We start from the raw sequence: 72,089 nt of genomic DNA, 5'->3' as shown, positions 1-72,089 counted from the left end.
CAGGTACCTCCCAAAGATCCCTCCTCCAATACCATCACACTGAAGGTAGGGTTTCAGCAACTAATCTGGGGGTGAGGCACGACAGAGACATTCTACGGTCTATTACACGTAGTGAGTCCAGGTAAAGCAACCACCACAGGAGTCTCAGGGAGGTGACACACTCAGGAAGGTTTCAGAAAACAGGTCAGACTGAGCCAAACTTTCCGAGAAGGAGCTCAATTCTGCGCACAGGAGTGAAAGGGCAAACCATTGGAGTGGGGGAGGAGGAGAGTCTTGAAGAGAAAAAGCAAAAGTGAGAACAGGCATGAAGCCAATCCGGGTGTGCAGAGCATCAATGCAAGGTGATGGAGCAGGAGACTTTGGGGGTTAGATGATCTGACTATGGAAGACCTTGAAAGCCCCTCTAGCAGGCATCCAGAGTTTTCTGAATAGTCAGTCTCATGTCAGATAACAAGATGCTCTGGAAAGTTGAAGGTGGCACCGGCCTGTGTCTAGGGTGGATGGAAGAGAAGATACTCAGAGGCGGGGTGAGAAACTAAGGGATTATTACAGTGGCCCAGGGATGAGCTGCTAGGGTCTGTGACTAAGGTCCTGCCACCGGAGTGGAAAGACAGCTGCTTCCACTGTGAAAAGACCACGGCCAAGTCAAGTTTAAAGATCTGCCAACAGGGACGGGTGACTGAAAGGACGCGGCGTCACCGACACAAAGCCAGAAAACCACTGGAAGGAATCAGCTTAGGGGATGGAGAAGGGGAGCAGCTATTGGAATCTCAGAAAATTCTAGAACCTCGAGATGGAGATGCCCTGCTGCAAGTGAGGGTGTGAGATGGAAGTTCAGGAGACAGAGATCAGAAGAGAGGGTGAACACCTGGTCTGATTCGCTTTCAATAAAGCCCCCCCCCCCCCCAGCACAGCAACCGAAACTCTACGTAACAAATGTGAATCAGAAGAAATCCCACCCTGAGCTGGTGCTTCCCTTGACAGAGGGAAAGCCCTGAAGTTTGGAATGTGGTGGTATTTGGTAGACGCAGAAAGGACAGAAAACCAAAGGCACAATCAGAAAGCAGTCTAGACATTTCACAAAATTAGGCTCAAGCTCATCTTAGAAAAGAACCAAGCAGATAGGAACTCCCTGCGGAAACCTGTGGAAGCTACACCTTCGTCCACAAGGAGCACGTCCCATCCGCCACCTGCTGCTTAGGACCCCCGGGGACACTGTGAGTGGGGGTCACTTTGCAGACAGAAGAGGCCTTGTGGTTCATCGGAACAGGTGAAAGGGGTGAATTTTCCTTAAAAAGAGAGTCTCTAAATAGCATGTGAAGAACTGCAAGCTGTCTGCCCCGCCTCCCCCCTTGAACGCGGGGAGAATTGTACAGAGCTCTTACACAGCTTTATTTAGGACTGGAGGGGAGCCAACTGTCTATTGTTCAAGTTCACATTTTAGCTGATGATGGAAATTCACACATTCTGTACGAGGCCATCCTGAGGAGCAGTCCTCAGTGTGGGACTTTGGCAAAAATACTACATTCTAGGACAAACATGCTTTCCAGAGAGGCAAAGATATTGAAAAACAAACAAACAAATCAGCCAGCCAGAAAATGGATCTTTGTTTTAAGTGTTTACCACAGGGAAGATGTCTGCTGAAAAGTTTGAGAGTGGCGATGAGCAGTGTTGCCCCCGTTAATTATTTTGTTGGATTACAAGAGAAAACCCACCACACTGTCCTGGCACTTCCCTGTGCTTCTAGGAGGGGTCTCGCCTTGCTCTCCCTAAGCTAGGATTCCTTTAAAACCTCAGAATCTAAAAAATAAAATAAAATTAAAATAAAATAATAAATAAAACCTCAGAATCTGGAAAAGCAAAAGAGAAATCTCCACTATCCAAATATACTAAAAAAATCTTGAAGTCCAACATGAATTTGGGCAGGAAAAAGTCATAGCTATGTGCCCTTTGACAGGGGCTTAACCTCACATCGCTTTTAAAATAAGGCTCTCATTACCTCTGGGGGTTATGGCAAAGATAAAATAAAATGTCATATGCCGTCGTCTCACAGGGAAACCATCCCTACCCATCCCACCTCCAGTAGATGGCTAGCCACTCTCTATAAATCATTCCGGTTCAAGTCTTTGCTGAGGATTTATGACTATTTATTACTATTACTATTTATTATGTCCGCTGACCTATCTGTTTAATACCTGCGTCGCCCGAGCAGACCGTAATCTCCAAGAGAATGATGACTTTGTCTTTCCGCTACTCTATCTCCAGTACCTACAACAGCGCCTGGCAGAGTAAGTGCTCAATAGATATCCACTGAATTAATGAAAATGGGCTGCATGTTAAATACTGGCTCTCCTCTTCCTCCCCTCTCCACCCCCCATCCCAAACTCACATGGCAAATATAAAGTTTATATAGATCAAAACAGATCTAGTCTTTGCAATGGGATCATGACCTAACCGAGAGACCCAGAGGAGGACCCAGGAGCTATTGCCCTCGCTGCCAGCATTGAATTGACTGTCTTACATTTACATTGTGTATGGTTTGAGCTGCTGGCACAACTCCTCCTCCGCTTATATTAAATGAGATAATCCATGCACCCAGCACGATGCGGATCCATAAAACAGGTGCCAAATATATGTTAACTTCCTTTTCTTTCTGTTGTGTGTACTTCCACTGCTCATAATATATTTTGGATTAGAAATCAGAAGCTTATAAGAAAAACACTCGGAGGAATCTCAAAAACTCTGATTCCCACAAAAACTAAATAAGAAAGAGAAGCCAGAACATTCCCCTTGACTTTAGGGCTGCTGCCTGATTTCATTAAGCATGACCTGATTTCTCTGAGTTCCTGGAAAAGTGCTATTGTCATAGTACTTCTAATATTCTTTAGTTCCTTCTAAGAAAAGCTCTGTAGAATTCTATCGTAGATTTTTTTTAAGTAAATCTTTGAGATGACAGCTCAAAGGGTATTGAATTCAAGATACTCTATAATCTTTTCCCAAACTCTGCTTTGTGTGTGTGGGGGGGGCAGGGAACCCAAAACCTTAGACTCCCAATTCAATGCATAAAATTTCCCAGCACTTCATTCTGTGAGGATATTTTTACTAAAACTCATTAGCTTTTTAAATATTATACTTGTTCTAATTTTCATGCAACATACTGAACTATGAGCCAGTTCAAATAAGATCTAAAATAGGACTCCATTTTCTTTGCACATAACTACTCTTAATTGCATAGAACAAATCTTACTGCCTTTGCCCAATTAAGACAAAAGGTAGAAGGGATAATTAAAAATAAATCAAAACAATCAAATGTTACATTCGTAATTTCCCCTTACATGTGTTTGGGGTTCAGTTTAGTTTTGTTTTGCTCTTGTTTTTAATTCAGGGATGGAGGAATTGTGGATTTAAAGGAATACGCTCAGTTTGAAAAATGTGGCACAGATTTCCCCAGAGAAGAGAGGCTGGTTTGTCTCAGAGAACGAGCCCTGCACACTGGGAGAAGAAGAAAACTGCTTCTCTTTTCAGCTCAGTGTATAAGTAGCTGGGGTTGTTTCTTCATCTATAAAAGGAGTTATGGAGACAATCACAAAATTCCCTACTCTTCCTAAATGCAGTTAGTTAGCCTCGGTTGGAACTATGATTTTGATCGGCAACAAATTCTTCTAGGGACTATTACTTTGGGTCATTCCATTATTGAGAAATGTGGTTTGAAACATATCAGCCATTAAGACTTTGGAGTTCTACCAGAGTTAACACTATTTCCTTTAAACAAAGTTAATTCTGCTTTTCCACTAAAAAATAATTAGAGACGGAGAGATCTGAGAATTCACTTATTAATTAGCCACTACCAGTAATTTCATGTGCTGGTTTAGGCCTTTACATTTGAACTTACTAAAATAACTCTCCCATTTCAATAAAACTCCTTCATAATATTTTTTAATGATGATTTAAAGTCTTTATGGACTCTCCCTTTTCTGACTCTTGAGTATTTAGAATGATTCACCTTTTTTAAATCTTATAAACAATACAGCAAAGAACATCTTTCCCACAAATTTTTATTTTGCATTTCTATATGCTTCCATACAGAGACATGCATGAGGGGCAGTCACAAAGGCTCATGTAAAAATCTATTTTCACTACTTCTCTTCGGAATGAATATCATTAATAACATATTAGAGATGGAAACATGGCAGTATGAATTACAAATAGATTTCTCTAGTGTAATAATTATTCAGAGGTAGACACATCATACATGTGTCTCAGCCTTGTGCTTCACTCGGAAGCCCGAAGGATATAACCCAGCCCATCCCCTTGTCCCTTTTATTCTCTCTGGATTTTTAGAGATGACAAAAAAAGTCTTGGATCGAAACACAATATTTTTGAATGAATTCTGTTCTGAGAAGAGTCATTGACACACACACCCCCACACACACACATACACACACACTCACAAATGTATTAGATTCTACAGCTATGAGGAAAATTAAAAATATATATATAAATATAAATATAAATATATATATATATATATATATATATATATATATATATATATATATATATATATATCTGCTGAATAAATTCCCTGAGTAAATTAAATTAGGCTGGAAGCAAATACTACAAAGCCTCTAGTGTACTTCTTATAAGTGGTTAAATATGTATATCCCTGCTTCATAGTTAATTTTCAGAAAGACTCTGATAATGTTTATTCACAAAACAATTGCATAAAGTAATAGCTATATGTTAAGAAATGACTTTTACACAATTCTTAATTATTGACAAATGTATGCTAGAAATCGCCTTGAAGGAGGATGTGATAAAGAAGACAGCCGAAAGACCCAGAGATTACCTGCACGTAGCTAATATTTTCCACTCGATGGATAAGTCTTTCAGGGTTTTGCTTGGCCATATACCTGAACACTATTGTGTGACCATCGATGACTTCAATAATCGTTTCAAAATGTAAAATGTCAGAACTCGTATTTTATCATCGTTAACTGAACCCTACCCATTTCTATTGAAATTGCAATTCACTTTTTTAAACCAAGAATTTTTTTCTTTTTTTTTTAAGATTTTATTTATTTATTCATGAGAGACACAGAAAGAGAGGCAGAGACACAGGCAGAGGGAGAAGCAGGCTCCATGCTGAGAGCCTGACGTGGGACTCGATCCTGGGTCTCCAGGATCACACCCTGGGCTGAAGGAGGCGCCGAACCGCTAAGCCACCAGGGCTGCCTACCAAGGTTTTTTTTCTGATAATAAAAGTAGTTAACCCACATTAAAAATTTTTGTAAATTATAGAAATGCATAAAGATGAAAATGTCACCTATCGCTGTGCACTGTCAGCCACAATGACACTGCACAGCGATACCCTTATAAATATTGTTTCATAATTACTTCTTGTCTTTTTTCTACAGGTTTCTTCTTTTGCTATTTCTATGGCAGCATATCCTCTGATTTCTTTCCTATCTATTCTTCTTTAATATTTATAATCACACTGTACATACAATCCTGTGTGCTGCATGTTGCTTAACGTTACTGATTATTAAAAGCATTTTCATGTCATTAAAGCACTCTTCATTTTTAATTACTACATAAATATTCCATTGTGCAACTGTACCATAATTTACTTCCTCCAATTCAGGATCTTTAAGGAGATTTTATTTTTCACTGCATAAGTAATGCTGCAATAAACAATCCTGCTTCCAATTTTTCCTTTTGCATTTCTTATCATTTCCTAATGATAGATTCCTATAAGCAGAGTTAATGGTCATAAGGTATAAATGTTTTAAGGCTTCTCAAACAAACTGTGGAAGCTACTAATTTACATGATTAAATTTTAATGAAAATATTGATTATAAAATCTATACTAAGAATAAAAAAACAGTAAACATCAACAGATGTCATTTAGAAGTTTGTGCATTAAGGAATCCCTAGGTATCAAATTTACAAAAACCTTCAAATATTCATCCAGTTTGCACCACAATAAAACACCTCACGAGTGACAGCTTTCTTTTTAAATAGGAGATCTCAGACCCACAGATGGCCCAGGTTGACATAATATGGCCAGGACACTCGTTGGTCTCTTAGAGTCCCTTGAAAATTAGAAAAAAGTAAAGAATAAAGTCTTGCCACCTCTCACCCTTAAACTACTGTATTTTTATGAAGGCATGCTTATCATTTTGAATGATAAGATCTATCAGACACATTCGATATTAAGTCAGCTATTTCAAGATTTTTTTACAAAAAAATATCCTTCTTGTTTCCTCGTGTTTCTCCTCAAGCAGCAGGATGCTGAATACAGGGGATGGAGCGAGAGTGCTCTTCTACAGAGACATGGGTGCCTGTGTGAAGCAGTGATGCTTAGGTGTCAGAGTCATCTGAATATCGGTTCACGTCCTAATACAATTCTATAAAAATAGGTGCATCTTTGTTCCTTTAAGAAAACAAAATGATGCTCATCCCCCAAATTTTATTCTATGAAGAAATACCTTTTTTGACTTAAATATGACCTATTTTAGAATGGCTTATCTTCTCATGTGGTAAAAAAAAAAAACATATTAGTTCATAATTACAAAATGCCATGCCTTTTTCTGCAATAATTAACAGTATTGCATATTACTTAAGTGGATGGGAGTCCAAATAAATCACCCAGGTTCTAACCTCAACTCCATCGTTTATGATCTGGGTGGTACAAGGTAAGTCCTTTATCTGCTCTGTGCCTCAGTTTTGTCATCTTTTACACAGATGTAATAATGGCACCTACCTGTTAGATTACTGCAAGAATTAAATGAGTTATTAATTATGAGGTGCTTGGACCCCTTCGTTTATCTGGCACGTAGCAGTCTGTGTTAGCGATCATCATCGATGCCGCAAGATGTTACAGAGTACAGGGTTCTAGGGACACGACACTTGCGACATACACAGAACCTGGAAGCACAATGATTGAGGCATATAATAATATACGGTGTAGCATGTATTAGGTGCTAAATGAATATTACAAGTAAAAGAAATCACAGAACTGCCATGGAGGAAACAAATATTAATGCACAGCATTCTATGAGTGGTCTCACAGAAAACATGGGACCTACGCAGTATTTTGAAGAAGAAGGAAGACTTGGCAGAGGAATGGAAGAGCATTTTACACCAAAGATATGTTGAGAAGTTGTGGATATATTCTGGGAACGGTTCTGGGAATAGTCAAGCTATCATAGATATGGTTCTAGAAGGGGACCAGGAAGTAGAGGGTCTTTCAGTAGTGACCCCTTTAGAAATGTGATGGCCTGTAAGCACCGGGCAACTACCAAGGATTCTGAGAAGGACAGATGAGAGTGAAATGAGAAGGAGATGGGTCTGTCACTGATTTTCAAGATGATTTATATTGGCAAATATTAGGGATAAAAAAATAAAATAAAAAATTTAATCTTGAGGCTATTAAGATATTCCCTCCAAAATTCTAGGATATTTCATGCTAAACAGAGATCTGGTTAGTTCGGACTTTTCCTCTCCAGTGATTCTTTTCTCTTTGTGAACAGTAACATAGAAATTGCCTGGCCTTGCCAGTTGAGTTTGGTCTTCAATTTCATTGTCTTTGTTGAGAGTAGAGCTGCTTAATTTTTCATATAATCCTACAGCCCTTATTCTACCAAGAGAGAAAAAGACCTTAAGGGTCTTGAGATCTGTAATTTGGGAATTCAGATATCTAACAATATCCTATTTAGGGTTCAGGGGTTATTGGCACAATTACACTGAGTCTGCAGTTATAGGAGTGCTGTCTAGGCTTATAAAAATTAGGGGATCTAGGGATCCCTGGGTGGCGCAGCGGTTTGGTGCCTGCCTTTGGCCCAGGGCACGATCCTGGAGACCTGGGATCGAATCCCACATCGGGCTCCCGGTGCATGGAGCCTGCTTCTCCCTCTGCCTGTGTCTCTGCCTCTCTCTCTCTCTCTCTGTGACTATCATAAATAAATAAATAAAAATTAAAAAAAAAATTAGGGGGTCTTTAAATAAACAGTCTGCTATTTGGTTAGCAGAAAATCCACAATGCTAAGAACTCAGAGGTCGATTACGAGTTTTCAGATGTCCTTGGGAAATTTGAAAAATGTCTCATGATATTAAAACACAACCAACGGAGAGGTAGTTACAGGAGAGACTATGGAGCATTTGACTTTGCAGATCTGAAGGGAACAATTAGCAAATAATCACCTTTTTCTAAAGATTTATTCATTTATTTTAGAGAAAGGGAGAGCATGAACAGAAGGGGTAGAGGGAGAAGAAAAGAATCAGAAACAGATGCCATGTTCCAACTCCGGGGCTTGATCTCACTACCCTGAGATCAGGACCTGAGCCGAAATCGAGAGTCGTCTGCTTAACCGACTTCACCACCCAGGCGCCCCCACAATCATCTTTTTCTAATACAGAGGATTCAGTAAGTGGATGTGACCCTTCACGACAACTCTGAAAATAAACACTGGTCAATGGACCTAAACAGAAGAAAAGATATTGGGATAATTATGGACATAAGAATATTAATTAAAATACAATACCCTCTACTTGTTTTTATGGGGTTTCGTAATGGAATTGCATTTTTTGTGAGAAATGTAAAATATTTTTTCCTTGAAAGAAAAAATCTATTATCTTAAAAGTATAAAGAGATCAGCATAAAGGAGGTAGGGAAACATGTCTGTTTTTCAAGCCAAAAAGAAGCCTGTAGGTACAATTCATTCCACAAATGAATCGAAAGGCTATTTTTAAATCCTTCTGTTATTGTGATTGCGTGCTCTTGTGAGACTTTGCTGTTGAATTACCGTGTGACCCTGGCAGGTATCTCCAAGCCACTGAACCTCAGTTTCCTAATCTATAAATGAAGGTGAAAACAGCAGGAGAGTGAATGAGGGCACATTCCATCAAATGCTTAGAAGGCTTTTTGCAAAATATAAAATGTTGGTAATCACCTCCCCAGCAAGAACTCGCTTGCTAGAAAACGATGTGGCTTGCTCAGTTCTTTGGCCAAGTGGCTTTCTCTTCCCTGAATGCATTGTGTGCTGAACAGTATCCTCCCTTCAACTAGCAGAGTCTGAAACCAAATGAATGTGCAATTACTGTGACACTTCTCTTTAGGGTGAGCCCGTATTGGCTACGATAATAAGAATCCCAATTAAGCTGCAATCCTCGGAGGATATATTTATGTTTTACTAATATGGAAGAGTCTGCGAGGGGCTGGGGATGCTAACCATTGATTAAGTCTGAGCGACTTGTCCTATTACATCATTCTCTTTATTTTCCGTTTCTTTTTCTCCCCATCAAGTCATCCTGGGAAGTGCCCCTAGACTCTACAAACTAACACCAAGCCCCAGAGTTTCCTCTTGATGGAAGCCCTGATAGTCCACCCTTGCTCTACATTTTCAGCCTGCCAGTTGCTAACATATTACATGACCAGCTGAGCCACTGAGCTAGAATAAACAAAATGCACTTTAGCATACAGGGAGATTTTGCAAGAGATATATTCTCAAGTCTTGGAAACTTAACTGTGTGTTACCATATTGTCTTCCTTATGCTCCTTCTGTTTCTTAATTTCACACATCACTCCATTCTTTGAAGAAATTTTCCCCCAATGTGTTAAGAAACTGAGTCATGTCCTAAATTCTGTGAAAAAAAAAAAAAAAGAAAAAAAGAAAAGAAAAATCAGGAGGGTGGGAGGAGGTTTATATCTGCAAAGAGCAATCTTGTTTTCTCTCAATAAGTGAGTCGACCTGGTCATTCCACATATGAGTCCGGGGACATAAAAGTGCTTTGAAAATTCCTGAGCCGCACAAATAGGTGTTATTCCAGGATTCTTTTTCAGTTGCGGGCTAGAAATGGGTCACATGCCAGTCCTTTTGTACTCACCGGGCTCGTTTTAGGTGAAGTGGTTTCTCTGAAGTTCTCCAGCGGAAGGCATTTCAGCTTTAATAGGTCACTTTTTTGCTTTGAGTAGTACAGAGGTCCTCGTTTGCAGGGAAATGACCCCGTGAACCTCGTTCAAACTGCAGGAGCTGGGGACGATCCACCGATCGGTTGGTCACAAAATCAAAGGGTCTCTGTACGAATGTTAACATACACTTATTTATTCTAAATCAGTGGCTTTGCCAGTCATATGGCATGCTGGCCCTTCAGACTAATATCTCCCCCATTGGAATGGACTTCCCCCCCCACCCCAAAGGATGGAGTCTCTCTGATCTCAGAAATCGAGAACTGAGCTATAACTACAAACTGTTGTGGAAGCCGGTAATTTTTTTCACCTTCATAATTCTGTGTTTCTCAGCTACGTTCAGTGCTGTCCTGACATATGTTAATCAATGCATTTGTTACCACACAGCTTGACTATTGCTTTTCTCTGGTAGTTGGCTTATCATCGTCTATAATTATTTCAACTCCAATTAATTCTGAACTTCTTTGCAAGGTTATTTACTTGCTTTAAGCAATAAGACAACATGACACCTCTTTGATTTCTAAGCATCTGGTCAACTACAAATTGAATTCAATGCCCTCCTCTATGCTTGAGCAGTCTATTTCGGTGACCCTTCTCATTAGATCCCTGGTACGGGTGGTCATCGACTGGCCTGTTTGAAAAAAACAAATGCTAGTGAGAGAAATACTCTCAACCTAAGGGTGTCGAGGCCTGCAGAAGCCACACTAGAAGCAACACTAGAACCAATGAGGGGAACAGATGAAAACCGCCATGGAGATGTGGTCATCCACGAGCACAGAGAAGAGAATCGGGCAGTCTTGGTTCTAGACCCTGCATAGGGAAAGAAGAGAGACCTGTGATGTTCCAGGTATTATTTTAGGTGCTCTAATACCGTTAGATACTTTCCTAGTCACCATTATTCTTAAGAAGGAAGGATGGTTAGCCCTCCATAACAGATGGGAGAAGGAAGCCTCAAAAAAAGATAAGGACAGACTGGCCCAAGGACACCCAACTAGTAGGTGGCAGCCCCCAGAATGGAATTTGGGCTTTCTAACTGCAATACCACTACAGAAAGAGCTGGAAGTGGCAAAACAAATGTTAGAAGTTGATGTGTATGGCGAAATGGGAATAGCGCACCCAGGAGGTAGGAAATGCAAGGAATGGGAATCAAGAAGCAACAAGCCCTAAAAATCCAAGTCCTAAAGCAAGAGTGTTAATTGATAGGCAGAATGATATGTGGAGATGGATCAAGATGGGCCTAGAATCTTTTTCTGTAAAGAACCAGATTGTAAATATTTTCAGCTTTGCACCCCGTACAGGCTCTGTCTTAACTGCTCAACTCTGTTTTTGCAGTGCAAAAGCAGCCATGAACAATATGTAAACAAATGGGCATGGCTATGTTACAAGAAAGCTTTATTTACAAAAACAGGATGTGGCTTTTGGGCTATAATTTGCAGACCTCCTGGTCTATAGATTAATGTCTCCAGAAGCAGGCTGGGACTACTCCCCTAGGGGTTATCTGAACATGATGGGGGAGGTCTTTTGACCATCGCAGTCATGGGAGTTCAGAAGGAGTTACTGGCCAGGGACACTGAAGACCCTGCACAGACCCTGAGCTAGAACTTTCCCCACCCTCAGGACAATAGCATCGCCGTCAAGAAACAGTAGATTCGGCAAAGGTGACAAAGTATGCATTAGAAGTCAAAACCCTTATTTTCACCCCCACTCATAGGGATCAGCCATAGGCCATGGAAGAAGTAAGACCTTCTGGAAAGAAGAGGGCCTTTGGAATGAAACCAATCTGTTCTGTGTACAGTTCTCCTACTTGGTAACTGTATGTTTTAAGCAAGTTCCCTGATGTTTCTGATGCTTGGCTCCCATCAGTAAATAGGGAATAGTCCCTCACTAAGTTGCTATAAAGGTTTAAAGACAAAAAAAACACATGTCATGACTGACATAGGGTATGGATCGTGTAGGCCCACACTACGCAATAGAAATACAATGTGAGCCACAGATATAATCTTAAAGGATCTAGTGGCCACACACACACACACACACACACACACAAAGGTAAAAAGAAGCAAGTAACAGTAATTTTAATAATACAGTGCATTTAACCCAATATCTCAAAAATGTTACCACTTCAACATACCATCAACATCAAAAATTATTAATGAGATATTTTGCCTTCTTTTTTTCTACTTAAGTTTTCAAAATCGGGTGTGTACTTTACAGCGTTTCTGGAGTCGGAAACACCGTGTTTTCAGTGCTTGCTAGCCACGCAGGGCTGGGGGCCACCGTCTTGGTTAGCTCAGGTGGAAACTATGACCTCAGGTTACATCGTCTCCTTTCCTTCTGTTTCCAACAGGTCACTGACTCCTAGTCAATGCAGGGAGTCTTTTCTGTCCCCTACCCCCCTTTCCCAAACCTGCAGGTGGAGACTAGCCCCCCAACCTTTGTAGAACAGGGTCTCCCAATGCTTCCCAGATTTTTAGTGATGAAGCACTTCCCAGACCGCAGTGCCCAAATGTAACGGATGCCAAATGAAAAGAGCTGGACTGGCTTCACGTGAAAATCCCCTGACACCCAAGAAACAAGTCCTGCCAGAAGGCCTGTATTTGGTGCTGCCTCTTTAGCAGCCTCTATGTGGGGCAGTTTTCTAAATGGCAATGCGATAACTTCCGATCACCCAGGAGTATCCTGGAACTTCAATAGTCCAGCTCCAAATAAGGAGAGACCTCCAAGAAGTCTAGCAGAAGGACAGTCATAGAACCACACGATGGGCTAAACGTGATTCAACAAACCCCACTGGGGGCCCGTAGAGGTTTATGATTCATGCGGGTTCCCCATCAGCCTGCCAGAAGGAGTCAGGCCTTCTATTTTTCCTCCTTCCTGAAGTAAATGAATTCCTCCTCTGTTAGCATTTTGAATCTGACCACGTCAAAAAGAAAAAAAAAATGGTACAAAAAGCATATGTGTGCATACAGGTGCGGGTACAAGCTTAGCATCTGCGTGCTGGGAATGTGTCCCCGTCATGCTCATGTGCCCCTGTGCTTCGTCTGGCACAGACAGGGCAAGGCTAAGGGTTGGAAACCCAGAAGTTGTCCCCATCGTCCTTCCCCTAATTATCTGGAGCTGAATTCACCGGGAATGAATATGAATGCATTTCTAGCTTTTAGTATTAGGGAGGCGCAGACCTCGCAGGGCCTTCCATTAAAGCAGAGGCTCCGGGCCCAGTGACTGCAGCCAGCCCCCCTCGGGGAGACGCCAGGCTTTGGGGAGCAACAGTTCAGGATTCACTTTTCCACCCTGGTAAAATCCTCGCCTCCTCCTCTCCCACCCCCTTGCCCGAAGACTGTCCTCTTCCTCTCTGTGCCTGTTTGTTTTGAATAAAAGGCAGGGTGAGAAAGGACACCATGTGCTTAGTTAAGAGGACTTTCACTCAAAAACTTGCTCCCCCGGATAGGATGGGGCTTGGACCACTTGATGCAATTGGGTCAGACTCCATCTGCTTCTCCGGCCCTCACCCTGACACTGTCTTTTGTCACAACTCTACACACGCACATGCACACACACCCCACAAACACCCCAACAACTATTGGTTGGGAGATATAAGAAACGAACATATTTCTGAACAATGTAGTTTGGGCCAGTTCCCGGAAATATTGATCTGGCAAAAGGCAGGAGAGGCTAATGAATTTCAATCCATATGGTCTGCTAATTAGGGCCTTGCGAAGGCTGGAACACCTATCGATTAACCTGTTTAATATCTTCAAACCGGTGCCTCCACGCGGACGGTGCCCGCCCCGCTGCCATCCAGGAGAATAATGTCATTGTTTGTTTTGCACATGCCAGGAGGAGGTGTCTGCTGGTTCCCTAGATGACAAAGGTGCAGCCAGGGCTTTCTCTCTCCCTCTTTGGCAACAAGAAAGCTGCCCCTCCAGATGATAGGGTCCTTCCCCCTTCCTGCAGGTAACTGTCAGTCAGGCGGGGTGTGAGGTATGATAATTCCATCTGTGCCACTGGGATTGTCAGCTGCATTGTTCTGCTCAGTGTGCTGTGGATTGTGAAAAACAACCAGGACGGATGATTTTAAGTAATTGCTCTGACAGAGACTGATTACTACAGTAACAACAGTCAGTTATAGTTAAGGAGTAGCCTTGGCATATGGTCTACATTTGATGTGGGAAGGAGAGTGGGGGAGAGGGAGGAAAAAGCTTTATAATTTTACAGATTGCTTTATGTTTTATAATGACTGAGTTTTCTTTTCCTTTACTTGATTTGGAAAATATCACCAACAGAAGCCTGGAAAAAAAAAAAAAAAGAGAAAATCTAAATATTGTTACAGATAAAGGAATTCAAAGAACATATTTAACTGCTATTAAGAGAAACCATAAAATGATTAGGATTTGTGAGACCAATAATTATTCCTTGCCACAGCATTTATTGTTCTGTGTATTGGTTTGTTTTGTTTTGTTTTTTTTTTTCAACTTTGTGCGTTCAGCAATCACCCTTTGTGAAATCTTGGCCATTCACTGATTGCATAAAACTATCGCATTCATTTTGAAAGATGAATCATTAACATCAGTGGCTAACCTCCAAACTAGTCTGATATTTCATTCATGAAAAGTACTTGAACGAAACAAATTATTTGATTTACTTATCTTTTGCAAAATGCTGTATATCTAATGCTTAATAGAATAAAATGGACTGATCTGTTTTGGCTTAAAAAGAGAATAGTAAATATAATCACAAACCTATTTCACATCCACACCAAAAAAATATGCATTTGCCCTACACAAACTTGAAAAGAGAGATCTATTTACTATACCTTGGTGGCTGCACATAGCGAAACAAAGCAATTAATAGGTTTCAGTCTGGTTGGGTTTTTAATTTTTATGCTGTTCTTATTTTAAATTTTTTATAATACCCAAGAAGTGGCACGTGAGCTTATATGCAGAGCAATGAACTAGAAAGCTCCTTCAAAAATAATAGAAATGATAGTGATTTTTTTAAATAAATGGTAATATGCTCAATAAAATAATTCAATACCAGATAAATAGGAAAGTCTTTGGAATAAAAATTAGGGTAATAATTTAACACTGTGAAAAGTAAGTATGATAAAGTACATCTGAAGGACATTAATTACTTATACGTGTGTGAACTATTGTTGGGCACATAATGGCTGATCCATTTGCCAGCAGAATCACGCTGCTCCCAGTATTTTAACTCATTACTTTGTAAATCTCCTCTGTGATACCTTGAGGGAAAAAAGGTGCTATTTTAAACCCACTCCTATTTAATATTAATTAGCGTTAGCAAAATAATTTTCACACCAATTATTACTTAAATCAAGGAAAGTGCTGGACTAACTAATATTTTCTAATATGTTCGGGACTAGCTTGTGTTTGAGAATTTCCAATAGGCTTGTGAATAGCACCTTCGTTTCCAAAGGAGAAAATGAGAGGCTGTGATTGGACCATTCATACAGTCAGGCTTCCAAGCTATTTCCATGTATTAAGAAGTCTGTGAGTCTCAGGAAGTTTAGAAAAATAGAGGGTGCTTTTTTTTTTCCCCCTTCAGTGATTTGGGTCATGACCTGCCTATGAAAAAATGCAAGTCACATTGCAAGTTGACCTTCCAGCTATTGCAAACCATCCATACTAAATAAAATTCTCTGCTGGGAAACTGGTTATTGCTCAGGAACACTATGGCAATTGGTTCTAAATAGCACAGTTACTTAGGATTTTTTTTTTGCTTTCTAAAAATCACTCTTCTGAAGTATGGTTGCCATCCTTCTAACATCCAGGCTTCAAAGAGCTGGCTGCTTAACCGTTTAGTTGAATAAGCAAATCGGCCATAATAAATTTAAATTAAATTTCTTCCTTTAAGACTTTTTGAAAATCTTTTAGGAATAATAGTATGCAGAGATTTTTTTTTTAATCAAAGTTCTCTTAATGAATTATGAATGGAACATATTCTTACTAAGGATAACTAACACTTTATAAACTGAATCTAAAACCTGATTATTTTGCCCTGGACATTAAATTTCATACAGTTTATTTTTTAAATGCTGCAAAAAAATGGACATTTTGAAAAGTATTTCTAATGTTTTCTCAGAATTCACTCTTCACTTTATGAAAGTCCAAAGTCTTTTCCTATAATTTCTTTTTTTTATCTGAACTTCCCATTTTGGGATAAGAGCAGGGAATTAAAACATTAATTTGAGGAATCAGGTAGCACATTTGCTAGCCTGAATTTTGATTAATTAAGGTTACCTTAGGGGATCCCTGGGTGGCACAGCGGTTTGGCGCCTGCCTTTGGCCCAGGGCGCGATCCTGGAGACCCGGGATCGAATCCCACATCGGGCTCCCGGTGCATGGAGCCTGCTTCTCCCTCTGCCTGTGTCTCTGCCTCTCTCTCTCTCTCTCTCTCTCTCTCTCTCTGTGTGTGTGTGTGTGACTATCATAAATAAATGAATTAAAAAAAATTAAGGTTACCTTAAATACACATATAAATTTGCAAAATGTAGGTAAGAATTTAAATCATTCTATATTCTTTAATTCTTTTAACTCGGCCTTTTTTTTTTCAATTATCTATGACATTATAATTCATACCAAAACCTAGAGCCTTTAAACAACAACAATGTAATATTTCTTGTGATTCTGTGGGTCTAAAATTTGGGCAGAACTCAGTTGGTTCTGCTCTATCTGCTAGTAACTGAGGCCACTCACTCAGCTGGCTTTTAGCTGCTACTGGGCTGAGTTGAAATAGCCAAGAAGGCTTCACTCCCAGGCCTGGCATTTCATTGTTCATTTACTTGTCCCCTTCCATGTAATATTTCCTCGTTCAGTAGTCTTGCTCAACTTTCTTTATATCATGGCAGTTGGATTCTCCCAGAAAGACATTGCAATCCTCTTAAAAGTTAGACCCAAACCTGTCACAGTGTCACTTTTGCTGCATTCTGTTTAGTAAAGCAAGTGTAAAGACCATCCCTGATTCAGGAGGAGGAGAAGTGGAGTCTACTCAAATAGGAAGAGGGGCCTGCAAATATAGGGAGGGGACACATTAATGGAAAACAACTTTAGAAATCATATCCCTACCTCCTAAGAAACCATGTGTTAATTTGATCAAGATGAGAAAAGATATCAGCCACACAAATTAAAATTGATTTCCTTGATTTCATTAGTTACTTATTATAGAGAATGGTAGACTACAAAAAAATTGCTTTGTATAGTATATTTTGGTCCCTTTATACATATCTGTCTATATTTCTCAATGATTTTTTAATTATCAACTTTATAAGATGTTTCATGTTGCAAAACACATTATTCTCTAAGACTGTTCCTTGTATGGGTTGATAAGACCAGAGTACGTTTGTTTTCTAAAAACATATTTGGCTCCATCCTGTTCTTATGATTTCTCAAAAATACAAAGATTTAAAAGCTATTATTCTAGCATTAGGTATATTCAGTGGAATCTCAGAACGTTTTATACAGGTTAGGTTCAAAATAATTTCTAAATATATTTATAAATAAATAATTTGTTTACAGGTCTCCTCTGAAACAATTTCTGGTGCTTCTTCAAATGAAAGAAGCCATAGAAGAGAGTATTTCCTCAACACTAGACTGATTTGGGTTTAAATCTTCCTTTGACCAGTTATAAGATTAATCGTTCTTTATTCATTTTTAGAATGAAGATGTGCCCACCTACTATGCAGAGATGTAGAAAGGACTAAATAGATGGTAATGTGAAATTCTTAGCTCAGTCAGTGGACATAAACTTCACTGGGTAGTAACTTTTAATATTAAACTCTTTCAAGTCAAGTGTCTTGAAAAAATGACCCATTTTTAAAATTAATTTGCTTATCAAATATGTGGATGTAAAAAAGACGATTGGTTCAACTTTCTTAAGCCTCAGTAAAATAGGAACTTTGATAAATTTTCTTTTTTATCAGAATCGATATGTTCATGATCACGTCTCCCAAAAGGGGGTATTATTGGTGCGCCTGGGAGGCTCAGTCAGCTAAGTGTCTGATTGTTGTTTTTCCCTCAGGTCTCATGAGTCAGAGACCAAATCCCTCCCCTGCCACAACCTCTGGTTGTGTCTCACACTCATCAGGGAGTCTGCTTGAAGAGTCTCTCCCTCCGTGCCTCCCTCAACTTGTACTAGTGCATGCTCTCTGTCTTTTTCAAATAAATAAATAAATCTTTAAAATAATAAAAAAATAAAAAAATAAAGGAGTATTATGGTCAAACACATTTGGAAAATATTATATAGTCCTAATTGTCTCTTAGAGAACAATAATGTATATTAAAGGGTATTTCATGTAAAATTGAGAAATATCCTTAAGCTTTGTAATTTACCTATTACCACAAACTTTAATAAACTTTAAATACATAACAGTTAAACCAAATCATGAGATGGAAAATAATCAACCCACTGTACAGGGAGATACTACCTCAGAGATATTGTAGGTTCATCTCTAGACCACCACAATAAAGCAAATATCTCAATAAAGTGAGTAAATGAATTTTCTGGTTTCCCAGTGTATATAAAAGTTAGGTGTACACTATACTGTTATCTATTAAGTGTACAATAGCATTTTGTCTAAAGATATATACATATCTTAATTTAAAAACTCTTTATTGATAAAAAATGCTAACCATCATCAAAGGTTTCAGCAAGTCATAAGCTTTTTGCTGGTGAAGGATCTTGTTTTGAGGTTGATGGCTGCTGGTGGCTGTGGCAATTTCTCAAAATAAGACAACTGAGGGATCCAGGTGGCTCAGTTGGTTAAGGGTCTGCTTTCAGCCCAGGTCATGATCCCGGGGTCCCAGGATCCAGCTGAGCAGGGAGCCTGCTTCTGCCTCTCCCTCTGCTGCTCCCTCTGCTTGTTTTCTTCTCTCTCTCTCTCTGAAATAAATAAATAAAATCTTTAAAAAAAGACAACAATGAAGTTTGCCCTGTGGCTTGACCCTTTCTCCAGAAACCATTTCTCTATAGTATATGATGCTATTTGATAGAATTTTACCCACAGTAGAACTTCTTTCAACATTAGAGTCAATCCTCTCAAACCCTGCCATTGCTTTATCAACTAGGTTTAAATAATATTCTAAATCCTTCCTTATCATTTCAATGAACTTCATAGCATCTTTGCCAGAAGCAGATTCTATCTCAAGAAACCACTTTCTTGGGGATCCCTGGGTGGCTCAGTGGTTTAGCTCCTGCCTTTGGCCCAGGGCACAATCCTGGAGTCCCCGGATCGAGTCCCACATCGGGCTCCCGGCATGGAGCCTGCTTCTCCCTCCTCCTGTGTCTCTGCCTTTCTCTCTCTCTCTGTCTATCATAAATAAATAAATAAATCTTTAAAAAAAAAAAAAAGGAAAGAAACCACTTTCTTTGTTCATCCATAAGAAACAATTCCTCATCCATTAAAATGGGTCATGAGGTGGAAACAATCCTTTCCCCTCTTCAGGCTTCACTTCTGATTCTAGTTCTCTTGCTATTTCTACTATGTCTGCAGTTACTTCCTCCATGGAAGTCCTGAAACCCTCAAAGTCATCCGTGAAGGCTAGAATCAACTTCTTCCAAATTCCTGTTCATGTTGACATGTCAATTTGTGTTTATAAATCATGAGTGTTTTTAATGACATCTAGAATGAGGAATCCCTTATAGACAGTTTCATTTACTTTATCCAGATCAAACAGAAGAATCACCAGATACAGTAAGGCAGTGATAGTCTTACAAAATGTATTTCTAAAATAATCAGACTTGAAAGTCAAAAGTACTCCTTGATCCATTGGCTTCAGAATGGATGCTACGTAACTAGGCATGAAAACAACATTAACCTCACTATGCATCTCCATCAGAGTTCTTGGGTGACCAGGTACATTGTCAGCGAGCAACCATATCTTGAAAGGAATCTTTTTTTCTGTGCAGGAGGTCTGAACCATGGGCTTAAAATACTCAGTAAACCAAGTTGTAAATAGATGTGCTGTCATCCAGGCTTTTTTGCTCCATTTATAGAACATAGGGGAGATTTCGTATAATTCTTGAGGATTTTTAGCCCTAGGATTTTTTTGACATGGTCAATGGCCGTTGGCTTCAAGTTCAAGTCACCAGCTGCCTTAGACCCCAACAAGAGGGTCAGCCCACATTTTAAAGCCAGGCATTGACTTTTGTTTAGCTATGAAAGTCCTATGTGATTTCTTTGTCCAATATATGACTGATTCACCTACATTAAAAATCTGTTTAGTGTAGCCCTCTTCATTAATCTTAGCTAGATCTTCTGGAGAATTTATACCACAGCTTCTATATCAACACTTCTGCTTACCTTGTACTTTTCTGTCGTCAAGATGGCTTTTTTCCTTAAACCCCATGAGCCAACCCCTGTTAGCTTCACATTTTTCTTCTGCAGCTTCCTCACCTCTCTCTCAGCCTTCACAGAATTGAAGAGATTCAGGGCCTTCCTCTGGTTTAGGCTTCAGCTTAAAGGAATGTTGTGGCTGGTTTGATCTTCTATCTAGATCATTCCAATTTTCTTCATATCAGCACATAGGCTGTTTCTCTTTCTTATCATTTGTATGGTCACTGAGTAGCACTTTTGGTTTCCCTCAAGAACTTACCCTTTGCACTCACAACTTGGCTAACTGGTTGGTGCAAGAGGCCTTGCTTTCGGTCTATCTCAGCTTTCTACATGTCTTCCTCACTAAGCTTAACCTTTTCCATCTTTTGATTTAAAGTAAAAGATATGAGAGTCTTTCTTTCAGCTGAACACATAGAGGATATTTATGGTTCCTCACTGGCCTAATGTCAATATTGTTGTACTTTAGGGATTAGGGAAACCCACAGAGAGGGAGGAGAAGACATGAGACAGGAAAGTCTCCAGTCAACGGAGCAGTCAGGACACATATTCATTAAGTTCACCATCTTATATGGGCACAGTTCATGGTGCTCCCAAAACAACTGCAATAGCAACGTCAAAGAACACCGATCACAGATCACCCTAACAAATTAATAATAACGAAAAATGTGAGAATTACCAAAATGTTGCATAGAGACAGGAAGTGAGCAAATGCTGTTGGAAAAAAATGGTGCCCATAAGACTTGTTCTATGCAGGGTTGCCCCCAAACCTTCCATTTATAAAAAATGTATTACATGTGAAGTGCAATAAAATGAGGTATGCTTGTATGGTCTATGCATTAGGAGACCTGTTTTGTTTATGCTTTTTTTTTCTTCAAAACAGACAGTAACATTTCAATTTGATCATACCCAATAAACTTAATTTTACTAAATAACCAGGGAAAACCTTATAAATTTTAAGAGGTTTGTGACAACTCAGGATCATTGTTAAGATCAGTTCTTGTATTCTCCTAATGGACTTTGTCTTTTTTTTTTTTTTTTAGATATCTTATTTATTTATTCATGAGAGACACAGGGAGAGGCAGAGACACAGGCAGAGGGAGAAGCAGGCTCCCTGCAGGGAGACTGATGTGGGACTCCATCCCAGGACCCCGGGATCACGATCTGAGTTGAAGGCAGATGCTCAACCACTGAGCCACCCAGGGGTCCCTAACAAACTTTAATACATTGTGTAAAACTATATGCCCTTAGACTAATAGGTCCCAGACTACTATGTTCTAACAGTTGACCATAAGACATAGGATATAGATAGACATACAGATACATAGATGGATGGACATTTATCTCTTACAGTCACCTCAGGCCTCTCAGTATGTCTACTTTATAATCTCCCTCCTCAATCACTTCGTGAACTTACTGAAATTTAAGAAAAGAGACAAGATTTACAGGAGAATCAAATGATCAATTTTGCTAAATCAGTAACTCCCATTTTAGTCTTCAAAACACTTCTATAAACTCTGCCTGGGGCATAGTTATCTAGCCTATAGGACCAAGGGCTAATGTTTTATGACAGCTGCTGTCTTTAATTTTATATTCTCCTTCCCACCACTTATTCATTAAGTTGCAACTTCAAAGGCACAACTGCCTTTATGTTCTGACATATATCACAATATTTATCACATAGTAGTTACCGTAGGATCAGACAGATAGATGGATAACAGAAGCTAGTGGATGGTAGATAAATGGAAGGAAGAGAAAGATAAAGGCAAGAAAGCAAGGAGAAAGGGAGAAAGAGAAAGGAGGGAGCGAGGGAGCAAGGACAAAGGTACAGGTTCATAACTGTTCTGAAAGTACCCCGTAGAAGTCTACACAAAATTAGCCAAAGGTCCTTTTAAGAACCAAATGACAAATCCTGACATGCATAAGGACAACGCCTAAAGAATGAAAATACACACAGGAATTAGTTATTTGCTCGTTCGCTTCTCTCATTAGAAATAAATTCTTTGATAGTGGGGCCAGCGTCTTACTACAACGCCCAGCACAAAGGAAGTTCCTCTTTATCTGTTGGTTAAATGGATAATTTTATTAATCACCTATTATAAAATGTATGGTTTCATCTGAAAAAGATGTGCCAAGCAATTCCAAAAAAAAAAAAGAAAGAAAGAAAGAAAGAAAGAAAGAAAGAAAGAAAACATGTTACATAGTTCTCATGTAAAGAATAAACTTCACATATGTCTGATGTTTAGGTTGCCCATGACGCTCCGCTGTCTTGATCTCCCCCGTCCTTGCTTTTGTGGAAGCAAGTGCCAGAATGGGGAGTCCTTTAAGAGCGAGTCTCAAACATTGCGACATTTTGCTCCCTAGAGCAAACAAACTTTTCTTTCAGTATGACAGAAGACATCAGTTTTAAGGAAATATTTGGGTGAAACATTTCATCCAAGGAATCAATTTAGCTGTGTGGAAATAACTACCCGCAAATGCATGCATCAATTTATTCTTTTTGGAGACATTTGTCTAACACAGGTTAAGTCAGACTAAGTCAATGAGGGAGCATGGAAATTTGAATGACAAACAGACTACATGTCTCTTTTTGTTGAGATTTTTCCCTAAGAATAACATTTAGAAAAACAACAACCTGTACTCTCCACGCTTACACAAAGACTATAGCTACCTCACAAACTTCATGCATTAATTCTCCAATATTTCTTGTGAGATGAAGCAAGATCAAAACAGCATAGAAAGGAAGCAATGGGAGCAATGTGGTTTTTATCAACTTCAATTTCATTTAAAAAAAATTTTATTTTAATTTTCCAGAGATGGAAGCATTGTCTTTCTAAGAGAACAGGATGCTTAATACTACTTTTGAAATACTATAATTTAGCGAAAATAGGGAAGCAAAGGGGAAATGATTGAAAACTTCTCCATGGTAAAAGAGGGGAGAAGAACAGAAAAAATCCCATGCAGCATCCTAGTTACAAGTTAAGTCCTCTTAACTGATTTATTTTACCATTTTTTGTTCAAGTAACCTATTTAAAAACGCATCCATGCATAGATTGCCCCTATTATTAATAGTAAATGTACATTTCAACCTGTCAAGTTTTTCTAGACCCACTTCTGCAAGGTTTTTTTTTTTTTTTAAAAAAAAAATTTAAAAAGCAAAGGCATTTCCTAGGGCACATGCTGCCAGACACCCAGCATTTATCTTATCTCAGTTGATGACTTTCCTTTTATCCTGAAATGATTTGACAATGACTCTATGATTTCCTGTACAAATTACCCTTTGAAAGTGGCAGTGGCGCTTGGCAGCGATCTTCACTTAATTACTGAGTGGATTATTAGCATACGGCTCCCCCCCCCTTCATTTCTTTATATCTTCTAGATTGCGTTGACAGTTCCCTTTCATTGCCTGCTTTAACTCACTGAATACTAAACATTATGCAGATTGCAGCTGAGAAGTACCCAGGCTACTCCAAACCCCTAGTCTGCACCAAAACCTTTTTGATGGAGAGTAATTTACAGGTCAGAAATCAATAGTGTGTCTGGGAAGTGCATTTGTGGGTTTTCTTAATTTAGATTCGGGTGGGGTGGCGCGGAGCACTAATGTTCAAAAGTGTATATTCCTCCGTGATCTTTCTGGAAAAGAAAAAAAAACACAATTAGTTTTGTTCCTTCCTTTAATATCCTTGCCTTTAAATAGACTGAGATCTTGAGATGCTATTTCTCTTGTACTCGTCACCCCACCTAACTTGGGAGGGGATGAAGGAGCCCCTGTTTGGAGAAATGATAAGTCTGGCTCCTTATCAGCCCCTGAAGTCTGCAGTCCGATAAGCTGACCTCCTCAGCAAGTGTGAAGTGTTATTTATTGTTTGCCAGGCAAGACAAATGCAAATGATAAATTGCAAAGATCTCTTCGGCTCTCTCAGAAGGAACCTTCTCTTCGGTCTTGGCTCCCATCTTTTGGCACAAATTTGCACATATGTCGGGCATTCTCCATCCAGATCTTTATCCTTTTTTTTTTTTTTTTTCATTTCTCCCTGAACTGCATTCTAAAGCATCTTCCACGTTTCCCAGGGTATGGTAGGGACACGGACCCCTTCCCATGTCAGCCTTAGGGGATAGCTTAGTGCGCATTTTTGGTTTTGGTTTTGGGTTGTTTTTTTTTTCTTCTTTTTTTTTTTTTTTTTTTTCTCTCTCTCTGTCTCTCCTTAGGAAGAGAATACAATATGTGAGTGATTTCAGGCCTTGGTCGAAGTGACACCAAAGCAATAGGAGTCAGCACGGGTGGGGGGAACAGCTGGGTGCTGACTATGTCATCTCCATTCCAGGACTATCAACCACCAGCTTTATTCTTCTACTGTTACATCTGCTATGAAATTTGGGTCTTCCAGGTGGCAGCCCAACATGCTGTCCAGTGCTATGAGGCCATTTAAATGCTTTGAGCTAATGCTGCATATCCATTTTCTAAACAAGTTAGCAGATACCATATGCAGCAATTAAAGTTTTATTGAGTGGTGCCTGCTTACCATACTGAATTTGGATTGGCTACCATCTGTCTCAAAGCCTGTGGTACCATCCCTGTTGCTTGAGAGAGCATTTGTAAGGATAGGAGATTTTTCTCAACTTCTGAAGAAGCTGCTTGCATTATTTTTTTTTTACATGCAAGCCCCACAAAAGTGGAATTGGTACAAATGAAAAGTACCAGACAATTAGAAGGTGCGATGGAATACATGGTTTTGAGTGGTATAGGCCACCACACCAAGAACACAGAATTTGCAACTTCCACACCAGCTATTTTTAATGCCTGGGTCTTGTTGAATATTCTATTGTTCAGATATTTTCTATGGGTAAATCAATGAACCAAATTTAAGACTAGGCAAAGGAGCTGGGAATTATTTTGCCTCTGCAAGAGTAAATGCAATTGTTCTCATTTTCTAGGAAAATTTTACCTGGAACCACAGGGAAAAATTAAAATATAAATTTACATTTTACTCACTCTACTGGTAAATCTCTGTGGAGACAAAGCTGTTTAAGATCAATCAGAGCTGAACAAAGGGTTTTGAAGAAAGCATTTATTAAAATTTAAGTAACGCCTAAATACTTGAGCTATGATGGTTTACTAATACGTTGTTAATGTTTGATGTTTTCTCAGACATATTTATCTTTATACCTTTGACCTTCGCAAATGCTCAGAGGGAAAAATATGATAGTGAAATTCAAAACCTCTTCAAAGTTTTAAAAACAACCGCCTGAATATTAGTGTAGACGATGAGAGTAAGGACTAGAGACCAAATCTGTTGACAAACTCTGGGTTGCATAGATCTTGGATATATTGCTTGATATTTTCTGTGGATCGTATTCCATAGGGGGAAAAATGGGCGTATCAAGGCTTTGTTGTTGGTTCTGTCCCTTTTAATCCTAATGAGAATTTCTGAGCTGAGGCTTTGAATCTTGAAAATAGCTGGTGAGAAGAGAAATAGCCTTTTTTTTTCTTTTTCTTTTTTTTTTTTTTCTTTTTTCTTTTTTTAACTAGCTTCATTGTATCCTATGGTGATGTTGTTCATTAGGGCTTCCTCACTATTCAGGTCCTGGTGAGCAATGTCAAATTTCATGAGTGACAAGTTCATAGCATCACGGTCTTAAGCCTCATCTACTTAGAAGAAATGTGATGTGCTTGAATGAAAACACTGAGTATGATTCAGGAGCCCCACATACTAGCCTCAGAACTGCTATTCGCCTGCTAGGAAAATCACAGTGTCTCTCAGTCTTTTTTTCTGATTCTGTAAAATGAAGCTCAAAATCCATGTCCACTTCTCTTCAGATTACTGTGAGATTTCAAAGAGTCTATAAGATTACTGTAAATAATCACCAAAATATAAAGTGAAAAATAGTTTTCAAATCGTAATGTTGCAAATCCAACACACACTTCAACTGAAGGCCAAATGTCAAGTCTTTCACAAAGCCTTTAAAATAACACAAATCCTCCATTTCTCCTCTGAATCCAAATCGTAATCTATTTGTACCTGTCTCAAGACATTCTTTCTTCTTTCTTATAATCTAAGGGAGGACATACACCACAACCATCTAAACCTTTGTTCTTTGACTCGAGGGGTCCATGAAAATGAAGCATCAGCATCATGTAGGAGCTTTTTAGGAATTCAGAATTTCAAGTCTCTGCCAGACTTAGCAAATGAGACTCCGTGTTTCACAAGATCACCAAGTGTGAGTCATAGAAATATTAAAGTTTGAGACACCCTGCTCTACACAATGACTCTAGCTCTCAGGAAATTCCTCATTTTTTTTCTAGTTAAGATGCGTACCGTATGAAGATCTTGTGGGACTTTAAAGATTACTAGCGCCACCACATTATTTCAAGAATAAGAGAAAGAAAATCCAAACTGGGATTCATATAAATTGGGATTTGCATAAGATTAAATGTCTGATTTGCTTATTTACTTATTTATCAATTATTGAGTGCCTATTGTGAACTGGACACTCTAGTAGGCATGGAGGATTCTTTCTAGGGTAAGACACGATGCTCAATATCAGAGGGCTTCTAGTCTAGAGGGGGCAAATGAGAGTTTTCTCATTCCTGTGAGGTGTTCCTGAGTCATCCCACAGAAGTCTCCTTTAAGGGGTGTCTGATGGTCTTACATTTGTCTTATATCTCTTCCAGACTCATATACTTAATATCTTCACTGCTATAACAATGGGAAATCTCTGCTTAAGGAATTAGGTAAAATCAAATGTCATTCTTTGGTTACTCATATACAAGAGAAAAATGGCACTTTGGCCAGCATTGTGCCATAGCATTGACAGATACATCTTTTCTGTGCTTCTCATCCATCCTCTACCCAATGCCCACCCCTAACTTAGAATTACTATTATCATACAACAGTTATGGTAGTGAACATATATGGGGATGTCCCTATATGCCAGGCACTGCTGTAAGCATGTCACATGTATTATCTTATTTAATCCTCACAGCCATCCTAAGATGCAGCATCTTGTCCTTTTTATAGATGAGCTAATGGAGACACTGAAAAATCAGGTAAGAGAGTAACAGAGATGCATTCGAACCTTAGGCAGGCTGACTTTATCATTGAATATAGTCTTCAGGTAATCGTTGTACTTTTGGAATGATTTCCAACAGGGTACTTTGTCTCTAATCATGTATTTTATTTTTTCTTTCCTGAAAGTGGCAGATCTCCCACCAGTGACAATGGGAGTTCTAGACACATTAGTCCCAAATAGCTCTTCCAGAAGAATTAAACCAACTGATGAAGGTCTTAAGCTTAACTAAAGGACTTTCATTTTCCTGACTGCAAGATCTGTAGAGGCCAAGAGGAACTGTAGCTTCCATTATTTATTGACTTCCTAGTGTTCTTCATCCATGAACAGTAATTCTTTAATTTTTATAACCATGAATATCCCGTAGTCATTTTGTCTATTACACAGCATTGGATGAATGTCCACGTTGCTCCCTTACATTTTCACCATAATGCTTTCTTAGAGAATATGCTTTTTACCTTCTCTGTTACAGACTCACATCATCGAGTCATTTGCCTCTAAGTAGTCTGAAAATGTATTTAGATCTCAATAGCCAATTAGACTTTTATAGAGAGGCTTGGTCATTCAAGACAAATGGGTGACCTTAACATCAATCTAAGAGTTTCTGGCACCCATCTCCTTGCTCACTACTATCGTACTTTTACACTTGGATGTGACTGTTGGATGGACAGAAGCCAAGTCTACAGAAGAGTAAATGATCTGACTATAGTGAGTTATGGATCGAAGTACCTCCTTCCATGTGTTGTCACTATGGAGCAATGTACTGGTTACTCGATTTATCCTCTAGTTTCTAACCTGCTTGTGTTCTTGGTTTTGGCTCCTTCTTCTTCCATTTCTCTAATTGTTAGTCTCTCCCAAAAAAGGTAAGTTCAGAAACTGTGTTAAATAACTGCATATTGGTGTTCCGGCAAAGTTTTATAATGCTGAAAATATGGACGGAAAAGACAATCTAGGGATTATTTACTCCTTCAGTCGTCCTATTCTTCGTGATCTGAGGCAATCCAATCAGTGTTGGATGCTCTACTGTCAATTCTTCTCCACATTAGAACATGCAAAATACACACATTGTTTGCTTGAAAGAGACACATTCTAGAACCTCACTATAATACTGCTGACTCTTGAAAAATTCTCTGAAAGCCTGAACTAGTTTCAAGAAGATTATGTAATTAATTAAACACCCGAAGATCTCCTTACAAGGCAGTTTTACCAAAAATGGTCTCATGGCACACGACCCAAGGTCATGTTGCATATAGAGGCTCCAGGCAATTTCTTTCAATGAGCTCAAGATATCAGTCTATAACCAGTAGTCATTTCCACCCCTTGGCCTCTGCTTACAGGACTTGTCATTGATTGCAGTTTTGCCCGTGGCTCTACAAACAGCTTTGCTCAGACCTTTTGTTGCTAGTTTGATTTGCAGAACTACATAGATCTCTCAACGGTCTACAGGTGTGTTGCATGGCTTCAAAATCCTCTTTGGAGCATTTGTGTTAGCACTATCTGCAATCTCATATTCCTTCAGCAATGATTTGCTAAGCATATGCTCTAAGAGATGCCAAAAGGTTCATGACCAAAATCTTCAACAATGTCCATTGACTAAAATATATCATCAGAGCTCCTTAGGCTAGAATAAGAGATTCTTCAGAACCTAGAAACCACCTGTTTTCTGTTGAGATTCCAACTTCTTCCTTCCTCTCTCTCCTTCAACCAATCTGAGTTACTTCCTCTCTATAAGTAATAACAACAACAACAAAAGTCAGACCTGAGCCTGGCAGGATATACTGATGGTTCACCCACACTAACTAGCAAGCAAGGTTGGGAAAATAGTCTATGCCTGTGTCTCTGAGATTGTGGGTACAGTGAGCTCTGTGAACTGCTGAGTAGGTGCTCTGGTGAGTATAGTGCCCCTATTTGACTCTGGGTGAGATCAGACAGAAATTCTCCTGTCTTCCAATCATTGAACATAGTGTTTCCATCAGCATGTCTAAGGAATGGAATACTAGGAGGAACTTCAGAAAATAGACTTTGGCCTACTTGGCTCATAGTCTCAGTCTCTCTAGCTTGACTGTGATTTTTTTTTTTAAGATTTTTATTTATGTATTCATGAGAGACACAGAGAAAGAGAGAGAGGCAGAGACATAGGCAGAGGGAGAAGCAGGCTCCATGCAGGAAGCCCAATGCGGGACTCGATCCTGGGACTCCAGGATCACACCCTGGACCAAAGGCAGGCGCTAAACTGCTGAGTCACCCAGGGATCCCCCAATTTTCTACTAAGAATCTCTTAAATTTCCTCATATAGATCCTTTCTATGAATTTGCATTGGTAAACATGCCTTCCCCAGAATACTTATGACTGCAGCCATGATTAGGCACCAGTTTGATTTATGTCATCATGATTTGTGCTCTTGGGCATGGCACTGTATCCATTTCAAACCCCACCCTTCTGTGCCACTCCCTGTAACTTTTTGGTTTGTTTCCTCTAACCCCCACCTGAACTGTACAGGTCAGTCTCCAACCTAACTCTTCCCCACTCTGTTTTTCAATGCCCAACCTACCAGTGAATGAGGTCATGACACTTAGGGCAATAAGAAATATAAGTTATGTCAAAATCAACATGTCTACTACCAGAGCATCTACTTTCCCACTCCTGCTTCATCTTGATAAATAGAAAAATGTTCACTTGTTCCAAATTAGAAGTTTTTCCACCTTTACAAATTATATTCAAGTCTTACAAGTTCTTGTCAGAGAAACTGCAGCAGAATCCCAAGCTCAAAAGAGGAAAGTGGAAACAAATCTATCTGTAAAATACATATTACTTTTGGGCAATATAATTTTTAGACAATATAATTATATGAATCATACCCAAGTCCTAGTCCTAGCAATACTCCAAGTAGCTCTTGAATTTGAATTGATCACTTCCTCACCACAGCTACAATTAGCACACCAGGTATATAGAAAAATCTCTCTTCTGAAATTTTATTTATTTGCCTCCCTGATTTTGTTCTCTTAGAATTCATATGCATCGTTCACCCAGATGGCCATTGGGAATCTCTCTAAATCACTACTATAATCATGATTCTCATCCTTCTAGATCTTCTCCTTTGTGAAATGACCCCTGATCACATCTGCTAATATTGTATTCGCCTTCTTTATATATAAAGTATGTTTTACATGTCCCTATGTAACTATATAGAAGGCAAAGGAAGTAACACAAATACCGAGTTGTCAGATTTTCTTACCAGTAGCATCTTTAATCAAAGAATACATGGTTAGAGATTTGGCAATAGGATAGGTCTTTCACGGCCAATATTTAAGACCTGCTGCACTGCAAGCTGTCTATTTTCATCAAAATTATGTCTTCCTCAGACAGTCATCTGCTCAGGTTCCAAGATGTCCTACCTGGGAAGTATGAGATGCTTGGAAGAGAAGAAATTTGGAGTTTCTCCAGGTGGGCACAAAAAACAGAACTCCATTTGTTACTGATAACCCAAAACTTGCATATCTTCCACAGAGAATATTAGGTTTTCCTCTGCTTTCCTTTGTTGATCTTGGGATTCTGCTTCAGCGTCTCAAACAATAAACATCATTGACAGATGATATTAATTATTGCAGCAACCGAGCACCTTCATATATATCAGGTGCTGTATAAGCTCTATAATTGTCAGAATACCCGATGAGGTAAGCAATATTAGGCCTAATTTGGGGATGAGGAACCTGATAGTGAACTCACCTATATAGTGAATAGAACTAGTATCGATGAATGGGGGATAGTCTAACTCCAAAGCCTTTGCTCTTAAAGACACCGTCATGGTACTTCCCTGAATCAACGAGTAATTAACTAATAGCATTATTATGATTATTATTAATTCTCTGGGCCAATGCCTCTTGTCACCTTTGTCTTGCTCAACCAAGACATACTGGGAATTCTTGTAAACTGGATCACGTTGACTATGTCATGTTAAACAGGGCTCATATAAGACATTCAAGATACTTCTACAAAATCCAAGCAGTGTTATTTGAAGCTTCATAGACATTCGAACCATCTTACTATTTTGTAGCATTTAAGTCAGTTTGAGCTTCAGGCCATCTTGTCACTTTGTTGTCTGCTGAGTATATTTGGAATAATCCTAAAATATGGGCATTATCAGACTTAAATCATCAGACTTAAGGAATAATCCTTAAATACAATAATGTGGCAGCATGAGGAAGAACATTTTAATGGCATTGTCTCCCTTTTTTCTAACAATTAATTATGGATGATTTCAACATATCCAAGGGTAGAGAGAACAGTGCAATCAATCCCCTTGTTTCTATCCTCCAGCTCTAGCCATCAACTCTCATTTCACCTGAAACTTTCATTTCTCCCCTCACTGGATTATTTTAAGCAAATCTCAGATACACCATTTCACTTATATATATAGTTCAGATTTCATTAACTTTCCTAAACAATTGCATGATCATGATCTACACCTAAAAAATTCCCAATAATTCCTTATTGACATGAAATATGCAGTCAGGGGTCACACTTCCTCTAAGTTTGTTTCTTATGTATCATTTTCACAGTTGCTTTTTTTAATTGGAATTCAAACAAGGTCTATAATTTTCACTTAATTGATAGGTACTCCTTTTTAGTGTATATGCCATTCTTTTTTTTTTTCAATTTATTTTTTTTTTAAGAATATTAGTCTTTTGTTTTGTAGGGTGGGTTATCTTTATTTAGAATGATTGATTCCACCCCTATCATGTCATTTAGTGTGTTCCTCTGTCCTTTGAATTCTCTGTAAACTGGTAGATAAATCTAGGGACTTGATCTGATTCGGTTTTTTGGGGTTTGTTTGTTTTTTTTTTTTTAGGAGGTGATAATATTTTACTTTCAAATTTTATAGGAAGGAGGATATTTTATATTTTATTGTAGTTATTATTCTCATTGATACCTTAAATTGTCCCTTTTTTGTCTAGTGCAACCTCTTCTAGGGTTCTGAGTCCTTGTGACACCAGGTATTTTGGGTAGTGTCCTTGTTTTCTGGTACTGCAAGATGTTTCAGATTCATCTTAAAACTTTCAGTGTTCAGTTTGGAATCAGCGATTTGTCCAAGAAGCCCATTTTGTAGTGGGAAGCCATATGTATACCACAATCTAGAGGCTCTGAATATGCCGTTTCTAGTTTGGAAATTGTTTCCAGTTCTTTTTAGTAGATAAATTTTTTTAACTTTATGATTCAAATTTTTTAGGCTATTTACTTGACTTATATGGTACATACATAATAGTTTTAGAATAACACTAAACATAAGATTACTAGAAACAACGTAAGATTTTCTTTTCTTTTTTTTTAATTTTTTTAATTTGCTTGGGATATTCTTAGGTTATATCCCACCAGGGATAAAGATACATAGGCAAGTCACTGAATTTTAAAGTTACCTGAAGCAATTTCTTAAGTCTTCAGTAAGCCATTAGTTCAACATACAGTTCAATTGATTTGTTTAATCTTGCTTTTAAATTTTAGAGACTCCTTTTAATTTTCATTTTAATTTAACGTGTTCATATGTTCATACAAAATATAGTTCCAAAATTAGATCAATCAAGCAAGGTAAATTCGGAGAAGTACCTGTCCTTTCTCTCATGTTCCCTTTCTCCCCTCAGAGGTAACTCTTGGGTCGATTTTATAGTTTTTTTCTATGACCTTAAATTTAAGAAAATGCACATATATTTATAAATATTCAGAGATAAATAGCAGAATGCTATAGGTACTTTATCTTCTTTCACTCACCATATCCTGAATATCACTTCATAACAGTTTATAGATACATCCTTCATCTTTTAATAGATGCACAAGATTCCACTGGGTAGAAGTCCATGGTTTCTTCAACTGGCTCCAATTATAATCAATATTTAGGATATTTCCATTGCTATTGCAAATAGCATAATGATCAATAGTTTTATGTATATGTCTTTTATATTTTTCTACTGTATCTTTGGAATATATTTCTAGAAGTGGGCTATCTGGTCAAATAATAAATGCATTATCAGAGTTTGCTAGATATTGTCAAATTCCCATGAGTAATATATGAAAGTGCCTTTTCCTTTCAGACTCATCAACAGGTTATGCTGTCAATTTTGTATTTTTTTCTTAATTGGCATTTCCCTTATGAGTCAAGTTGAACATATTTTCATATACTGAAAATTTAGTTGTACATTTCTGTCCCATTTCTCTATGAAGTTTTGGGGGGTTTCTCTTTATTTTATAGAAGCTCTTATTTTATTAGAAACATTAACCTCTTGGTTGCAAAGTGAGTCCAATTTTTTTCCAGTCTGTCATTTGTCTTTATACATTACTTAAATTTTATCTCGTTATGCCATGTAAAAGTTTTTATTTCTTTCTTTGATTGATCAATTGATTGAATTTTACATAATAATATGTATCAATCTTTACTTTCATTGGCTTTGGATTTTGAGTCATAACTAGGAAAGTTTAGCCCATTCCCAGTTTATAGATGAAATCCTCAAGTTTCCCTTTAGTATTTATGAGTTAATTACTTACAATTACACCTTTTACTCCATATGAATTCAGCATAATAGGTAGTATGAGAATTAGATCCAATCTTTTTTTTTTTAAAGATTTTATTTATTTATTCATGAGAGAGAGAGAGAGGCAGAGACACAGGAGAGAGAGAGGGAGGCAGAGACACAGGCAGAGGGAGAAGCAGGCTCCATACAGGGAGCCTGGCGTGGGACTTGATCCTGAGTCTCCAGGATCAGGCTCTGGGCTGAAGGCTGTGCTAAACCCCTGAGCCACCAGGGCTGCCCTAGATCCAATCTTACTGTTTTGTATGGCTATCTAGCTATCCTCACTCACTTAATAAAAATTCCGTTTTTTCATGACTAATTTGAGATAGTGCTTTATTGTATACTAATTTTCTATATGCAGTGTTGAGCCTATTTCTGGATTTTATATCATGTTAATTTATCTGTCTCGATTTATGAGACAACATATATTGCTTTAATTATAGAGGCTTTAAAATATATATTTAATCTGATAGGGTTGGTTCCCCCTCATTGCTCCTATTTTTCAGGGTTTTTCTGGGTGTTCTTACTTTTTATGCTCTTCCAAATAAATTTTATAATCAAATTGTCTAGGTCCATAACAAAACATGATGGTGTTTTTATAGAGATAGCATTGAATTTATAAATTAACTTGGAACTGACATTTTTACTGATGATGAGCCTTTCCATCCAAAACCATGATTAAGCCTGTCCATTATTTCAAATCTACTTTGTGCTTTATAGTTTTCCTCACATAGGTCTTGAACATTTTTTAAGTATTCTATTTTATGATTATCAGATTAGATAGATATAGATGAAGGTATATAAAATGTTAAGGAACTTAATCACATTTTCACCTGCAATACATTTTTGCATGCCCCATGCCCTTTTGCCCATGGAATTACACTACTTTTTATATTGGTGACTCTTTAAGAGAGCATATTCACCAAGCACAAAAGCAATCCTGGTAGAAGGTGAGTTGCTCAACCACAAAATATCAAATGTAAAGTTCTTAAATTTCAGTAATATCTCTCATTCTTCAGTGAAGCATCAGGATGTATATTTATAATTTGATGAGACACAACAAAAACTATATATCCTTCATTTGTATTGTCCTTTTTTAATTTATTCAAATTATCACCCATTGTGTTATTAGAAACCCTAAATATACTAAGGAACTGTGTCTCTCTATACTAAATGTTTGTTTTTTTTTTAAATAAAGAAATTGGGATTTTCATAATCTTAAAATAGCACAAATTTGCAACTTTGATCAAACTAACCATGACTTTACTGTTACTTCACCAAATAAATAAGTTTCAACTGGGGAACTTGAGAATTCTCTCTTAATGGTTTTCTCACTGCAGACTAAATCCCACAACCCCTCTCCTGATATTTAGTGACTGCAAATAATTTGCAGGGCATGGAGGGAGGGGGTGCTTCCTGGAAGCAATCCAGTGCAAACAACCTAGAGAGTTATACTTCTTCATTAAAAACGGGCTAATTTAAGCTTAATTACCCTTTGGCTGATCTTCCTGGCTCCAAGCTTATTCTTTAGTACCCACAAATATAATACAGCAAAATATAGGATTTTTTCATTGTAAACCTTTATTCCAAAACTTTTCTTCATTTAAACGTATGATGACACCACAATGTGGTAGATTGCATTGTTGTTTCCAATTCTTTGCCATCTTAACATTGACGCTTTTGTCATGGCTTCATTGTGAGTGGAGTGACCTTTCTTAACCTTTGACTTTGGGCTTCTCCATATCACTTCCTTTAGTCAGTGGTCTGTGGCAAGAAATGATGAAACATCATTTCCAAACCTATAACTTAAAAAGACTCATGTTATTCCTCCTCCCCTCTTGTAGCTCTGCCATTGCCATAAGAAAAATACACCCTAACTCAAATTGCAACACCTAATTAGTATTGTGATCAATTCCAATGTGTGTGAGATTTCCCCACACCATCAAACAATTCAGCAACACTGGCTGCATATCCTATAATTCTAATCAATTCTGACACTGTCTACCCAAAGATAGCATCACATCCCACAGGTTAAGGGTCCAGTCTGATCTCACTTCAGGTGCTAACCACAAGTTCAGGTTTCTACCTATACTCCTGACTAACTGGCTATAGATTGGAGGTTCCAATGACCCCTCCTTTGATTAATTTGCTAGAGCAGCTCATAAAATCCAGAGAAACATTTTACTTACTGGCTTATTATTTTTTTTTAAATGTAACTCAGAAATAGCCACATGGAAAAAACACATAGGGCAAGGCATGTTGGAAAGGTATGTGCAGAACTTCCACACCCTCTCTAGGCATGCCACTCTGCCACTCTCCATGCATCTCCACATAGTCATCAGTCTGCAAGCTCTCCAAATCCCATCCTCTTGGGGTTTCTTGGAGGATTCATTACATGGGCATGATTGACTAAACCATTGGCCATTGATGACTGATTCAACCTCCAGCCCCTCTCTTCTTCTGCAAGGTTCAGAGGGCCTGGGACTGTAAGTTTCAATCTTCTAACCACATGGTCAGTTCTCCTGACAACCAGACCCGGTCCTTAGATGTGGTCCAAAAGTTACCTCATTAACATAATAAAAATAGCCTAATGGCTTTCATCATTTAGGAAATTTCAAGGGAAGCTCTGTGCCAGAAAAAAGATGAAGACCAAATGTATATTTCTTGGTGTAGATCACGGTAGCACACTAACACATTGGGATAAGGAGGAGGGTAAGAGACATGTCAAGGAGAATTGCCCCAGCTGCCCCTGCAAAGATAAGTAGACATGTCCTAGCTGCCTCAGTCTAAACAGAACCCCCAAAATAAGCCCAAATTACATCAAGAGGCTTCACCAGATTCTCCTACACTAGATTCACCAGGTTATGAAATAATTGTCATTTTAGTCACTGAATGTTAGGGTTGTTCATTGCACAGCAGTAAATGACTGATTCAATGATCACTCAAATCCACAAACAAAATACTGACTTAGAGTCTTAGATGTTTCTTTTTCTTTCACCTTCCAAATCCAATCAGTCTTTAGAAGCTTCTTCTGCCACAGTTTGTGCCATGCCACTCCTCTCCCATTTCTCCACCACTGCTCTAATTCATGCTGATTGTCGCATGTCTGAATTATCGCAATGACCTTCAAACTAAACTTTGACTTCCTTCCTCTCTGAACCACCTTACTCACTGATACCAGAGTGGTGTTTACTTTGTTTTGTTCTTCAAAATTACAGATTTGGTTACGTCCATCCTTTGCTTGGAAACCTTAGATTAATATCTGCAAAATTACAGTCACTCTTTCTTCACCTCTCTCATAATGGTTTGTAGCCCTAAGTTTTCCACCTGAATCCAAAAAGGGCCCACAGGAGGGTTCCCAACAGCCACTCCCCATCAGTATAAACTGTCTCTCCTACCCTATACTAGATAATTTGTCATTCTCCAAACATATCCCTACCATCAAATTCAGATCATGACCTGGAACTATATCCCCAGCCTTACCTTCTAGTATTCTTTCTCTGTTTCCACCGAATCCTTTATGTTAACCTCACTGAAAAAACTTCCCTGTCCCCCAAACAGGCTGTTGATCTCCATAGTAATGCCAATTGAAATCTCCCTGACCAGATATGCCTTTCAACTCACTGGACCTCAAGGTCAAGCTGAAATGTTTGCTTCTCTGTGAAGGTCTCTTTGACATCTTCTTTCACTTCTATCTCAAGGTTCCACTCTTCTGGATGTCAGTAGGACCTTAATCTTGCACTATTGACATTACATTCATGTGTGTCATAGTCACCTCTCTGACATGTCTCCTACTATAAGTAGAGACCTTGTCCAACTAACCAGACTGAGCACTTAATAGGCACACTACAGATTGGATAGATAAAACCACTCTTATGAAATGATCCAAGTGACACTTGAAAGTCTGTGATGCAATGTTTTCCTGCTAAATAGGATTGCAAAAAGAACTTTAGGTTTTATTTTTTTTAATTAAAAATCCTTTTTACTTCAAAATTATTTAGAACTAGAGACTTGATGAAGCTCCAGGGATACTGTCATGAAGTAGTATAATTTATAAAATTAAATGAGTTTTCAAGGTAGATTTTATACATGTTAATTAATACCATTTAAGGAACACCTGATTTAATGAAAGACTATTGCACATACAAAAGCATTTTAACAAATTAGAGTAATAGAAAATTGATACCAAAAATGTGAATGCAATTATCATTTGACCATGCTTATCCAAAAGCCATGGGCATTCAATAATTTATTTATGCAACAGAATAAAGAAAATAATTTTCAGCTTTCGAATTAATATAATCACTTCTAGCAAATGTAGACATTACTATAACAAAATAAATTTATAAAAGAAAGGAAAAAATATAGATGTATCATTTAGTGGGCTACATATAAAATAAGAATAAAATAAGCTCACTCTTGAATAGACATATGAATCTACAGATACTATTTATACCAGAAGTATTAGAAAAGTTTGGAAACACTGGAAAATACTACCTGTTCAGTTACCACCACAGTTTATGCTTCAGAAAACAGAGCACATGATCTCTCAACCTGACATGCTCTCCATGTCACCACTCAACCCTGACAGAATGATCCTATTCCTTAGCTCACAGATGTAGGGGTCTGCTTTTCATCTCAAGTGACAGATTTGAAGATAAATTGGTGTCTCTTAAATAGAACATTTGTCCATTAAACTTGAGGTTCTGGGTTATGATAAAAGCCCACCAGGGGCTTAAAACTTCAGATAAGGACAGAACCAAGAGAATGGAGGATTCCAGCTCACATCTCTAAGTGTGATTGCTTCTGGAAAGTAAAGAAATGGGGAAAGTCTTAAACATGGTCAGTTTTGCAGTCACTTCTTTTTCCTGAATCATTCATATTTCTTCTCTCTTGCCTGAAAACAAAATGTAAATTTTCACCAACAGGTCTTCAGTCCCTAGAAAAGTGTTTTCTAAAAAGGTGTGCACAGAACAAGCCACAGTGTTGGGAAAATAACAACTACAGCTTCTTTTTAAGTATATTTTACCTTACTTAATTCAAACATTATATTTTCATATGTTTTAATAAACATAAAGATTATGTAACAATATGATGCCTATTTTTTTCTAAACAAACATACGTTGGAGTATGCTACCATAGAATTTTTTTACATACAATATGTGATACCAAATTTTGGGAAGAAGTGCATGACAGAAATCACTTGGGTCCAGAAAAAAATTATAGGCACCTTATTTATATTTGTTTTTAATCTATAAATAAGAAATCCACTCAGTTTTTCTAGATTCTGTATGTGACTATCACTGGAGACCTCCCTTGATGCCTCTCCTTGGTCATTTGATTCAGAAGGTCAAGTTTTTCATCTGCTACAAGGTATTCTGAGGAAGATGTGGAAGACTGCACTTGCTTTTCAAACATACTGCAACATACTATAGTCTTAGGATGTACAGGTAAGTTGGTTTATAAATCATAGTATTTACTATTAGTTAAACAAATCCTCACCAAAATGGACAAGTGGCTTCTTCCCAAATATACAAGGAAAAAAAAAAACTGATAGACTTGATAGTTTGCCAAGTACAAGCAAAATTAAGAAACTGGCCGATAATAGTCTTTTACCTCAGGCATGATTGATCTTACCATCTGCTCCATAGCAAGGTATAGATGGTGACCATCTAAGCAGATTTGACAAGGAAAGATCCAGGTATTCCAACGTATTGACAGGACTATTTTATATAAATCCATATCACTAATGAGAAACTTCATCCTAAATTTACATTTCACCCTGAGGTACTATTTTTTTTCATCCTCACTGTATTTTTTTTCTAATTTATAAATTATATGTTTCAAAATGTACATAATTATATACATGTATAAATAAATTCATATAAATGAGTGGTTATAATTACATAAGTAGTATGCATCAAAATTTATTTGTTATAGGAAATGTGTGCTTAAAAATTCTTAATAAAGATGCATAAATGAAAATTTGGATACTACAACTCTAGAGAACATAAAACTGTAATTTTCTTGAAAGAGCTATTATATCAGTTAGTTACCTTCATAAACCATGTAAGTATATAAGTTATAGAATTTTCTGTAGCAAGTATGCTTTTGACTTTGACTGGAACGATGATGCTTACTTACATTTGACACCCAGTTGTTCTGTAGGATTGAATAAATCCTCTAGCAAGTCCAACTGGCACGCACTGAAACCTAAAAAGACCTCGTAATCATAACAATGGGAGTATCGTGCTTGACTGATAGTCATGTGTTTACTAACAGGAAAAACATAGTTAAGATTATCTTTAAACATTAAAATTTTTAAACGTTATTTTATATGTTAAGGAAATTTTTCGGGTAAGTTAAAAAAGAATAAAATTGAGTTGCCAGACTGCAATTGATGACTTTTAATTTTTCATACTATAAAAATAGAAATTATAAAGACATCTAACTGCCTCTTATTTCGCATGAAGTTAATAAATATTAACAAGATATTACATTGATTCTGTTCTTTCTTAACGAAACAAAACAAAACACGGGACTCCAAGACTATATGCTTTTACTACCAAATACTCAACTTGTCAAAGATAAGGATACGATGAGTGGTACTTCGGAAAAAGTGAAAAAAAAAATTGACCCAGAAATTGAAGTGAATTTAAAAATTGTACTATTAAAAAAATTGTACTTTTAACAGAATTTTGCCCCTAAAGTGAATTATTTTTAATTCAAAAGATTATTTGTGAAGAACTCACTCTGTTTAAACAAATTCTAATTTTTATTTTCTTCAGTGGAAGTGTTTGTTCAACAAACTAGCAAAGAGCATGATAAAAATCTCAATAATGTTTCCCAAATGTGTAGACTTTCTAGACAGTATTTGGGTTACCAAATCCTTTGTGACCAGCCCAAAACCCAGTCCCGCATGGTCATAAATCATTTCCATTTTGAGTGTAGGTATTTTTCACTTCTACATAGCCACTCTACTCTAGTGGGAAACTTTTCATAATGTTTCCAGTGTGTGTTTTTATTCTGTGTTATGTGCATATGTAATATGGGGCATGAAGTACTGTTAGGAAAAATGAAACGATGACATTCTCTTATATCAACAACCTTTTCTTGAAGTACTGGCAATTAGTACCAAAGATTACATCAGCTTCATAAAATTCAGACAGTTCAAGAAAAGCACAATATACAATGAGCCACATTACTGAAGGAGCCAGTCATAAGTTAGGGAGAGCAGTTAACTCTTTATGATTTAAAGTTGGAGTGTTCCTGAGTGGAACATTCCCACTTTCTTAGCCTCCTTCTTTATTTAAAAGCTCAGAGTTGGTTACTTCACTGCTTATTAGGACTTATTTGGGGAAAGGAGGGGTAAAAAAGTAAAGGAAGTAAAATTCAGATCAACATAAATATCTGTTGGCACTTATCACTAAAAAGCGAGGTAAGAAAAGATACTGAAATGTGCTAAATGGAGATTTGAATTTTACATCATTACCCAAAATACATCAGCTCCTATTGTGTCAAATAACAGAAATCAAGCCTTCTTGGTTAGTTATGTGACATGATTATAGAGGGAAAGCTTCGTATTAATCACAATAGACATGTGTGCTAGCCTCCAAAACCATTGAAGATGGCAGCAAAGCCTAGGGGAGATCAAGTGAAGATGAGGGACCAAGTTCAGAGCCTATGACAGAACCTAGAGGAAAACTGTCTCTAACAGTAAGAAATAACTATGTTTCAAGGGCAAAAATCCCAGGTGGGAGGCTTGGTCTGTCTCTAGTGTTGAGTGTAGATTTCCTACCCTGCCTGGAAGATCCAGCTGCTGACACCAACAGTACCAACTGCTGCCTCTGGATTCTCTCATCACCATTCTACCAACAAGCAGACATAAAACAAGCATGCTGAACACTTTTGTCTTCGAGTTCTATGAGGAGTGACCCCTCCATTCTCCATCATCTTCCTTGCTTCATTTTCTTTCATACCACTTAATACCAGGTGCTGTACTCAGTGTTTTCTTTGTTCATAGTCTCTTTTTCCCCTCTAAAAATGTAGACTTCAGAAAGGTAGAGCCGTTTGTCTCCTACCCTTGGTGCATCACTTGCTCCTGGTAAAAGAACCAACACATGGTAGGTACTAAATAAAAATATTTGTCAAAGGAATGAATGGGTGCACCTGTTAGCCATTTCTGTGCCTATAAGACCAGAGAGTTATTCTGGAGTTATCACAGGAGTTATCAAAGTGCCTTCACTACAGTTATAATCGACAGAGAACTAGCGAACAGGAAATAGTGGATAGGGAACTCTTGCCCTTTCTACTGCCCTAAATTTCAATGCAAAGGTGTGGGAAAATGAAGGAGGAAAAATTAAAAATTCCTCCAGAAACCATACGTGTCTGCTTACTCTTGATCCAGTGTTCGTGGCTCTTAGCATAAAATATTTTCCTACAGGAAAAGTGAATGGACCTTGATAAAGTGTTGGTCATCCAAACCTGACATTGATGATGTCTTGGCTCCCCACTGCCATCTCTTCCAGGGCAACATGTGAAGGGCTGATGTCCATGCAGGGGTGCTTTCATATTGCTCACCAAGATAGAGGCACAGTATTCCCTACCACTACTAAGGCCACAGTTGTCCTTGAAAGACACTAAAGTTATCACCATATCACTTTGTGTACCCAGAGGCATGGGTACTGTCTCATTTAATTCTCACAATACTCAGCCAAGGAAACCTATGTTTAGAGAGGCTGATGGGAGCTGAAATTTAAACCTTGCCTCATCTCTCACTGTCCTTTCCCTCGCAAGCTACATTTTGGTCTCAACAACTCACCGTTCCTGGGTGCTAAGTTCTATTATTCTTTCCATTTTACAGAGGGAAGTCAAGCTCCATGAAGCTCAAATGACTTGCCCAGTAAAACACAGTGGGGAGGTGGGAGAGTGGAGACCGCAAACCCGTACTCTTAATCACTTTACTACAGGGCTTCCTAATGTGTCCTCACACAGAAGCTAGCAAAAAGAATCCAACACGTGCCTGTCCAGCATTTTCACATTCTAAAATCCTTGTGCACACATTATCCCATTCCATTTGAACAACTTCTCCCACAGTCATTACGTTGGGCCAGGGATGAAAGTGCATATAAAATAACTATGCAGGAAGCGCCAGACCTACCCTTTCATAAAATGAACAGAAAAAGTAGGTGAAGTGATTATTTCTGTCTCCCTCTTTCAATATAGACTAATAGAGGAGACCATAGGGGAGCAAATGGAAAACTTCACCTATCCCTCTTTATTTGCTCTCTGCCTTCTAGCAGTTTCACATTCATAGTTGACCAGTTTGTCTCTTGAGTTCCAGATAAAGTGTAATTTAATTAGGAAACTCCCATATATATATACTGTATCCCTCCTCACATTATACGATGCTAACCCTAGACTATACCAACTGCTGATGAAAAAGTTAACCTTGCCTTAAGACTTTTCAGCTGGTGTTTTTCCAAAGTGCCATCACACCTGCTGTTTTGATTTGGAAATACTCTCAGTGTAAAAACTACCCGACTTTTCATAAACGAGGTGCTGAAACAGGGTCTATTCTTATCATCATGACCCTAAGATTCCATTCACCTTTTGGAGAGGCACCACCAGAAAATGTTCATAGTACCCTAAATATTCAATCAAAGTTGGAGAATGTCTTAAAATACCAATATTTTCCATAATTATAATTCCTCTCCTACTATGAAGAGGGGCTTGAAATGTGCTATAAATCTTTTCTGGGCAGCTGAAGCCCATCTGCCAAAGCACAGAGCACTGAGCCAGTGCACTGCTTGGTTCTCTCCTCCTCCCCCCACCCCCAGGGTGTACATCTCTGCAGAAATGCAATTGTGTTATGATAAACAGATACTATGCTATCTATTTCCCATGGTCCAGGCAAGAAGACAGTCACTTTAGGGCAGACAGTGTCAAACCTACCGCAGAGGTCCTTGTGACAGCAACAAAAATGTGTGGCTGGTGCTAGACCCCATGGGTACAGACTAGGCTATAATGAGGCTTCTGGAATTGGTTTCATGGATACTGAATGTCTAATAGAAGAGGGTGTAAGGAGAGCACCCATGTAACTAAGCTGTCTGGCTAGGGTATCAAAGAACAAGAAAACAGATAATTCACATCTAGCGAATCAGAACTTGGCTTAAAATCACTAGTGAGGTGTCTGTTATGATATTTATTTATTTATTTATTTATTTATTTATTTATTTATTTATTTTTGCATAGGGGATGACCATACAGTGCCTGCTTACATTCCTACCCTTGAACATTGCATTCCAGCTTTTTCTACTTATAATGCCCAGAGCAAACCCGCCTCCCTTTGCTCCCTGACCTTTGCATGTGTGAGTTTCTCTATATAGACTGGGCTTTTCCATCCTTCTCCATATCCTGAGTCAGGCTAATTCATCCTACAGGTCTTGGCTTTGAGATCATTTTCCTCCAGAAAGCCTTTCAGGACCCTGCTACCCCCACATCAAGATTAGATGGAAATGACTTATATTCTGTACTCTGTCTGTTTGCTTGTGTCTTGCCACCTGTGAGCTCTAACTGAGAGATTGGGTCAAGTGTACCATTACCTCTCCAGAGCCTGACACAGTACCTAGCACATAGTAATAATGGAAAAATGGATAAAATAAAAGAGAGAACTTAATTGATCATAGCATGCATCATTCTTTCTTGGGACACTAAGACTTTTGCTAAACAAAAAGGAAAAAAAGTCAGTTGATGAGCTCCCTTGTGGTTGAAGCAGAGATCTATCTACCTTCTGAAGTCTAAACTTAGGACAGTAAGGCTGAGACCTCCATGTGGTGAGATCACTACTGACCCAGGAAGCCATCAGTCTAGAGTAAACAAATGACAGTGAGAAACACACTTAGGAAATGTAAGTTGGGAAAACAGACCTCGGTTTATGGGCAAAGGATGGATTCATACTGAAAAAAAACTTTGAGCTCATTGTTAAGAACTTAACTGACAAGAGAAATACACTGTAATAAATATTTTATAATAGTATACACATCATCCAAATACATTTATTCTTAAAGTAAAGAGAGTAACTGAAATACATGTACATGTTAGTCCCTTATCAAAAAATTGCTTTGTTGTCTTCATAAAGTACCCAGTGGAAATGACCACATTAATGTTTTAATAATTATCCAAACCAAGGATATTCAGCAGATTAGAACTTTTTTGTGTGCCAATTTCTAAGCCAAGCCCTATGTAGACATCTCATCCAATCCTACCTAACTATGACTTAGAAGTTAAATAATCTCCCTTTAGTCATCCAGTTGGTAAGTAGTAGAACCACAATTCAGGCTTAAATGTGTCTGATCCAGGGGTGTCTGGGCGGCTCAGTCGATTAAGGCATCCAACTCAGTTTCAGCTCAGGTCTCAGGGGTCCTAGGATGGAGCCCCTCTTCAGACTCTGTGCTCAGCAGGGAGTCTGCTTGGGGATTTCTCCCTTTGCCTCTCCCCCCATTCACTGTTTCTCTCTCTAAAATAAATAAGTACATCTTTTTTTAAAAAATGCGTCTGATCCAAATTATTAGATTTCATTGTTTTATGTCTCAGTAATATTCCACTGTATATATTGTACACCAGAAACTAATATAACATGGTATGTTAATTGTACTAATATTTTAAAAATAAATAAATAAACATATCTGATCCAAAGCCTGTGCTCTTAATCACCACAATATACTATCTCTACCAAAACTGGGATATGAAAAAAAAAAAAAAACTGGGATAAGAGTACCTATTTATGTTAAATATTTGGGTAAACCAGGTAAGCATGTCCTATTTATGTGAAACAAGCTTCATTTGTATCGACTATAGCCATTGAATTTATAGTGATCAAGGGCAATGTCATCTGAGTCAGAGTTCTAGGCCAAAAAAAATAAGTGGCAAAAGTTGCCTTTTAGCCAAAAAGAGAGACGATTCATTTTGTTCTGAAGTCTGCTTTGACCTTGAGAATCCAGATCATGCAAGTGAATTGAATGAGTATGCAAATCATACTCCTAAACATTAAAAACTCGAGAGGTTACTTTAAGGGAAATCAAATTCCAGTAATAACAGATTTTTTTTTTTAGGGTCTCTCAAAAAAAGGTATACTAAATTCCCAATTTGATTTAATACTCCTTTTAAGGCATCCCTATATTGACCATTCTCTGGCTGGTTTCTAGAAAAGTTTAAAATCTCAATATAAACATGTTATGCTTCTACTCAAAATAATTTGCTTGTTTTTTCTCAGCATTTTTAAGTATCCGAAGTGTCACTTGCTTCCTAAAAGTACCATTGACCACAGAAAAACTAGATACATATATTTAAAGACTCCTTAGCTCCTCAGATAAATTTAGTAACTCTCCTGAGAAATGGCTAATATTAGATTTCCAGTTACCAGATGTTCTTTGTTTCTTATGATGTGATCTTTTTTGAGTTCTAACTGGTTACCAAAGGAGATCTGTGCATACTGGTGACCTCACTAGTTTTCTACTTCTTTCCGCTCTCTCCAGAGCTCTAAGATGAGTTAATTTCATGGAACATTATTGAACGCAATCATATGGAAGGATCCTTATGGGGAAAAGATTAATAATAATACCTCCTCCTATTTATATGTCAAGCCATCAAAGTCAAAAATCATCCTCATCAAAGAATACAAATTGACTGCTTAAGTAGCATGCCCTGGCTCATATAACTCATAAGCTTATAAACCAAAGTTCCCCAGAGATTATATTCTAAAACCAATAATATACAGTATTTAAAAAAACTTTCTAAATCTATCATCTACTTTTATAGAAGCTGCCGGAAAGGGTGGGTAAAGTAATAGGCTGACAGTGAATAGAATGAATCAATTAACTTCTACATAGAACAAATTTAAATATCCTTTAAAAATTGGTGTATAAAGTGCCAGAGTCACAGTGGTGTTTATGTAGCTTTGTACAGGACCATAGTGCCATCGAGAATATTGCCTTGGTGTTGGAAGATTGATGGGGGCGCTTGTATTCCGACTATTTCCTTTCAACCCAAGGGCAGTGTCCAATAGAGCCTTAGGAAGGATTCTTGCCTGTTAAGGAGTTCATAGAATTCTACAAAGCCACATCATTGATTAAAAATCTCTCCCCTAGTTAAAGTTAACCCTTTGAACTTACCTTCAGTGCAAACATTGTTTCTTGGCAGTTATTGGAACACCAATGGGGGTTCATCTTCTCCCAGAATATATCTAGAAATCTACTCCCAGGGGTCCCTGCTGCTAAGAGGATCCATGGTCTGTAGTTCACAGTCCTGTAGTCTGTGACTTCCCACCCAAGATTGGCAATACACGATATACTTCTATTAAGCATCTACAAGTTTCAAACTTCAGCACGTGCATATAGATCCCTCTCTTCACAGTTAGAAAATACCAATATGAGTCATGCATCTCACACATACCAGAAAGCTACTATATCGCCTCAAAAATGCAATGTCTCTCCTCCTCCAAAATGCAGTTCCCCTGACATTATCAAACACTGTTTATCCTACGTAGTCAAAAATTCTTGCCCATATAAAACCTAAGAAGATCTCTACAAGCGAATGTGTATACAGCCATGCATTGGCTTGTGGTCTTGCTTCACCTAATTCTCTCAAACAGTAACACATCATGTCCACTTGAGTGCAGGAACCTTATCTGACTTGTTCCTCATTTCATCATTCTATGAACATTGTTTAACACAGGGCAGGTACTGTGGGTACAATCAATGAGCAAGCTCGATGGCTTTTCAGAATTTCTGACGCCACCACTACCGCCACAACAAGGTACCTTAAAGGATGACAGTGAAGTTGCTGAGGTCACCAAAGTCCAAGAAAGGGCAACAGAAACCTGTCGCAAAAGTCTCCCCCTAAAAAAAAAAAAAGTCTCCCCCTAACTGTAGGTGAGTGCAACACTTATTTTATTTGCACACCAGTGTAGCTGTTCACAAGTAGGAGATTGCCAGAACACCTGAATCTGTAGGTCTTCCACCCTGGGACTGCCCACCACCACAGCACAGACGGAGTCTTGCAAACTACTCTGCTTGAGCTCTCGTGTTTCATGTTGCTTGACTGAGTGCCCACTGTAAGTCAGATAGATCCTGCAAGAGGAGATCCTTGCCAGGGCACCAGCACCACCAGTTTTCACAAAACAAGTACCTTTCCAATGGCTTACAAGTAGAGGGATAGGAGAAGCTTATAGGAAGGAGGTGAGATGCTAAGACATCTGGGTTTTGTTAAGTTAAGCTGGTCAGATTTTGCAATTTATGCACTTTCAGCACGTGCTCCTCTAAGTGAGTGCCAGTATGAACATCTAATATTTCCAGGCCAGTCCAGCATATATTAAATGAATGAATGAACGAATGAATGATGGAATGAGAGGGCCAGTGTGGCCAAAAAACAGGAAAAAATCCTTCCCTTTGCTCTCTTTGCCTTCTGTCCATTTTTACTTCATATTTCTGCTTTATAACCTCTTTATAACATCCCCAAACCTGGCCTGCCAAAAATCCCATATTATCTCCCCAAAACTTGTAAATGCCAAGCTTTGGTTCTACCATATACCATTTATCTTCCCAGGAAATGAAAGAAGCCCCCAGGGCCATATATCCGCATACTCATGACAGAGGGGCAAACCTTCCAGGAGATCAATCCATATATCTGACTGCTTTGTAAGGGATTTACTAAGTGCAAAACAAATCATTCTTGGCGCCTGACTTTTGAAACATTTCCCTTTGTGTTTAGAGAGTGCAGTCACCCGGTCACTTGCATTCTGAGACGTGAAGTTTTGCAGATGGTTTAGTGTGTGCTCACTAAGATGGTCTTCCCCATTAACTCCTCAACTCTCAACACATGCTGTTTCCGAGTCTGTTCTGGGCGATAATCTCATGGCCTAGCAATAGCCTAGTAGAATTAGTATTAGGTGCTTGGCTTAGCACTAAAAGATTTAGAAATATATTAACAGAAGTTCTACTAAAATGGCCCATCTGCAGAGCCTGGATGTACAGGCTTTAAGGCAACACGCACACACACACGGAAAAAGAGCAGCGTTTGCAAAAGACAAAGTTTCAGGAAGTGGTTTCTGCCCAGTATCCTCTCTTGGATGTTGTATTCCTATCCTGTTTTGTGTGGCCTGAGAATAATAGCCTCTGAGTTAAAAATTGGAGGCCAGTGTTTAATGGGGAGTCTTCTCAGAACCGATTAAAAAAAATGAGGAAAGCAGGACTTGGTAGAGAGAGAAGTCGAATTAAAAAAGCAGTTGGAACCAAGATCTCAGCCAATCCTCTGAAGAACTCTGCAGCTGGATAGGCCTTCAGATTTGTCTGCAATGAGGCAAAAGGGTAAGGCCATTGTACCCTTGCCTCAGCCCCTCACTGGATGTGTGCCGCTCCTAGAGAGAGCCGGTAGCATTAGGGAAGGCAGTCAACTTTGGCCAAGGCCAATTGCTGGGAAGGGACTCAGCTATGAGCGAACTCGGCTAATTAGGCCACATCTTGATCTCATATGTTGGCAGATGAGCTACACCAGCGTTCCTGGCAGCTGAGGGGATGATCCAGCCTTGTCCCTGAAGGGGGGGGATCTGGGCAGGGTGGGACACCACAGTGTCCACTACATCTGCTATATCTACAGTCAGAAATATGGGATTATTATATCGATTGAGAAGCATCTCTTTCATCTTTTAAATATCATAATCTCTTCCAAAATATGATGGGAGGAGAACGTTACTGGAAGAAAACTGGCATCCCTGAAGATGTCACAGCTACCGACTTGAACTTTTTACAAAGTCTTTGCCTATGCAAAGAATCTCAAATATGAGCTACCAATCAATCACTGGAGAAAGAAATGCTTCTTCAGTATCTAATCAGGGTTTAGATACTAACAAAGATCATCTCTAGTTTCTCAGCATTTCTTCAAACTGAGCAAAGTGTGTATAAATGAACCACAAACCACCATAAATGGTTTCGACCACTCCTGGTGTTCCTTTAGGAAGATCAGCCCATGGGCTTGCACTTCATAAACAGAGAAACAAAATTCGTTTAGGTGCTTTTATCAATATGGATGAAAAATTTATCAACAAAAACTATGTGTCTAACCACAGGAAGCAAGAATTAAAATCCAGGACTCATAAAAGTTTGTGGGACTAAGGCACTTAGCTGGAACTTTTAGATCAAGCTGGCCAGATTTTGAAATGCATGCATCGAATGCACGATGTTAAAACTGCTAGCACGCTGAATCCCTTGGAGATGTCCGTTAATGTTATATAGTTTTATGTTATATATATATTTATTATGGTGTTTCATGGAGATATGTGACACTTACCATGAAGTGACACTAATTTATTTCTGAAAAGAAAAGGATTTTATCAAATTTATAGTATCAGCTGTGTCCATGCCATTATCCTAATTCAATATTATATTTTAATTTATTTAAAGATTTTATTTATTCATTCCTGAGAGACACAGGGAAAGAGAGGCAGAGGGAGAAGCAGGGTCCATGCAGTCCCCCAATGTGAGACCTGATCCTGGGACCCCAGGATCATGCCCTGAGCCAAAGGCAGACGCTCAACTGCTGAGCCTCACAGGGGCCCCTCAATATTATATTTTAAAAGGTAATTCCTTCTTCAAGAAGACTGGAACATAGTCACAACTACTTAAATGGTTTTTGAGGATTTCGAGACTGTCAAAATTTCTTGTGTTACTCCTCTGGACTATTACGAAAATCCTGTTGAAGCCACCAGTGGCCACAGTTCCAAGGCCAGTTTCCTCTCTGGTTGCCAGGAGTTGTAAAGCCGATGTGTGTCCACTTAGTAACGTCTTTAAAGACGTGATTACCAGCAAAGTTGTGAAAATCCTGATTGTTGACCTCTAACCTCAAGGCCTGTATCGAATTTCCTTATTCATTAGTTTGCAATCCACTGAAGCAGCTGAGGGACTCCCACTAGGTCTTAACCTGTCCTGCCCTATCCATGCTCTGCTCTGGCCTCTTGGCTAGTGAGTGAAATGCAGGTCACTCAGAAGGTTAGAAGTCAAACAATTGGGAAATATCCACGACTTCATCCTTTAAAGTCCATTGATACAAGCTTCGGTGGCCATGAAATTACCGCCAAGGACAGAGAAGGCAACACCAGCTAATCGTGAGGCCCTGCCTCGGTCTCTCATTCTATGTAGCCATGGTCCCCTGCAGTCCAGCATTCAAGGGAGCACACTCTCTGTCCCTGGACTCCACCCTATAGTTTTCAAAACAGTGCCACGTGGTGTCACTGACCTGCCAGGTTCATCAGAAAGGCCACCACCTCAATATCCACTCCGGCCCAGGCATTCAGGGCTCCTAGGAAGAACACATGACAGAGAACTGCCAATTAGCCCTTTCCCAAGTCGAGGAAATTGGGTGGGGAAAGGGGAGTAGGGGGAGAGATGAAAACGAAAAAAAAGTAAAAGATGCTTGGTTAAAATGCTATAGGTGACCCACAAGCCACAGCTTCCACATCCTCTGCTTCATTCAGGAAAGTGTTTGGCAAGTATGGGCACCGTGCTAGCTTCCAAAGGTACTGACTGTAAGTTAGAAAATACAGCTGGGCTATTAAAAATGAGTATATGGGGAAAAAAAAATCCCACAGTTGTTAACCAGATGCTTATGTGATTCCCTAAGTCTTGTTTTCACTTGCTAAATTTTATATAAATATATAGTGATGGTGAGAAGGTGCCTCTGATCATGGCTCTTTGCCCATAAAACAAGACTTTTTCTTTATTCCTTTATCTGCTCTGTGCAGAAATGAGGCTTTCCATCCAGGAGAGATAACAGGGGGCATCTGTTCTTTTCAGGAACTATTTAACAAAGATTTCCTTTCAGCTAAAAAAAAAAAAAAATATATATATATATATATATGTATATATATATATATATATATATATATATAAATGCCCAGCGTTGGTCAATTCTAGTGTGTGGAAATTGTCCGCTGTAACACAAAATGCAAAGAATGATAGACCAAGGTAGGTTCTCCCAGCAGCAAAGGATATTTGTCAGATAGTATCTTTAAAATAAAAACAGGGGACGCCTGGGTGGCTCAGTGGTTGAGCGCCTGCCTTCCGCTGAGGGAGTGATCCTGGGGTCTGGGGATCCCGTATCTGGCTCCCTGAGAGGAGCCTGCTTCTCCCTCTGCCTGTGTCTCTGCCTCTCTCTCTCTCTCTCTCTCTCTCTCTCATGAATAAATAAAATATTAAAAATAAATAATAAAATAAAATAAAATAATAAATAAAATAAAATAATAAATAAAATAAAATAAATAAAATAATAAAATAAATAAAATAAAATAAAATAAAATAATAAAATAAAATAAAATAAAATAAAATAAAATAAAATAAAATAAAATAAAATAAAATAAAATAAAATCAGGCAACCTCAGGTGTTTGGGGACCTCTGAGGCAAGGGCCCTTAATTTGCTTAGGCAACTTGTTTGGGGTGGTTTAAGCCCTCTGTTAGCTGCACCTGTAGCTAATTGCAGCCCCAATTAGACCATTGTGGGAACAATTAGACACTTCATGAGGATGTGCCTAGCCCACAATTAGTCCTGGCTCTAGTGTTGGTTTGCACCCACAGGAAAAGAGACCGTGCCCAAATCATTCAAACACTTTTTTTTTCTTTTTTCCACCATGCACCTCTACAATCTCTGTTTTCCCTCTGTAGACAGACGGGACTTACTGGGAAATAAGCTCTCGTGCAGTGGGTGATAAGAAAAACCACCCCAAGTGAGAAGGAAGCTGTGTTGAGGAAGACACCAGTAGGAACAGCAGACAGATAAACACAAACCAGTAAAGCAACTCTGTCAAAACAGTTGCTTCCAACCATGAATTCCTTGGTTTATGTCTCCCTCGCCAAGATAGCAATTTATGATAATAGTGCAGATTGCTGTGAGCTTGGAACCATTAGGCGGGCCTTCCTCACCTATGATATGTTCATCCCCTCGAATGGAGAGGTTCTTCGGGATTTATGCCTCTATTGAAATGACATCCAAATGGACTCTCTTTCCAGACTCCGACCTTATTTCTCCTCCCCCCCCCCCCCATGACTCTTGCCCTTGGAACATCCCCCAGCCAGCCATAGTTTTAAAATATAGATATTTTCTACTGAGGCATAAGCAAAGCTAGCGTTTGTGGTCGCCAGTGCAAAAATGCCTGTAGTTAATCCAATAACTTTTCTTAAACCGCAGGTTAGGCTTGAGAAAAGACACGCTTTTGCAGTTCCATTTATATTCGATTTTTACAAAAGGAAAGACCTGTCTTTGAAAAACTAGAAGTCTTTCAAGCACATTCTGTTGTAGAACATACTGAGCGCTGTAAAAAATCAGCATTCTGTTCATTGCTCGACTAGGAAAATACGGCAGAGCCCAAGTTCACATCGTCAGATAAATATCCCTTTTGATATAAGATAAAACAAATATTCTTAATTTGCCCTCCTGTTGTTTGATCTTTTTTAAAGACTTATATTTCATCTATTTGTAAGAATATTAATACATCTTAAAATGGGAGAGGGGGACACCTGGGTGGCTCAGTCAGTTAAGTGTCCGACTCTCGATTTCAGCTCAGGTCATGATCTCCGGATTGTTGGATGGAGCCCCGTGTAGGACTCCACACTCAGCGGAGAGCATGCTGGGCATTCTCTCCCTCCTTCTCTCCCTCTACACCCCATCCCCTGTGTTCTCTCTCTCTCTCTCTCTCTCTCTCAAATAAATAAATAAATAAATCTTTTTAAATTATATGTCTTAAAGTGGAAATTTCCATATAGAAGTGCCTTGCTCATCCTCAGAGACCAGTCAGTCTAATCCATTCTGCTGCAGACTTTCTAACTAAATCATTCATTGGTTTTTCCAGAGCTCCTGAATTTACTGGAGCTCTGGAAGGAGCTTAAATGTACCCTGAAAATCGAGGGAGAGGAAGTCTAGTAAACGTAGAAACTCGATCATGCCTTCAACGACAGGACCACTTCTAAGTTAATTTTGTGCATCACAACTGCCAGTTACATAAGCTCTATTTATAAATTATTAAGCCCTTTAGGTAGTAACACTAAAGCTTGTCCAAATGGAAAGATGCAGTGAGGTTCAGGCATTCCAATGACTACAAACTAGCAATCCTTCCTTTGTTATGGCCACTGCACAAATGTCAGGAGGAGGCTGTCAGGATTTCCTATCACCCTGAACTGCAACCTTTGCATGGTACCATCCATAAGCAAGTGACCTGCTGCAGCTCATTAAAGGTAATGTAATGGATCATTCCCTCCTAATTGTAATCATCAGCAAATTAGACTCCTTTCTAGGCTAGCCAGGCAGCAGGGAAGGATGCGACTAAGTAGAATGTGTGAATAACTTTTCCTTTAGCCATGTGCCTTTATTTGACACAAAGGAGGAAAAGGCAGGGAGGGGGGGGTGTGCAGATACAGAAATTCTAATATGTGCTAGGATGTGCCTTATATACATCACTGCGATGTAGCCACAGGCCACTTAAATGCACTTCCAGAGCCAGATATTCATCCCGGGGTAGAGACAAGAACAGAGAAAAACGGCGTAGGTAATTCAGGTGAGGCTCTTATTCGGCTAATTTCGCAATTATTCCCTTTTCCCTTCAGCTGACCTCTACTAGTAATTCTCAACACCAAAGGTCCTATCGTCTAACTAGTGGCTATAATTGTGAACGGTTTGGAAAATCCGATACTGTTATATTGATTTTTTTTTCATTAAAAAAATGATATATCGAAAAAGAAATGCGGAAACACATGTGAAGGATAAACCGCAAATTCTTAGAATTAATCAAAATAATGTATCTAGAATCCTGATTCTGTCTAATGGCTCCTACTTCAACTACATTTGTCATGGGAAGATCATTAGTATACATTTTATGATGGCACTGTGGTTTTAATAGTTCCCTAGCACTAGGGATGTTACTGGAAATTGAAGGTTAAAGAGTAATCTCATTAGATCATGACATTGTGTGAAGGGTTTTCTAATCTATTGGGCTAAGCAATCTCCAGAGGAGAGCAATTTTACCCTAAACATGAAAGGTGCTGGACAGCAGTGGCAGGATTTATTAGCTGAGTTAGCATGAGGAGCCCTCTACCACTCCACTCCGCCAGGTGAAAGCCGGCCAGCCATCGTATGACTGGGCTCACAAGTCCAATGAGCATCCAGCAACAGGACATGGAAGTACCAGGAAGTGTCCGTAATGCCGAACGTAAATAACACAAAATATGCCTGGAACACGGTGACACAAAAAATATTTTATAAGAGCCATGGTCCTCAAGCTATAGTCCCTGAGCTAGCAGTATCAGCATTACCTGAAAACTTGTTAAAAATGTGAATTCTCAGCCCCACCGCCCTCCTACTCCCTTAAGCCTTACTGAATCAGAAACCCTGACAGCGAGGCCTGGCCATCTACGTGTCACCAAGGCCTCAGGATGACTGAAATGCACGCTAAACTTTCAGAACCACCATATATGAACCCAAGAGCTAGGGTGACTAGTTGACTCACATGAGACTTACATGATGCCAAGAAAATATTTTGGCATCATCTTTTGGGGAGGAAGTCACAAATGGAAGTGGTGGGAGGGGCTAGAGATTCCAGGGCACGGCCTCAGCCAACCAACCAACCTGCATGAATCACAGGAACTCGGCCTTCCCAGAAGTGATAGGGCAGAGAGAGGTCAAGGGCATGAGAGAAGATAAGGCCAAGGACCGGAGGTGGCAGATGAGATGTCTGATGCAACAGCCAAAGCCCTGACTCACTAACTAGCCTTGAGTCCTTGAGTAAACCCTTCAGTACTGCTGGACGTCCTAAATTATAGCTGGACTCTATCTCCAGGTCCCTAGAAATGGAACTATTCCGTAAAATTCCTTCTATCCATGCCCTGCAAACCTTTTTCCTTATGGTTATTAGAAAACAATAGCTACCCCCTAGGAAGAGGGGTGCCTGGGTGGCTCAGCCAGTTATTCAGCTCAGGTCATGATCCCAGGGTCCTGAGGTCGAGCCCCATGTCAGGAGCAGGGAACCTGCTTCTCCCTCTCCCTCTGCCCCCGACTTGTGCTTGCTCTGTCTCTCTCTAGTACTCTCTCTCTCTTTCAAATAAATAAATAAAGTCTTAAAAAAAAAAAAAGAAAAAAAAGGAAAGGCCTTCAAATAGTTTTTCTGACTGACGAATTATCATGATTAAAAGAAAGTTTTTGTGGACTTGGTTTAACCCTTTGCTAGGTATTAAGGAAGTAACATATAAACAGCCCTTCTTTTTCATTCTGGGTGAAGTGGGGGCAATCATTGTGCTGCTCTGTTGTGTAAAGATATGAAACAGAACCTCACGTCTTGGGATCCCTGGGTGGCGCAGCAGCTTAGCGCCTGCCTTTGGCCCAGGGCGCGATCCTGGAGACCCGGGATCGAATCCCACGTCGGGCTCCCGGTGCATGGAGCCTGCTTCTCCCTCTGCCTATGTCCTGCCTCTGTGTGTGTGTGTGTGTGACTATCATTAAAAAAAAAAAAAAAAAAAAAGAACCTCACGTCTTTAAAAAAGATGGAGCGCCTGGGTGGCTCAGTCAGTTGGGCGTCCACTCTTGATTTCCACTCAAGCCACATCCTCAGAGTGGTTGGATCCACTGGTCAGGCTCCATGCTCAGGGTAGATCTGCGTGTCTCTCTTCCTCCCCCATTCCTCTCCCTCTGCTTCTCACTGACATGCACGCATGTTCACACTCTCTCTCCCTCTCTCTCTTAGATAGGTAATAGATAGATAGATAGATAGATAGATAGATAGATAGATAGATAGATGATAGATAGATAATAGATGATAGATAACAGATAGATGATTGATGATAGATAATAAATAGATAGATAATAGATGATAGATAATAGGTAGATGATTGATAGATGATAGATAATAGATGATAGATAATAGGTAGATGATTGATAGATGATAAAGATAATCTTTAAAAAGATCACAGTGTTGGTTTATAACTATAATAGTGCAGTTAATAAAACCATAATTTAAAAAACTAAATAAGGGATCCCTGGGTGGCGCAGCGGTTTGGCGCCTACCTTTGGCCCAGGGCGCGATCCTGGAGACCCAGGATCGAATCCCACGTCGGGCTCCCGGTGCATGGAGCCTGCTTCTCCCTCTGCCTGTGTCTCTGCCTCTCTCTCTCTCTCTCTCTCTCTCTGTGTGTGTGTGACTATCATGAATAAATAAAAATTTAAAAAAAAAAAAATAAATAAAAAAAAATAAAAAACTAAATAAAAAATAAATAAAACCATAATTGTTAAATGATGAGAGTGATTTTATAAAACTGGTACCTCGCCATTTTGTGTGCTTACCGTCTAGCCTCCTTTTCTCCTTACATTTTAAAATAATCTTTAAAAACTGAAATCACTTGATCTTAAAAAATGAAAACATAGTCTTTTAATTTTAAATTGCAAGCTTTGCTGTCTTATATTTAGCAACAATGGGTTACCACTTCCTTACATAATAATGTAAAATATGCAACAGTAAGCACATGTACCAAGGAACAATTATCCGTAGATCCCTGTTAGACTTTCATGCCTGATCTGCCTCCCAGTTATAACTATTTGCATTTCTCACAAAATGTTAGTTCTAGCATGCTTGCCTTTTTCTATGATATATTTTCAATTAGCTTTATCATGTAAACAGTTTTCCCTAATCTTTAATTTTTTTAATCTTGTGGCTATATAATATTCCAGTAAATTGCTGGAATATTATACTCCATCATTTATTTGACCATCACTCTAATCATGACTCCATTTGTTTCGATATTTTTTATCTTTAACATTTTGTTTCCACAGACATCTATGAAAAAGTCAGGCCTTTTTAAAATTTCACCTTCAATAAATTCCACAGTGGTGTTACAAGTTTCTAACAGTTAACATTCTCACGGATTTCCTGGTAAATGGTAACAATTTTTTCTTCTTAAAACATGCCTTCAAGTTTTCCTCCTTTGTCTGTTTTCATCATTTTTTTGTGTGTATTTCCCTTTACTAATTCTTCATATTCCTTCCCATCTCTTTAGGCTATAGATGTCCCTCAAGACTTATCACCATTTCCTTCTATCTGCAACTAATTTGTGTCACCAATTTCTTTTTGACTTTGCTGTCATATGAAATTCCATTTTTTCTCATAGGCACAAAAATAAAGCTATAAAAATGATAACAACTCACATAAACTTTTCAAAACATTGCATGCAAATACCTACCAATCTTCAAAGGAGTTACCATAGAAGATTTTTATTTTGGTTCAAAGATCCCACCATTATGTACAGCATTTCTCTTATTTTGGAATCTCCCTGGAAATCAGCTTCTCTTCTTATGATCACAACCAAGACGTATTATTCAGAATGACCGCCCTCCTTCTTTCCAACAGTAAGCAGTGCAGTACGTTTAGATGGTTACTGTTGTATAATCACATGTGACAGTTTAAAGATTACCACAAATTCTTTGACACTCCTTCCATCAGAAGTTAGGGTCTGTATCCTCTCCCCATAATATGGGTAGAGATGCTTTAACCGCTTTGACTCTCAGAATCTGGTTGAAGTGACACTATTCCTGGTTCCAAGCAAGCAGTACGAAACCACAGTTTTCCTGTCTTTTCTCTCATAAAATTCATTATTGAGCTCTTGCGTTGCCATGTGAAATATTCAACTAAGCTGAGCCCACTATGCCGTGGAGAAGCCCACGTTGGCTTCATGTAGAAACCATATAAGAGAAAGAGAAATGCCCAGTGAACCCCGGCTATTCCCTCCAGTCCCTAGCTTTTGACTTAACCTACCTGAGGCCTCACACATTGTGGGACTGCAACAGTACATCCTTCCTGTGCTCCTGGCACACAAAGAAAATCATGGGATATAAGAATACAGTTTTATTTTAAGCCACTGTCTGGAGGTAGTTTCTTACATAGCAGCAGAAACTGCAACTAGAAGTGATCATTTACTTATCCTATTTTTGAAAAAAAATAATTATTTCCAGTTTCATACTATTGCTAATGATCCTGTATTAAATATATTATATTTAAATCTAGCTTAATACTGGCCTATTTCCTCAATATACATTCCTATAAAAGATTACTAGGTCAAAGGGCATAAATAAATACTTTCAAGGCTCCTGACACACTGCCAAATGTCATTCTGGAAAGATTATGATAAACCACACTCCTACAAACAACGAAAAAGTGTCTGTTTATTCTCATCCCTTCCAACTAGCATTATTAATATTTTAGAAATTAGTTGTTAATATGGTGGCCAGAAATGGAAACATGTATTTCTTGTGAGATGAGTCGGATAATCCTTTCTTTTTTCTTTGTCAGGAAATGCCCAGTGACATCAGAAGAAACTACTTGTAAATCAATTTAGAGTTTTTACTCAATGCCTTATTCTTTGAATCAACTTAAAATTTTTACTTAATGCCTTATTCTTTGAATCTAGAACTCTACACATCAAAATTAAAAACAATCTCAAACATAACATCAGACTTAGTGTTATTTCTAATAGGAATAGAAAACTCAGCTTCAATATATTTCAAAATTAGACTCTGTTGAGAATTCAATATGTAATATGTATATATGTATATATAAATATAAATATATAAACAACATATTTTACTTCAAAATGTTAGGAAAATATTTCTTCACTGAGAAAAGTCTATTTTATATTGTCAAATTGGGAAGACAACGTAATCATGCAATTGGCATTAAAACATTTTTTCTCTGCATTCCTTTTTTCACTTTTTTATTTTAAGCACACTTACTTTTACTGAAAAATATATCAAACACTCAAAAGAACAAATATGTCTATTACAGTCACAGAAAAATAATACAATGTACACTAACTGCAGTGGGTTGAATAATGGACCCCCAAAGAGATATATCTACCTGGCACATATGCATGTGACCTTATTTGGGAAAGGATCATTGCAAATGTAATTAACTAAGCTAGGGATCTTTTTTCTAAGATTTTATTTATTCATGAGAGACACAGAGAGAGAGGCAGAGACACAGGCAGAGGGATAAGCAGGCTCCCAACAGGGAGCCCGATGTGGGACTTGACCCCAGGATCATGACCTGAGCCAAAGTCAGACGCTCAACCATTGAGACACCCAGGCATCCCAAGCTAAGGATCTTGAAATGAGACTCTCCTAGAGTAGAGTGGGTCCTAAATTCAATGACATATGTTTTTATAAGAGATAGAAGAGGAGAAGATTGATATCCAAAGAAGACCACATGAAGACAGAGACAGAAATTGGGTTGAGGCATAAACCAGCTAAGCAATGCCAAAAATTACCCCTAGAGCTAAAAGAGGAGCATGGAACAGATTCTCCCTTAGAGCCTCCAGAAGGAAATAACTGTCCTGACACCCAGATTTTGCATTTCTGACTGCCAGAGTGGTGGAGGAATACATTTCTATTGTCTTAAACTATCCACTTTGTGCTAATTTGTTAACAGAAATACTAAAATAGATTAAATTGACAAAACCAAATGCTGGTGATGTTGTAGAGCAATTTTCATTCATTGCTGGTGGAAACTCAAAACAGAACAACCACTTTGGAAGATACTTCGCTAGCTTCTGACAAAAGCAATCATACACTCACCATACAATCTGGCTATCATAGTCCTTGGCATTTACTCAAAGGAATTGAGAACTTAAGTCCATACAGAGACACGGACATTTATAACAGCTTTACTCATAACCACCAAAACTTGGAAGCAATCAGGGTATTTTTCAGTCGGTATATGAATAAATAAAAGGTGGTAAAACCAGGCAACAGGATATCATTCAATACTAAAGAGAAACGATCTATGAAATCATGTAAAAGACACAGAATATAAGGGAAGGGAGAAGAAATGTGTGGGAGATATCAGAAAGGGACACAGAACATAAAGACTTCTAACTCTGGGAAATGAACTAGGGGTGGTGGAAGGGGAGGAGGGCGGGGGGTGGGGGTGAATGGGTGACGGGCACGGAGGGGGACACTTGACGGGATGAGCACTGGGTGTTATTCTGTATGTTGGTAAATTGAACACCAATAAAAATTAATTTATAATAAAAAAAAAGACACAGAATAAACTTAAATGCATATTACATAGGTAAAGAAGCGAATCTAGAGAGGCTTCAAACTGTATGGTTCCAACTGTACGACATTCTGGAAAAGGCAAATCTATGGAGACAGTCAAGTGATCGGTGTTTGCCAGGACTTGGTGGGGTGGGGGACAGAAAGGGAGTACACAGAAGATTTTTTAGGGCATTGATAATACTCTGTATGATACTAAAAAGGTGAATACAGGTCATTAAACATTTCTCCAAACCCATAGAATGTACAACACCCAGGATGTAAACTGTGGACTTTGAATGATCATGATATGTTGACATAGATTTACTAATTGGGAAGAATGTAACACTTTGGTGAGAGATGTTGATAATGGGGAGGCTATCCATGTGTGGGAGCAAAAAATATATAGGAAATCTCTGAGCCTTTCTTTCAGTGTTGCTGTGAATTTAAAACTGCTCTAAAAAAATTTAAGGTAAAATAGAGCCATTTTCAGATTTAAAAAAAGAAAAATGACTAAAACCAGTTGCCTAAGAAGTAATCTTTATGTCCCTTCCCAATAGCACTAGCTTCCTTCTCAACCAAAAGTAACCACTATCCTCAACCTTATATTTATCATCCCTTTGTTTTCTTTTATGATTTTGTCATAGATACCTAGATAAATAATAGATTATTAGATAGAGAGGTAGGTAGGTAGATGGATAGATAATCTAAGTTATGCTTTTTGGTTTTAGTTTTGCACTTTATATAAAATGGAATGCCATGTATATTGTATATTTTTCCAACTTGCCTTTTAGATCCATGTGATTTTTGTGGGATCGTTTTATGCTGATTTAAACAGATGAAGTTCATTTTTATAAAGCTTATTCATTCTATTGTTTGTCAATCTGCTGATAGATAGATTGATTATTTATAGTTTTCTCTCTGTTACAAACAACGCTGCCAAAATCATGTTTAAATTATGACTCCAAGAACATATAACAAGAATTTCTCTGCTTGAGGAATTATACCTAAGATCAGAACTGCTGGACTATAGGGCATCTGGGTGGCTCAGTGTGTTAAGTGTCTGCCTTCGGCTCAGGTCATGATCTCAGGGTCCTGGGATCAAGCCCTGTGTCAGGCTCCTGCTCAGTGGAGAGTCTGCTCTCTCTCTCTTCTCCCAAATAAATGAAATCTTTAAAAAAAAAAAAGAGGAAGAGGAAGAGAAGAAGAGAAGAGAAAGAAGAGAAGAGAAGAAGAGAAGAGAAGAGAAGAGAAGAGAGAGAAGAAGAGAAGAGAAGAGAAGAGAAGAGAAGAGAAGAGAAGAGAAGAGAAGAGAAAGAAGAGAAGAGAACTACTAGACTATAGGATAGTCACATTCTTTAGGTAATATCAGAATATTTCCAAAGCAATTGAACAAATTTTCACTCTCATCAGCATTCAATGAGTGTTTCTGTTGCTCCATAGCTTCCAATATTGTTGCTTGCATCTAATTTATCTAGATAATTTTCAACTATGAAAATTTCAACTGAACATCAGAGAGTCATTTTTTTTATTTTAAAGGCATTACTATCTAGAATCATTTCTGATTTGATTCCCAGCATACATTTTCTGAGGACCTACTATGTTTTATAATGATATGATTCTACTTAATCCTCACAACACCGTGAGAAAAGATATTTTAATTACAAATTTACAGTTGAGAAAACTAAGCGTTAGAGGAATTACTAATTAACCAATCTCCATGGTTGTTAACAGCAAGAACGCTAACCCAAAGATTTTGGCTACTCTTCTTTTCTGTGATACCCATCTAATTTTCAAAATTGAAAAATTGCGGAGCTATAGCCATGTCACAAACCAAGTTCATGTACCAACTTACTCAAAAAAAAAAAATTCTAAGAACCGAATTAGAGTGGAAATCTGCCACTCATTTTAGATATACATGATGTACTGTTGACAAAGAAGAAATCCATTTTTAATGCTTCAGCATATCATTAGGGAGGCAAGCTGGCTGTGTGAACTGAGCCTGGCATTTATCACTGAACCCAGATAAAGAGCCACTGAGTTGTGGTATTCTCCGACCTTCTTCCTGACAGCCCCTGACAACGCATCCAATTATTGGAGCAGTCTTTCCAGCATCATTTAAGCAGGTCTAGCTTTCTCTGTCCCACTTTAACATGGGGGTGGGTGGGGGGAGAGGGGCAAAAGAGTTGGAGGCTCCAACAGGAGCATCTTAGATGAAGGATTCTTTTTTTTTTTTTAATTCCATGATCTCTGAGTGTACCTGCACCTCAACAACCAGTTTTTTAGCATGTGATTGTGAAAATGAGATGAGCATTAATAATCCATTTTAATATATTATCATAAAGGAAATAAATTATGCCTTCTGCATGCTTCTTGCTTCCTAAGGTTTCAAGGCAGGTAATAAAAATAAGGCAGCTTGGAGAAGGTAACGCCTGTCCTCGGAAACGCTGCTCCGACCCCACCAGAAAGCAGTGGAAGGCAGATGCAATCTTGAAGATACCAGAAAGCACTGACAGTGAGGGAGAGAGTTTTTTCTCTGTGCTGCCTCGTAGATTGCCCTACGGTTCCCCCCACAGCTGATGGCTCCCTGTGAAGAGATTCCGTCCAGGCTCTGCCCATGAGTAGGCAGGTACAAAGGCTGGGTTCTGAGCCTTCCTCCACTCATCACCGGTTGTCCTCACAAGACCATCACTAGGTAATGCGACTAGAGAATTGTCTTTGCTGAGACAAAGATTGCCAAGAAACAATCATAAGAAATGGTGCTTCCAAGAAACATTTTATTGGGCAGATGTGACTCTGCTGTGGAGACAATCCTACTCAGTGTATGTTGGCATATACTCAGAGTGTACGCCAACATAATTCTCCCTGAATATGCTGGTATTATAGAGATGACTCTTGTTTTCCAGAAAAATAAAAAGAGCTGACCACGATATTCTCTATACAAAAAAACAAAAAAGGTCTTTGCTGGCCCTTATTCCATCTTATGAAAATCTGTTGAGTAGCTTCTATAAAATGACCGTTGATATTCTTACTGATGGCCCTAAGCTTCAGTGTTTTTGAAACATTTAAGGTTTAGTAGTGTTGGTTGCTATATGCATTATTTTGGTTATTTTTTTATACTGTTAAGCCTTAATGTAACTAAGAAAAGAAATAGCTAAATAATTAAAAGTAGACGTTGGGGACTGGTATCTGGGGCAGGAGGTCGTCAGGTAAGGGTGATCAAGGTGGTGGGGAAGGATAGAAAAAGGAACAGTTGGTTTTTGTGATAAGCCTTTCAATCTCACTTGGTCATTAACCACTTTGCCTGCATTGCTTTTACTTAGCCATCACTGGAATTAAAAGATGCCTCAAAACTTGATAGTTTATGAAACATCCCATCTTATCTTCTCAGTTGCCTTGTGGGGCCAACTCGCATGGCCTTTCTTCCTTATTCAATAGCTGGTTATTTGAGTTGGGCAAATCATTTAAACTTTCCAAGTATTAACTCATCTATCACATGAGGACTAAATTTACTGTCCTATTGATACACAACTTTTTATATGTAAACCTAAGTAATATGGAAGCATTTAAGCATCCACATGCAATGGATCTTTTTATAGCTATAGTAATAATCATTTATTTTAATGCCTATTCATAATTTGTTATAAAAGCAGGCTGGTAGCACAGCTGTTTTGTCATCTTATGTAGAAACCCATTGAAAATAATGTAAGGTTATTGGTGCTTTTACTGACCTCATCTCAAACTTTGATCCTGTACAAGAAACTGCTATTGTCATTGATGGTCATGACATTTATTATGCCCTGACATTCAAAGGAAATCACTACATTTTACCTACATGTAAAAGTAATTAGTATAATATTACATATTTTAATCATTATTTCTATATATGATTTTGTGGCTTCTGTACTTAACACTGTGATAATGATATCATAATAATTTTATTAGCAATTTGAAGTTTAGAAACAAGATATAAATTGATGGTTGAATCATATACTTAAAATTTATTAATCATACTTTCCTTCTCTTTAATTTTAACCAGACTTTTTATATTGTTGAACTTGAACATCTTTGATATGCTTTGCTATATCTAATTGCATGATTTCTGCTTTGTCTTTTTTTTTTTTAAGATTTATTTTAAGAGAGAGAGGGAACAGGGAACAGGGGAAGAGGGAGAAAGAGTCTTTTTTTTGCGGGGGGGAGGAGAAAGAGTCTTAAGCAGACTCTGGGCTGAGCATAGAGCCAGACATGGGATCCCATCTCATGGCCCTGAGATCCGACCTGAGCTGAAACCAAGGGTAAGAGTGTTAACCCACTGCTCCACCCAGCCACCCCTACTTTCTCTTTAATTTTGAAGTGCTTAACAAAGATCTTTTATTTCCTACTCTGTGAGAAATTCTCATCTTGTATATAAATATAGCTGTTTTTCAGAGCATCTGTTCCCCTTAGGTCTCCACATAGGTTATTGCATTCAAATTAAAAAAAACAACCTGAATATTTTTTTATACATGTTCATTGGATTTTTTTGGCATCTAGGCCAAAATTGGAATGTCTTCTTCATCCCCAAAATGATCCATCTCACTCTTTTAAGTGCCTCTCTCTGTGTCTATCATGAATAAATAAATAAAATCTTCAAAAAAATTAAAAAGAAAAGAAAATGAAAATTAAGACAATAAAAAAATCATAAAGATAAAGCATGTGAGATAGATAATTTTATACTCAATTCTTACATGCCAATTTTAGAATCTAATTTATTTGATTACAAAACTAAGACAAAAATAAACAAAATAATAAAATAACTGCAAATTCTTAAAATTTCATGTCTTTTTAAAATGCTAAAATATTACAACATTGGATAAAACTATTAAGAAAGTAATACAATCCCATTATCATGTTTTCAGTTTTCATTAGCATTACTTTATCCAAACATAGCCTGTTCAGCAACTGTCTGAACACTGTCAAAACTTTACTTCAACAATTTCCTTTAGTTCTGAAATGTTTTCATCTGAGGAATTTTTTTCAATTTCCTTTAAGCCGTTTAATTTTCTAATAATCACAACCAAAATATTATTACAGAAATTAATCATTTCTTCTGTTCATGTTAATATGCTATAAATAACTTATTAACTATATTTTTACATATTTTGTCAAGTAAACTGTGGCTGCAATGAAAAGCAAGTTGTTTATTTTTTTTAACATCAGCGCAGGTACCTTAGAAATAAAAAATTGAAGTGAGTGCCAATTCAAAACATAGTCATTTTTGATCTATTGTAGTGTATTAGTTTTGAATTTCTCCAAATTTTCTCATTTTTATTTTTATTTTATTTTATTTTGAGAGGAGGGGAGAGAGAGAGAGAAAGAGAGAGGAAAGGCAGAGGGAAAGGGAGAGATAATCCCAAGCAGACTCCATGCTGAGCATGGAGCCAGACATGGGGCTTGATCTCACAACCCTGAGATTATGACCTGAGCCAAAACCAAGAGTCAGTAGCTTAATCAACGGAGCCACCAGGTACACCTTTCATTTTTACTTTAATGAAAAAGTGTGGATTTTTCATTCTTTTATTTCCTTGTTTCCATTAGTTTATTCAATTTTAATAATGCAAGTACTACATGGTCATTTTTTGAAGTTTTTTTTTAAAAATCCAAACTACACAGAAGTAAGTAGAACAAAAATTTGAAATATCTTTTCATGTGCTTATCTCATCCTCTTGCCAGAAGTTATTGATGCAGCAAATTTATTCCAGACATTTTCTACCCATGTCAAATGTAAAAAGTAGACTGATGTTTTGCCATTTCTGAAAGGCACATGTCTCTGGTAAGGAAGATAATAAAAGAAAATTAATTAATAATATGAACAATTACTTGGTGCTACTACCAATTTAATATATCATTCCAGAATGTTATTTTTACTTGAAATTTTTTGGACAAATTGTAAATTAAAACAAAAATTATTCATTCTGGCACAGAACATGAAATATTCATCTCTTAAAAAGATGACATAATGATACTTTAGAAAAATTCTTGAGTCTAGAACATTTTAGTACATGACCTTAAATGCACCATCATTATCCTTGGACCCTTATCACCATTGCTCTCAATCCATAGGGGCTATTCATTAACAAAAAAGCTATCCTTGTGCTAGCTACAATGCATGATTTTGTATCTAATCCACATAACAATGGTGTGTGGTCAGTAGATATTTCCATTCCTATAAAAAGATAGAGTTTTCATGGGAAGGGATGTGCATCTACTGGGACAAAAAGTAACATTAATATAAGTATTAATCTAACAGCCTAATTTATTGAGTACCTGCTACGAGCCAGGAACTGTTTGGGGGTAAAGGAGACAGAACAACAAACAGGACAAGAAAAGCTACTATTGTAACTGAGCTTGGATTCAATGAGGGGAGATAAGTAGTACAAATAAATCAGCAACAGAAAGCCCTGAAGGTGCACCTGCACGTGCAACGAAGAGTTTCAGTAAGTTGATGTGTGTGAGAAGGTGTGAATTTTGAATAACTTGGCCATGACAGGCCTCTTAGATGAGGGGACAGGAAGTGGCATGAGGGTGAGCCTTCTAGGTAGACAGGAAAGCTATTACAAGTGTCCTCCTCTTGGAACACTCAGGTGAGGAGTGTGACATGAGGTCCCAACCACTGGAGAGGCCGGACACGTAAGGATCTGTAAATAAGGCTAAGAAGTAGAGCTTGAACATGTTGGGAAGTCACTGAAGGATTTTAAGCAGAGGTATAGTGTGGTGTGATTAGGGTTTTAGATTACTCTCCTTCATGGAAAATGAATCACAGGAGGTCAAGATAGGTGAGGAGGTGGGTTAGGAGTCAATTGTGCTAAATCAGGCAAAGATAATGCTAATTGGACTTGGGTACCCAGAAGAGTCCTGTGGTTTTCTGATCTCAAGCTGAAGGTCAAGTACAGGAGAAGAAGGACCAAAAATGGAGATCTGGGAGTGGGAGAAGAAAAATAGGAAAGAGTGCAAGGAGAGCTGTGATTATTATTATTACAAATGTGTGTTTATAAGCATTCACTGAGCGGAGCCAGGAATGTTCTGAGTATTGTATGTTCTTTATAGCAACCCATGAGATAGGTTCTATTGTTACCACCTCATACAGCCGAGGACCCTGAAGCAGAGTAAAGTAAATGGCCCAACCTCTGAGTAGTACAAGACAGAGACGATTCACATCTGCACAGTGTGTCACCAGACCCATGTTCTTTTTATTAGTATTATTATTTATTTATTTATTCATGAGAGACACAGGCAGAGGCAGAGACACAGGCAGAGGGAGAAGCAGGCTCCCTGCGGGGAGCTCGATGCAGGACCTGATCCCAGGACCCCAGGATCATGACCTGAGCCAAAGGCAGACACTCAACCACTGAACCACCCAGGTGCCCCCCAGACCCATATTCTAAATCGCTTCCCGAACCATCTCCAAAAGGCAATGGAGGTGGACCACGGGATGGATGCAATGCTTGCTCTACTCTTCAGAAGGCATGTAAAGATCAGGATAGGTGTTTCTGGGCCCGGTAGGTATCAGAGCACTCCTGCCATGGCAACTCTGGAGATAATGGCTGTGCACATATGTAAAGAGATTTGTCTGACTAAGAACACACTCTTTTGGTGGCAAAAGAGTCTATGAGAATTGAAAGACGCCAAGGAAGGGAGACTTCCTCTTCAACCCTGCAACCCAGGAAATTCCTCCAGGTAGTACCTCTGAAGGACTCAGGTCAGTTAGATCCTTCTCTTCACACTGGGTCACCAGTTTCAAATGGTAGTGGGTGCCCTGGGCCCAGCAGGTCAGTGGACAAACCAGGAGATTAAGACCCAGTGATCAGGTTTCTGCATTTTAACAACAAAACTCTATGGCTGAAACCCACTGAGCGTGATTCTTTGGACAAGATTTTCCAGTTTTCCTCCACTTGGAGCAAAGAGCCATACTGAACACTGTCACTTCACGAGTAACAACAATTTAAACCCCACTTTTTTTTTAAATGTTTTTTCTTTATTTATTTATGATAGTCACAGAGAGAGAGAGAGAGAGAGAGAGAGAGAGGCAGAGACACAGGCAGAGGGAGAAGCAGGCTCCATGCACCGGGAGCCCGACATGGGATTCGATCCCGGGTCTCCAGGATCACGCCCTGGGACAAAGGCAGGCGCCAAACCGCTGCGCCACCCAGGGATCCCTAAACCCCACTTTTTAGCCAACCAAGTCTAACTATTTTCTTCGCACTAGTGTACTACCTCTTCAAAGAATAAACACTGGCCATGATTTGAAACTATTCAGATAATTTATTGACCCTTAGGTCACTTCTAAAAGAGAAGTTCCCACAAATACGCAGAGTGAATGCAAAGGCAGCATTATTAGAATAAAAACTGGGGGGTGGGGGGCTGGGTGGCTCAGTTGGTTAAGCAGTCAACTGTGAATTTCAGCTCAGGTCGTGATCTCAGGTCATGGGATTGAACCCCATGTCGGGCTCCACACTCAGCACAGAGTCTGCTTGTCCCCTTCCCTTTGCTCCTCCCTCCACTTGTTCTCTCTCTCTCTCTCTCTCCCCCTATGTCTATAATTAATTAATTAATTAAAAAAATAATAAGAATTTGGTTTCCTATACCTCGAAAGAAATAGTAGGGATTTGAATTCATAGTGACCAGCATTTGTCTTAATAACTGGTAGTTTCTTTTCATCATACAACCGACATCGAAGCCCAAAAAGATCATCAGAAACTAATACTAATGGAGGTGTACTTCACTGACAGTAATCTACTGTGTTGTGGGCTGAATTGTGTCCCTCTCCCCCCAACACACACAAAAAGGAAATATTGAAAGCCCAACCTCCGGTACTTGTGAATGTAAACTTGTTTACAAATTAGTCCAAATCTTTGCATATGTGCAAAGGCTAAGACATATGCCAAGATGAGGTCATTCTGGAGTAGGATGAACCCTTCATCCAATCTGACTGGTGTCCATGTGAGAAGGGAAGAGACATAGAGGGAGTCAACACTGGAGAAGAAACATCATGTGAAGACACGGATACAGGAGGAGGAAGGTCCTGTGTCACGATGGAGGCAGAGGTTGAAGTCATGTTGCTGCAAGCCAAGGAATGCCTGGGATGACCTACAACCACCGGAAGGGAGAAGAGAGGGGAGGCAACGAGCACCGCTAATACCTCGATCCTGGACTTCTAACCTCCTGTGAGAGAATAAACTTCTGTTATCCCAAGCGTCTCAGGTTCGTGATAATTTGTGAGAGCACTCCCAGAAAACAAATGCACACCATGAAAGAAATCATAAGAGATGTCAGCTTACTGCAAGCCACATTATGCTTCAAGTCAAGATGGAAATCACCACTGCGTCCACTCTCACTAGTCTTGGAGGATAAAAATGAAATCTGTTTACTCTTTTTCTCATAATGTTGGACATGAACTCTTTTCCCTTGTCTTTTCAACCCACACAAACCCCTGAGAAGTGTTACTTAATTCACAGTTTCATCAGTGTTGTGTCATGTACCCTGCTCCTGCTGATTTGGGAGCATGGTTTCCTCCCAGAGCCAGTGAGACGTTACCCTTAATGTTCTCAAGGAATAAATTATCTTCCAGGTCTTACAGAATGTTCAAGTAAAACAAAGTCCATAGGGAAAAAAAAATAAAAGCAATTTGGCATCTCCTACCTCCATGCCTGTACTTGAACCCTGCCCCTTCTCCTGGCCTTGAACACTGCAAACAGATAGTACAACCCTGTCACCCAGGGTCCCACAGATGAAATCGTGTTCAGGCAATAAACAGCCAGGATGCCTCCAAAAGTGTGTATGGAGAAGCAGAGGTTGTTGTGTCCTGGAGAATGGGGAGGGGGAAAGAAGAGAAGGGAGATTTAGAAACCTAATCATCTAGAAGAGCTCAGAGAAAATTTGTAAAGCTGAAAAATTTACCCAACCATTCCCAACCATTCAGAGTGCTCAGATGTATGAGGTAGTATAAACAGTACCTACCTCACGGGTTGCTATAAAGTAATGTATGAAATAACACTCAGAATATGTTTAGAAAAAAAAAAGAATATGTTTAGAATTCTCATACGTTGCTGGTGAAAATTTTTTTTTAAAAAATGCCACTTTGGACAAACACTTTGGCACTTCCTCAAAATGGTAAAGAGTTGCCATATGACCTGGAGATCCACTCCTAGGTATGTACCCAAGAGCAATGAGAACTATGTCTACGCAAACTCTTGCACCAATGTCCATACGGGCATTATTCATGATAGCCAAAAAAAGTGGGAACGACTTTAGCGACGTTAGTTGATGAATAAATAAACAAAAGTGGTGTGTTCGTACAATAGAGTGTTATTGGCAACACAAAATAAAGGGCTGAGACATGTTACAATATGAATAAATCTTGAAAAAGTTCTGCTAATTGAAAGAAGCCGGCAACAAAAGACCACATATGTTATAGGATTCCGTTTACATGAAATTTCTAGAATAGCTAAAGCCATAGAGACAAAAAGTAGACTTGTTGCTTCCAGTGTCCAGAGGGAAAGAGATGTTAAGTGTTCTAAAGTGAGACTGCGGTGATAGTTGCACAGTTTGTCAATATACTCAAATCTACTTAAGTGCATAATTTCCTTAAGGTGTACCGTGTAATATTTTAATATACACAAACATTATAAAATGATTGCCACAATCGAATTAATTAATGTATCCATCACCTCACATGGTTCCTTCCCTTTTTGTGAATGTGAGAGAAAAATTAAAATCTACTCTCTTAGCAAAGCTCAAGTGTGCAATACAGTAAAATTAAGGAGAGTCATCGTACTGTGCATTAGATCTCCAGAATTTGTTCATCTTACATAACTGAAACTTTTGTGTCCCGTGACCACCTTTTGTCCATTTCTCCTCCCCAACCCCCAGCTCCTAGTAACTACCACTCTAGATTCTGCTTCTAGGAACTCGACTTTTTCAGATTCCACAAATGCGTGAGGTCACGCAGTAGTTGTCTTTCTGTTCTGGCTTATTTCCCTGGGCGTAATGTCCTCTGGT

Source organism: Nyctereutes procyonoides, unplaced genomic scaffold (genome assembly GCF_905146905.1).
Source record: "Nyctereutes procyonoides isolate TBG_1078 unplaced genomic scaffold, NYPRO_anot_genome, whole genome shotgun sequence".
Classification (NCBI taxonomy): Eukaryota; Metazoa; Chordata; class Mammalia; order Carnivora; family Canidae; genus Nyctereutes; species Nyctereutes procyonoides.
This window is presented reverse-complemented; position numbering follows the sequence as displayed.